The sequence below is a fragment of the Oncorhynchus gorbuscha genome, linkage group LG19, assembly GCF_021184085.1.
Source record: "Oncorhynchus gorbuscha isolate QuinsamMale2020 ecotype Even-year linkage group LG19, OgorEven_v1.0, whole genome shotgun sequence".
In the NCBI taxonomy this organism is placed as follows: Eukaryota; Metazoa; Chordata; class Actinopteri; order Salmoniformes; family Salmonidae; genus Oncorhynchus; species Oncorhynchus gorbuscha.
The window spans coordinates 54,498,448-54,565,590 of NC_060191.1; the positions used below are offsets into that span (position 1 = coordinate 54,498,448).

Sequence of the window (67,143 nt, forward strand, 5' to 3'; positions counted from 1 at the left end):
ATATCATAAGTTATGCAAATTAATAACATATTGTAAAAATTGCAATTAGTAACATATTGTACGAACTGCAATTCGTACATCTTATGAAATGGATGAAGGACATCCATAAATTAAAACATACCATACGAAACGTACCAATTGGAGTGTCCCAGATTTACGTTTACTATGTTGCGAGTCCAGGTTGAGCATCTTGTATCCTTCATTGAAGAGAAATCAGGTAACTGACAACCTGTCTTTCTCTGTTTGTCTGCATCTGAATTATTAATGGGCACACAATTTCCCTGGAGCCATGGCACAGTCATGTTCAGCTATTTTAATGGTCCATCTCCTTCACTGAGCCTCACTCGAGGAGAGGCCATGGAAAATCCAGAGAAACTCACGTCTCATGACAAATCCGTGGAATGAATTGTCGATATCGGTGGCTTGGTTTCCTTTTGACTCCCCATTGCTGGCCATGCGTTTGTGTCCAAGGCCCATTAGAGGGGACTTAAAGGAGAAGTTAATTCCAATTACCACCCCCCCCCCCAAAAAAAAAATAATGGGATCAGCACTTTCCGTTTCACCACTGATTCGCTGGGAATTCGCTGGCATGCGGTTGTCACCCATTACTCTGACTGAAGCACCCTCCACCAGAGCGTGGCTACCGCCAGAACATTTGACTGTCATTACTCTGCTAGATGAGAGACAGAACGAGGGATAGAGGGAGAGAATCAGTGTGCCATCCTCATCAACTACAGAGGGCCAAGTCTGCTCAGATCTGATGGTGCTGTGACAGTAGAAGACAGAAAATAGCTCTGTATTCTATAAGATGGTAATCATTTTATTTTGATAGAGATAGAGTGGGGAAGTATCATAAATCTTATGACATCATCGAATAATATATGCCATTTAACAGATGCTTTTATCCAAAGCAACTTACAGTCATGCGTGTATAGATTTTTATGTATGGGTTGCCCCGGGAATCAAACCCACAACCCCAGTGGTGCACCATTCTCTACCAACTGAACCATACAGGACCACTTAGATTATATTTACTCCTTTGTTCTGGACAGAGCAGTCTTCTGGTCAGGCTCCGTAGACAGGCACATCGCGTACCGCTCCCGAGTATACTACTTGCCAATGTCCAGTCTCTTGACAAGGTAGGCGAAATTCGAGCAAGAGAGACATCAGAGACTGTAATGTTCTTTGTTTCACGGAAACATGGCTCACTCGAGACACGCTATCTGAGTCGGTACAGACACCCGGTTTCTTCACGCATCGCTCCGACAGAAACAAGCATCTCTATGGTAAAGAAGAAGGGCGGGGGTGTATGCCTTATGATTAATGAGACCCTGGGTCTCGACCCCGCCCTGTGCAACTGGGTCCTGGACTTCCTGACGGGCTGCCCCCAGGGTAGGTAGGTAACAACATCTCCACCCCTCTGATCCTCAACACTGGGTCCCCACAACAGTGCGTTCTATGCCCTCTCCTGTACTCCCTGTTCACCCACGACTGCGTGGCCATGCACGCATCTAACTCATTCATCAAGTTTGCAGACAACACTACAGTGGTAGGCTTGATTACCAACAACGATGAGACGGCCTACAGGGAGGAGGTGAGGTCCCTCGGAGTGTGGTGTCAGGAAAATAACCTCACACTCAATGTCAACAAAACAAAGGAGATGATCGTGGACTTCAGGTAACAGCAAAGGGAGCAGCCCCCTATCTACATTGACAGGACAGTATTTGAGAGGGTGGAAAGTTTTAAGTTCCTCGGCGTACACATCACGGACAAACTGAAATGGTCCTCCCACACAGACAGCGCGGTGAAGAAGGCGCAGCAGCGTCTCTTCAACCTCAGGAGGCTCAAGACATTCGGCTTGTCACCAAAAACACTCACAAACTTCTACAGATGCAAAATCGAGAGCATCCTGTGGGCTGTATCACCGCCTGGTACGGCAACTGCTCCACCTATTACCGTAAGGCTCTCCAGAGGGTAGTGAGGTCTGCACAAAACAGGAAGATCATCAAGGACAACAACCACCCGAGACACTGCCTGTTCTCCCCGCTATCATCCAGAAAGCGAGGTCAGTACAGCTGCATCAAAGCGGGGACCGAGAGACTGAAAAACAGCTTCTATCTCAAGGCCATCAGACTGTTAAACAGCACTCACTAACATTGAGTGGCTGCTGCCAACATGCTGACTCAACTCTATTCACTTTAATAATGGAAAAATTGATGTAATCAATTTATCACTGGCCGCATTCGATAATGCTTACATAACCTACATTACTCATCTCATATGTATATACTGTAAGCTATACCATCTACTGCATCTTTCCATCTTGATGTAATTAAATGTATCACTAGCCACTAGCCACTTTAAACAATGTCACTTCATATGTTTTCATACCCTACATTACTCATCTCATATGTATATACTGTACTTTATACCATCTACTGCATCTTGCCATCTTAATGTAATGTATCACTAGCCACTTTAAACAATGTCACTTCATATAATGCTTACATAACCTACATTACTCATCTCATATGTATATACTGTAAGCTATACCATCTACTGCATCTTGCCATCTTGATGTAATTAAATGTATCACTATCCACTAGCCACTTTAAACAATGCCACTTCATGTAATGTTTTCACACGCTACATTACTCATCTCATATGTATATACTGTACTTTATACCATCTACTGCATCTTGCCATCTTAATGTAATGTATCACTAGCCACTTTAAACAATGCCACTTCATATAATGTTTTCATACCCTACATTACTCATCTCATATGTACTGTACTCTGTTGTGTCTTTGCTATCAATAAATTGAAGACATAGTTTTTATCAAATATTCTCTGTATTCAGTATTACGCAATCAACTGATTCATCATGTAACTGTAATTGACTAGGAAGTCGGGACACCTGTAACGATGTTAGTCTGTTGTAAGAAGAGAGTCAGTTGTAAGAAGAGAGTCAGACCGAAATGCAGCGTGTAGGTTACTCATGACTTTAATGAAAGTATCGCGGTACATAAAATAACTGAACTAAATACAAAAACAACAGAACGGAACGAGAAACCTATTACAGCCTATCTGTTGAACACTACACAGAGACAGGAACAAACACCCACAAAATACAACGCGAACTCAGGATACCTAAATACGGTTCCCAATCCGAGACAACGAGAATCACCTGACTCCAATTGAGAATCGCCTCAGGCAGCCAAGCCTAACTAGACACACCCCTAATCATACACAATCCCAATTAGTACAAACCCCAATACGAAACACAACATATAAACCCATGTCACACCCTGGCCTACCCAAACATATACCAAAAACACAAAATACAATGACTAAGGCGTGACAACACCAAGAAAAATATTCAGATTACAAAGTTATCAGTTCCTAAAATAACTTTTACAGATATTTTATCTGATCAATTAGTCTTCGAATTAATTAATTATTTGCTTTTCCTCACGTTAGTCTCATTCCAAACGTCGTAAATTGTTGGTTATCTGCACAAACCCAGTCTTCACTATGAGTCATCTATACATCAATTGTCTTAAATCATTTATTTATTACTAACTAAGTAATTCACAGAAATGCATAAACAAACAGTAAATATGGTTACAAGAAATGACGGCATGGCGGCTTGTTAGACAAAAGGGGAAGTGGGGGTCGACTAAGAAGTCACTACAGACTGATAATTATAACAATTGAAATGCTGAACCCTTGCACATGAACGCTCACTCATTCGGGAACAATTGCAATCAATATATATATTTACGCTCAGTGTGTCGTCTTGATCGCTGGTGAAAAGTTTGTTTCTATTGGAGAGTTTCGTCCTCTCTCTATCTCTCTCTCTCTCTCTCTCTCTCTCTCTCTCTCTCTCTCTCTCTCTCTCTCTCTCTCTCTCTCTCTCTCTCTCTCTCTCTCTCTCTCTTGGTTAAAGGGGATAGTTCAGAGTGACATTCATTAATTTGTTAATGATGGATGTTTCGGCGGTTGTCGTTATTTGCGTTCAATGACACCGAATTCCTAGCTGCACAATACTAATTAATATCAAAGACTTGTTCTTATTCTGTCGGTATCGATAGTCTAAGAGTTTAACAACGTGGTATGGTTAAAAGATTCAGCAATGGTCTACAACCTTTGTCCTCTCCTAATGGAGAAAAACATGGTCTGGTGATAATTTCTCAAAGTTGGGTTTTATTCAGAATTGCAGAAAAGGGCTGTCCCAGGATGCCTGACCCTAACTCAGGGGCGGTCCTCTGATTTAGTTAACTCCAATTCCCTTTGAGTTTTCCTTCATTAACTTGTTTTGGCTGCAATCCCACGAACGGGATAAGTGTCATCAAACACAGCTGAATAGCATAGCGCTACATTCAATAATTATTACTACAAATATTTATATTCATGATATCACAATTGCAATATGGGAAAACACAGCTTAGCCTTTTGTTAATCCACCAGTCGTGTCAGATTTTGATTTAGAAATTATGCTTTACAGCGAAAGCAATCCAAGCGTTTGTGTAAGTTTATCGATCGCACGACAAAACATTAAGTACACTTAGCCTCAGGAAACTTGGTCACGGAAATTAGAAAAGCAATCAAATTAATAGTTTACCTTTGATGATCTTCGGAAGTTTTGACTCACGAGACTCCCAGTTACACAACAAATGTTCCTTTTGTTCCATAAAGATGACTTTTATATCCAAAATACCTCCGTTTGTTTGTCTCATTATGTTCAGAAATCCACAGGAAAGAGCGGTCACGACAACGCAGACGAAAATTCCAAATAGTTTCCATAATGTCCACAGAAACATGTCAAATGTTTTTTATAATCAATCCCCAGGTTGTTTTTAAAATATATAATCGATAATATATCAACTGCAAATGTCTTTCACAGTAGGAGAGGGAAAAGCAATACCTATCCAAACTCTGTTGCGCGAGCAAAACTCAAGTGACCACTTGACGCGATGTTATCGTTCTGGCTCATTTTTCAAAATAAAAGCCTGAAACTATGTCTGAAGACTGTTGACACCTTGAGGAAGCGATAGAAAAAGGAATCTGGTTCATATCCCTCTAAATCCAGCAAAGGGAGGCTATGGAACATGGAGTTTTCAAAATAGAAGCCACTTCCTGTTTTGATTTTCCTCAGGGTTTCGCCTGCAATATCAGTTCTGTTATATTCACAGACAATATTTTGACAGTTTTGGAAACTTTAGAGTGTTTTCTATCCAATACTACTAATAATATGCACATATTAGCAACTGAGACTGAGGAGCTGGCCGTTTACAATGGGCACCTTTTCATCCAAGCTACTCAATACTGCCCTTGCAGCCATAAAAAGTTAAACAATCCAAAATCACATTGTAAAATTGTGTAAACAGTATTATACTCACTCATTCATCTTATACAACAATTAGATGTAAACCTCATATCTGAGCCTATTATATAAACAGCGTTAAGGTAATGTGGCCACATCGTCTCCCATGAGCTTCCCCAAGTTGTAACAAACGGACCAGTTCGTAGCTGGATTCTTCACCGATCTTTTATATTTTCTCTGGAACAAGAAAATGTGTTCGTACCTCAAGTTCTGTGAGGTGGAAGAAATTCCTTTGTTCTCTATGAAAATTTACTCTGCCTCTTATACTGTGTGGCCATGTGGCAGGATCTTCTCCTCAGGAATTTACGACCTCTCTCTGACCACAGCAGCCTAGTTGAAGGAGGCAGAGGGAGGCAGGGAGAGGGGGATGGGGCTTGCTATACCCAACGAGGGCAACGTCATAACAACTCTATACCATCTACTGCATCTGGCCATCTTGATGTAATGTATCACTAGCCACTTTAAACAATGTCACTTTATATAATGTTTTCATACCCTACATTACTCACCTCATATGTATATACTGTACTCTATACCATCTACTGCATCTTGCCATCTTGATGTAATGTATCACTAGCCACTTTAAACAATGCCACTTTATATAATGTTTTCATAACCTACATTACTCATCTCATATGTATATACTGTACTCTATGCCGTCTACTGCATCTTGCCTATGCCATTCGGGCATCACTCATTCATATATTTTTATGTACACTTTCATATTCATTCCTTTACACTTGTGTGTATCAGGTAGTTGTTGTGAAATTGTTAGATTATATTATTTGTTAGATATTACTGCATGGTCGAAACTAGAAGCACAAACATTTCGATACACTCGCAATAACATCTGCTAACCATGTGTATGTGACAGATACATTTGATTTGATTTGATTTGATTTGAAGATGGAAGAATGAGCTGCAATACATCATGTCTACCATCATCTAAAATCCACCCAGGAGAATGTAATCCACCCAGGAGAATGTAATCCATCCAGGAGAATGTAATCCACCCAGGAGAATGTAATCCACCCAGGAGAATGTAATCCACCCAGGAGAATGTAATCCATCCAGGAGAATGTAATCCACCCAGGAGAATGTAATCCACCCAGGAGAATGTAATCCATCCAGGCCTTTACACTGTACAGTACTACTGTGCCTTGTCACCTAGGCCTAATGAAAAGGGCATATGATATGTTTGGATAGTCAATGACTCTCTGTTCAGTAGATGGGGCTATGAGTTAATGACTTTGCTTTGGGTGGTGCTCTATGAAAATGTCTGTTATACATTTCTGAAAGGGAAATCAGTCCAGCTGAGACCTAGGGCACATTCAGGGTGTTACTAAGAGTACTTCTAAGGCCATTTTGGTACACTCACTGTGGTTATTAGTCACAAAAGCAAGAGTGACCAGCAGCCATCTTTTATGTAACTCTATTGTGATTCACAATGTGAGTGAACTAACTGATGAGACGTGAGTTGGGATGTCGCTCACTCTCTCACACCATGTTGATAGAGACTCAAAATAGACTTGACAGTACTCTCTTCATTGAAATTCTGATGATCGGCAAAATGCTAATAGACCAAAACCGTTTTCTCCCACGCTGTCTTTGGTGTCTTTGCATGTGAAATCAGTTCCCGTTAACGTGTCTCTTATATCAACCCTACAAGCAACACAAGACTCTTTCAAGACTGTTTTAAATACCTCTATGCACCGTGAAGAAAATCACACTACGAACTATCACCCTCAGGCACTTAAGGAAATCATGAATGTCATGGATATACAGGAATTAGTGGATATATGGAGGCTTAAATACCCTGACCTAGTGAGATATACATGTCGGAGGCTTTATCAAGCTAGTCATCTTGATTACTTTCTTATGTCATTCTGTCTGGCACTAAAAGTTTAAAAAGTGTTGATGGGGACAGAATGTGGTCGGTTCATCACATAATTGGCATATATATTACTCTTACAGAATGTCCATGTGGGCGAGGATATTGGACATTTAATCAAAGCCTACTGGATGATAACTTGTTTTTAACTAGGACAGAAGAATTTATAACTGACTTTTTCCGATATAACATAGGCACAGCAGATCCCCTTATTATATGGGACACTTTTAAATGTGTCTTTAGAGGCCATGTAATTCGGTACTCATTTATAAAACAAAAGCAATTCAGGTCAAAAGAGTCTATGTTAACAAAGGAAATTGAAGGGCTAACAGTACAGATAGACAGCAATAAAAACGGAACGGTACCTTAGAGGCTCAGAGTAAGATAGAGGAAAAACAAAAAGAAATGGAGGAAATTATTCAAGAAAGATCCAATGTAATATATTTTAAAATTGCTAGCACACACTAGAGCATGTTCCGGGATTCTTCCGATGGCATTGAGGAGTACACCACATCAGTCACTGGCTTCATCAATAAGTGCATCGATGTCATCGTCCCAACAGTGACTGTACGTACATACTCCAACCAGAAGCCATGGATTACTGGCAACGTTCACACGGAGCAAAAGGCTTGAGCTGCCGCTTTCAAGGGCGGGACTCTAACCCGGAAGCTTATAAGAAATCCCGCTATGCCCTCAAATGAACCACCAAACAGGCAAAGCATCAATACAGGACTAAGATCGAATTGTACTACACCGGCTCCGATGCTCGTTGGATGTGGCAGGGCTTGCAAACTATTACAGACTAAAAGGTGAAGCACAGCCACGAGCTGCCCAGTGACACGAACCTACCAGACAAGCTAAATTACTTCTATGCTTGCTTCGAGGCAAGTAACACTGAAACATGCATGATAGCACCAGCTGTTCTGGATGACCGTGTGACCATGCTCTCCGTATGTGAGTAAGACCTTTAAACAGGTCAACATTCACAAAGCCGCAAGGCCAGACGGATTACCAGGACTCCGAGCATGTGCTGACCAACTGGCAAGTGTCTTCACTGACATTTTCAACCTGTCCCTGACTGAGTCTGTAATACCAACATGTTTCAAGCAGACCACCATAGTCCCTATGCCCCAGAACACTAAGGTAACCTGCATAAATGACTAACAACCTGTAGCACTCACGTCTGTAGCCATGAAGTGCTTTGAAGGGCTGCTCATGGCTCACATCAACACCATCATCCCATAAACCCTAGACCCACTCCAATTTGCATACCACCCAAACAGATCCACAGATGATGCAACCTCTATTGTACTTAACACTACCCTTTCCCAAATGGACAAAATGAACACCTATGTGAGAATGCTATTCATTGACTACAGCTCAGTGTTCAACACCAAAGTGCACTCAAAGCTCATCACTATGCTAAGGACCCTGGGACTAAACATCTCCCTCTGCAACTGGATCCTGGACTTCCTGACGGCCGCCCCCAGGTGTTAAGGGTAGGGTACAACATATCAGCCAGGCTGATCCTCTACACGGGGGCCCCTCAGGGGTGAGTGCTCAGCCCCCCCCTGTACTACCTGTTCACTCATGGCCAGGCACGACTCCAACACCATCATCAAGTTTGCAGATGACACAACAGTGGTAGGCCTGATCACCAACAATGATGAGACAACCTATAGGTCACAGATCTTGTTGTGTGGTTCCAGGACAACAGCCTCTCCCTCAACGTGATCAAGACAAAGTAGATGATTGTGGACTACAATGAAAGGAGGACCGAGCACGCCCCCATTTTCATCGACGGGGCTGTAGTGGAACAGGTTGAGAGCTTCAAGTTCATTGGCGTCCACATCACCAACAAACTATCATGGTCCAAACACACTAAGTCGTGAAGAGGGCACGACAAAGCCTGTTCCTCCTCAGGAGACTGAAATATCTGGCATGGGTGTTCAGATCCTCAAAAGGTTCTACAGCTGCACCATCGAGAGAATCCTGACTGGTTGCATCACTGCCTGGTATGGCAACTGCTCGGCCTCCGACCACAAGGTACTAGAGAGGGTAATGCATACGGCCCAGTACATCACTGGGCCAAGCTTCCTGCCATCCAGGACCTCTACACCAGGCTGTCTCAGAGGAAGGCCCTAAAATTTGTCAAAGTCTCCAACCACCCTAGTCATAGACTGTTCTCTCTGCTACCGCACGGCAAGCGGTTCCAAGTCGAGGTCCTAAATGCTTCTTAATAGCTTCTACAACCAAGCCATAAGACTCGTGAACAGCTAATCAAAGGGCTACCCAGACCCCTCCTTTACACTGCTGCTACTCTTTGTTTATAAACTTCTTGATGCAATTAAAGCCTTTAAGTCGGAGAAAACTCCAGGGATGGATGGCATACTATTGGAGGTATAGCAAACTTTTTTGGGATATTCTCAGAGGAACATTATTAGCATGATTTAGCCACTCCTATATAAATGGTAGATTACCAGACACTCAACAAGAAGGTCTGATTTAATTTTTAACTGAAACAGGATCCAAGTAGTATACCTAAAGGTCCAGTCCATTAAAAATATTGGAGGCCTCTTACACTTCAGTGTTGTGATACAAAAATTCTAGCTAAATGCTTAGCATATAGAATTAAAAGGTTTTGTCAGATATCATTCATCCTAATCAAACATGGATGACATTTTACATGGATGATACATTGGAGATAATATAAGACAAGTTCTGGAAACAATAGAAAACTATGAAATATCTAGGAAACCAGACCTGGTTTCATAGCTGACATTGAAAATACTTTTGATAACTCTACTCTACTCAACAAATTGGATGCAGTCTATCTGTCATGTTTTGTCATTGATTATCATGTCTTGTCTCTGTGCTTCCCTTCTATTCGTTTCCCTCTGCTGGTCTTATTAGGTTCTTTCCCTCTTTCTATCCCTCTCTCTCCCCCTCCCTCTCTCCCTCTCTCGCTCTCTCTCTCTATCGTTCCGTTCCTGCTCCCAGCTTTTCCTCATTCTCCTAACTACCTCATTTACTCTTTTCACACCTGTCCCCTATTTTGCCCTCTGATTAGAGTCCCTATTTCTCCCTCTGTTTTCCGCTTCTGTCCTTGTCGGATCCTTGTTTGATGTTCGCTGTTCTGTGTCCTTGTTCCGCCCTGTCGTGTTTTTACCGTCTTCAGATGCTGCGTGTGAGCAGGTGTCAATGTCAGCTACGGCCGGTGCCTTCCCGAAGCGACCTGCAGTCTGTGGTCGCGTCTCCAGTCGTTCCTCTCTACTGACGAGAGGATTTCAGTTTTCCTGTTTTTGCATTTACCTAGATAATATCCAGGATAATCGCTTTTGTTTAAGACTGGAATAAAGACTCTGTTTCCGTTAAGTCGCTTTTGGGTCCTCATTCACCAGCATAACACTATCACAGTGCCATCCGTTTTGTCACCAAAGTCCCATATACTACCCACCACTGTGACCTGTATGCTCTCGTTGGTTGGCCCTCGCTTCATACTCGTCGCTAAACCCACTGGCTACAGGTTATCTACAAGTCTCTGCTAGGTAAAGCCCCGCCTTATCTCAGCTCACTGGTCACCATAGCAGCACCCACCCGTAGCATGCGCTCCAGCAGGTATATCTCACTGGTCACCCCCAAAGCCAATTCCTCCTTTGGCCGCCTCTCCTTCCAGTTCTCTGCTGCCAATGACTGGAACGAACTGCAGAAATCACTGAAGCTGGAGATTCATATCTCCCTCACTCGCTTCAAGCACCAGCTGTCAGAGCAGCTCACAGATCACTGCACCTGTACATAGCCCATCTGTAAACAGCCCATCTATCTACCTCATCCCCATACTGGTATTTATTTATTTATCTTGCTCGTTTGCACCGCAGTATCTCTACTTGCACATTCATCTTCTGCACATTGTCACGCCTTGGTCTTAGTATTTTGTGTTTTCTTTATTTATTTGGTCTGGCCAGGTTGTGACACGGGTTTATTTTGTGGTGTGTTTTTGTATTGGGGTTTTAGTAGGTATTGGGATTGTGGCTGAGTAGGGTTGTCTAGGAAAGTCTATGGTTGCCTGAGGCGGTTCTTAATCAGAGGCAGATGATTTTCGTTGTCTCTGATTGGGAACCATATTTAGGCAGCCATATTCTTTGAGTGTTTTGAGGGTGATTGTTCACCAGATAGGCTGTATAGGTTTTCACGTTCCGTTTGTTGTTTTGTATTGTTCATGGTTTTTTGTCTATTGAAGATGTATCAAACTAACCACGCTGCATTTTGGTCCGCTTCTCCTTCTACGGAAGAAAACCGCAACACACATCTACCATTCCAGTGTTTGATTGCTATATTGTAATTACTTCGCCACCATGGCCTATATATTGCCTTAATTCCCTTAACTTACCTCATTTGCACTCAATGTATATCGACTTTTTTTGTTTTGTTTATTCCATGTGAAGATCCCAACACAGAGAGACCAAGCAGCGTTTCCTGGACTCCTGGACATTGGAGGAGATTTTAGACGGACAGGGACCCTGGAGACAGGCTTGGGGATATTGCCGCCCCAAGGAAGAGCTGGAGGCAGCTAAAGTGGAGAGGTGGCGATATGAGGCAAGGCAGCACAGCAGGCATAAGAGGCAGCCCCTACCCCACAAAAATGGGGGGCGGCCACATGGGGAGATTGGCGGACTCAGGCGAGAGACCTGAGACAATTCCCCATGCTTACCGGAAGCAGCGGGGTACTGGTCAGGCACCGTGTTATGAGGTGAAGCGCACGGTGTCTCCAGTGCGCGCTCATAGCCCGGAGTGCTATAGGCCTGCCCCCCGCAAGTGCCATGTGAGAGTGGGAATCCAGCCAGGGCAGATTGTGCCAGCTCAGCTCGTTTGGTCTCCGGTGCGCCGTTTTGGTCCAGGGTGTCCTGCGCCGGCTCTGCGTACTGTGTCTCATTGAGCCTAAGGGAGAGGTGAGATTGGTAAGCACCAGATCTCCAGTGCTCCCCCACAGCCCTGTTCGACCTGTGCCTGCACTCTGGAGTGGCCAGGCTAAAGTGGTCATCCAGCCTGGAGGAGTGGTGCCAAGGCTGTGCACCAGAGCTCCAGTGCTCCCCCACAGCCCGGTTCATCCGATTCCTCCTCCACGCACCAGGCCTCCTGTAGGTCTCCCCAGCCTGGTGGGCCCTGTTGCAGCCCCACACACCAGGCTGTCTCTCTGTCTCCTCCCTCCAGGTTCGCCCACCTGTCCGGAGCTGCCAGGGCCGCCCTCCTGTCCGGAGCTGCCAGGGCCGCCCTCCTGTCCGGGGCTGCCAGGGCCGCCCTCCTGTCCGGGGCTGCCAGGGCCGCCCTCCTGTCCGGGGCTGCCAGGGCCGCCCTCCTGTCCGGGGCTGCCAGGGCCGCCCTCCTGTCCGGGGCTGCCAGGGCCGCCCTCCTGTCCGGGGCTGCCAGGGCCGCCCTCCTGTCCGGGGCTGCCAGGGCCGCCCTCCTGTCCGGGCTGCCAGGGCCGCCCTCCTGTCCGGGGCTGCCAGGGCCGCCCTCCTGTCCGGGGCTGCCAGGGCCGCCCTCCTGTCCGGGGCTGCCAGGGCCGCCCTCCTGTCCGGAGCTGCCAGGGTCGCCCTCCTGTCCGGAGCTGCCAGGGTCGCCCTCCTGTCCGGAGCTGCCAGGGTCGCCCTCCTGTCCGGAGCTGCCAGGGTCGCCCTCCTGTCCAGCCCCTCAGTCCAGGGTCGGAGGGTCCCCAGAGGTGGAGCGGGGTCCACGTCCCTCACCAGAGCCGCCACCGGGGAGTAATGCCCACCCAGACCCTCCCCTATAGGTTCAGGTTTTGCAGGCGGAGTCCCCACCTTTGGGGAGGGGGGGGGGTTCTGTCACGCACTAACCGTAGAGAGCTTTTTATGTCTCTATTTTTGGTTTGGTCAGGGTGTGATTTGGGTGGGCATTCTATGTTCATGTTTCTATGTTTTCTATTTCTTTGTTTTCGGCCAGGTATGGTTCTCAATCATTGACAGCTGTCTATTATTGTCTATGATTGGGAATCATACTTAGGTAGCTTTTTTTCCTCCTTCTGTGTGGGGTCTTGTTCTTCGTTTGTGTGCAGTTAGTTTGCACAAGGAAGGTGTTCGGTCGTTGTTTTCTTTATTGTTTTGTCTAAAGTTTCACTTCAGTAATAAATATTATGTGAAACTCAAGAAACGCTGCACCTTGGTCTCATCCTTCCGACGACAGCCGTTACAGCTCTATCCAAAATTATAACCAACTAATTGCAGCATTCCCACAAAAATGGAAGAGGCAAGTGGAAGCTTGCCCTGCACTAAAGACCAAAAATGGTTAAAGAAAATTGTGATAAATAAAAATATATACCAGTTTCATTTAAGGACCAAAAAATTGACAGCTGTGCCAAATAAATTGCAAAATAGTTGGGAATAGATTTTCGATGTACCAATTCCTTGGCACATGGTTTATGAATTGACATGTAAAATGTATACAAAATTCTTGCAACCTCTAGAATCTTATATATTTGAGGGATACACTTTTCCCAGTCCTTCTGTAGCTCAGTTGGTAGAGCGTGGCGCTTGTAACGCCAGGGTAGTGGGTTCGATCCCCGGGGCCACCCATATGTAGAATGTATGCACATTATATTATATATTATTATTATTATATATTATTATTATTATATTATATTATTACAGATTTTGCTGCGAGGAGGCAGACACAATAATTTATTTAGGTTCTGTCCATATGCAGCTCGTTTTTGGTCACAGGTTCAGGAATGGCTGAAGAATTGCAACATTTACCGAGGGCTTATGCTGCAGGTAGCAATACTGGGTGATTTGAAAAGTCATAGTCAATAGATCAATATAATTATTATTTTAGCAAACGATTGTATCTTTAATTTACAATCTGTAGAAACTATGAGAATAGAAAGGTTCAGTACTTTTGAGAAGCATCACAGCACAGTTTTAAAATATATGGCAAATAGAAATCCAATATGGATGGTGTTAAGAGATGGGAGGGGTTTAATGGAGCTGAAGGGTGGGACTAATAACAAGATTACAAATGTAAAACATATGGGGTCTGTAAAATGTAAATAGGTTCATAACTTTTGTGAAATAGCACAGTTATAAATATATGGCAAATAGAAATCAAACTGGATGGACATCAGAAATAGAGGAAAGCCAGGACTAAAAACAAACAATATATCTTGTGTCTGTACAATGTGAATATATAGTATGTACTGTATAAGCTGGAAGTAGAAGCATAAGCGTTGTTGTCTATTAGCTTACTCCAATTGGGGGAGCGATGATAGGGTTTGTGGAGAAAAATAAAGGAAGGTACATTTAAAAAAAAAAAGTGTATATGTGTATGTAAAAAAAAATATATATCATAAAAAATAAATAAATACATGTCTCTTATCCAATGATCAAAATCCTGAATTTGCAAATGGATTGATTTATCTTTCTACCCACACAGGACATCTTTGCAGCCTCACCATTTTCCCCCATCGCATCATTCATGCTTACGTCCCATAATGCAATCAAAACCTTAATGGTGGATAATGCTGATGCTGGACATTTTTCTTGCAGGCATAAGAGTACACGTAAATAAGTGTGTTAGTTAGTGTATAATCCGAATGTAGGGATGGCGCTTTGGGAAGTCTGTTGCCTATACGTCAGCTCCCAACTGATCACATTTTCAGTAGCAGGACACACAGGCATGCTAGTTGACAGCTGTCCTTGTCTACATGTTTCTATTTCCCCTTTCCTGTTGTTGCCCAGACATGAATGCCGTATCCCACCCACCCATACGTAAAATAATATATGGCAATACATGTATGTTACTTCTATGTTTTGTATGGGCATATATGGTGGAAACATATATGCCCATATATGCTTATATATGTTTCCTCACTTATAAGTACATGTCACATATACAGTATGTTGAAACATAAATGAATAGGCCATTTTCATATACAGTACCAGTCAAAAGTTTGGACACACCTACTCATTCAAGGGTTTTCTTTATTTTTACTGTTTTCTCCATTGTAGAATAATAGTGAAGACATGGAAACTATGAAATAACACCAGGCATTTAACATCATAGTGCCCTCCAAGCTCGTCATCAAGCTCGAGACCCTGGGTCTCGACCCCGCCCTGTGCAACTGGGTACTGGACTTCCTGACGGGCCACCCCCAGGTGGTGAGTGTTTGGACAACAACATCTCCACCCCGCTTATCCACAACACTGGGGCCCCACAAGGGTGCGTTCTGAGCCCTCTCCTGTACTCCCCGTTCACCCACGACTGCGTGGCCACGCACGCCTCCAACTCAATCATCAAGTTTGCGTACGACACAACAGTGGTAGGCTTGATTGCCAACAACGGCGAGATGGCCTACAGGGAGGAGGTGAGGGCCCTCGGAGTGTGGTGTCAGGAAAATAACCTCACACTCAACGTCAACAAAACTAAGGAGATGATTGTGGACTTCAGGAAACAGCAGAGGGAGCACCCCCCTATCCACATCGATGGAACAGTAGTGGAGAGGGTAGCAAGTTTTAAGTTCCAGGACACCTACACTACCCGATGTCACAGGAAGGCCATAAAGATCATAAAGGACAACAACCACCCGAGCCACTGCCTGTTCACCCCGCTATCATCCAGAAGGCGAGGTCAGTACAGGTGCATCAAAGCTGGGACCGAGAGACTGAAAAACAGCTTCTATCTCAAGGCCATCAGACTGGTAAACAGCCACCACTAACATTAAGTGGCTGCTGCCAACACACTGACTCAACTCCAGCCACTTTATAATGGGAATTGATGAGAAATGATGTAAAATATATCACTAGCCACTTTAAACAATGCTACCTAATATAATGTTTACATACCCTACATTATTCATCTCATATGTATACGTATATACTGTACTCTATATCATCTACTGCCTCTTTATGTAATACATGTATCACTAGCCACTTTAACTATGCCACTTTGTTTACATACTCATCTCATATGTATATACTGTACTCAATACCATCTACTGTATCTTGCCTATGCCGCTCTGTACCATCACTCATTCATATATCTTTATGTACATATTCTTTATCCCCTTACACTTGTGTCTATAAGGTAGTAGTTTTGGAATTGTTAGCTAGATTACTTGTTGGTTATTACTGCATTGTCGGAACTAGAAGCACAAGCATTTCGCTACAATTGGATTTGATTTGATTTGATTTTAATAAGGACGGACCCCAGAGAGAAGTGGTATTGTGATGAATGCACCAGCCAATACAGGCAGTGGTGTGGAGAGTGGCTCCGTGGCGCTTCACTAACACACTGTCGTAGTTACCTTCAGACATACACACCTGCCCTCATACACACCTACACACTCCATATATTGACAGCTCTGAGGAGAGCAGCAGGGCTGCTGTGAGTGAGGGAGCTTCCTAGAGGAATAGATGGGGCACTGTGGCTCTGTGGTACGGTAGCTAGAATAGAGGTAGAGGTAATTACCATGCACACCACAAGGCTCTTTATTATGAGCATACGCTGCAATGATGCAACTCACTCTAGCGTGAAATTGAAGAACTGACATAGTATGTTTTCATCAATTTTTTTATTTGTCAGCTTTGCAGAGTTCAATAACAAGTTTGAGTCAGTCAGAGAACTAAAAGGACATTGCATGTTGATGGTTTAGAATGATTATGTTTAGCTTATCGTTACAGAAAAATTGAAGACCAATACACAATCTACTCTTTTTTTGTGTAGGGTCTGCTACCATGTGTTAGAGAGAGATAGAGAGACTTTCCTCTGATATAAATAAAGGATGTCCAGGAAAATAAATATCAGGGAAGGAGCTCATCCTGCAGTTATTCCAGCAAACTTCCAAAATACCTTTCAACGTCACTTTATTGGTGCAATAATGCTTGCACGTGAATCTACAGGGGAACAGAGCACATGCAAGGCTTCTGTCCAATATGAAGACAATGCTAATGTCTCATGTTTTTATGTCTACCTTACAGATGCTTACTTAAATCATCTCTCATTTTACATTTTACATTTTAGTCATTTAGCAGACTGTCACGACTTCCACCGAAGGTGGCACCTCTCCCTGTTCGGGCGGCGCTCGGTGGTCGTCGTCGCCGGTCAGCTAGTTGCCACCGTTCCCTTTTCTTTTTCGTTTGGTTTTCTCTCTCTTGTGTTCACCTGTGTCTAGTTTAGGTTAATCAGTGGGATATTTAATCTCGCCCTACCCGTGTTCTGTTTGGTTTGCGTTTTGTTCGTGCAGTTTAAGGGGTGTTTTCACGGGACTGTTTTCCCGCATGTTAGTTGAGTCAGAGGAGTTTTTTTCCACCGTGTTCGACTGGACTGTGTTCTTCTTTTTTTGTGGCTGCTGTTGCGGTCCTGTGTCTGTTTTTGTTGATGGACTTGAATAAAACGCCCTTCTTTGCAACTCTTACTCTCCTGCGCCTGACTCCACCCCCACCTCTCCTAGGGAGAATCTGACACAGACACTCTTATCCAGAGCCACTTACAGTTATCCATTCATCTTAAGATAACTAGGTGATTGGACTGAGCTTGTTGTCATTGCAGGCAATCTCAACACTGTGCGTTACAGGGAAGACATCCTCCTCCCTCATGTGGTACCCATCCTGCAGGCTCATCCTGTCATGACCTTCCAGCATGACAATGCCACCAGCCATACTGCTCTTTCTGTGTGTGATTTCCTGAAAGACAGGAATGTTACAGGCTGACTACACTTCTCGTGTCGCATGCACGTTGCATTGCAAAATAATTGTAGAAATCTAATTGCACCCACATAACTCGCGCACTCCAATGAGCGTATGCGTTGCCAAGGGCTAAAATAGAAGTCAGTTCTATTTCTGACGCAGATCGCGCTGCTAGTCCTGCCTCTCCCATCTCCTCAATGGTTTATAGAAGCAGGTACCCACGTGCCATCTCCTCATTGGTTACACCCACGTGGGTGACTGAAAGATGAAATAGGTCGGTGGCGGTAATGCAAGTCATTTATGAAAGTTGCCAATCGCAATATAAAGTCAAGAGAAGAAAAAGCCTGGAAAGAGGAGAGATGACTAGAAACGATTCGGTTGACCGTTTTATGTGTGGATTAATTGGTGGAGTAGAGGACCTTGTGCACTTCAGGTAAAATAACCTATGCTAGGAAAAATTCTTTAATGCTTTTCGACTTTTCCCCAAATTAATATAATTGGTTCAGAGTTTGTTTTGATATTTTAACCTGTGTGTCGTGATCGCGTTTCGTGTGGGGGGACAAAATACATTTATGCACAATGGTGCACGATGGTGCAAGGGCGCAGCCGGTTTGGGTTCCTTGTTAGTGTTCTGCCATGGCCAGCAAAGAGCCCGGATCTCAATCCCATTGAGCATGTCTGGGACCTGTTGGATCGGAGGTTGAGGGCTAGGGCCATTCCCCCCAGAAATGTCAAGGAAATTGCAGTTGCCTTGGTGGAAGAGTGGGGTAACATCTCACAGCAAGAATTGGCAAATCTGTTGCAATCCATGAGGAGGAGATGCACTGCAGTACTTAATGCAGCTGGTGGCCACACCACTGACTGTTACTTTGGATTTTAACCCCCCTTTGTTCAGGGACACATTATTCCATTCCCATTTGTCTCATGTCTGTGGAACTTGTTCAGTTTATGTCTCCGTTGTTGAATCTTGTATTGTTCATACAAATATTTACACGTTAAGTTTACTGAAAATAAACACAGTTGACAGTGAGAGGACATTTCTTTTTCTGCTGAGTTTATATACTTATCCTGTATATACTGTATATACTGTATATTTATATATTATTATTCCATCCCTTACTTAGATTTGTGTGTATTAGGTATTTGTTGTTGAATTGTTAGACATTACTTGTTAGATATTGCTGCACTGTTGGAACTAGAAGTACAAGCATTTCTCTATACTCGCAATAACATCTGCTAACCAGGTGTATGTGACCAATACAATTGGATTTGATTTGATTTGACAAACATTGGCTGTAGAATGGTCTTACTGAAGAGCTCAGTGACTTTCAATGTGGCACTGTTATAGGATGCCACCTTTCCAAAAGGTCAGTTCATCAATTTTCTGCCCTGCTAGACCTGCCCAGGTCAACGGTAATTGCTTTTATTGTGTAGTGGAATTGTTTCGGAACAACAACGGCTCAGCAGCGAAATGGTAGGCCACACAAGCTCATCCTTGGTTGCAACACTCACTACCGAGTTCCAAACTGCCTCTGGATGCAACGTCAGCACAATAACTGTTCATTTAGAGCTTCATGAAATGGGTTTCCATTACCAAGCAGTCGCTCACGAGCCTAAGATCACCATGAGCAATGCCAAGCATCGGCTAGAGTGGTGTAAAGCTTGCTGCCATTGGACCCTGAAGCAGCAGAAAAGCGTTCTGTGAGGTGACTGCTTCACCATCTGGCAGTCCGACGGAGGAATCTGGGTTTTGTGGATGCAAGGAGAATGCTACCATAATGCCAACTGTAAAGTTTGGTGCAGGAGGAATAATTGTCTGGGGCTGTTTTTCATTGTTTGGGCTAGGCCTCTTAGTTACAGTGAAGGGAAATCTTAATGCTACAGCATACAATGACATTCTAGACGATTCTGTGCTTCCAACATTGTGGCAACAGTTTGGGGAAGGCTCTTTCCTGTTTCAGCATGACAATGCCCCGTGCACAAAGCAAGGTCCATACAGAAAATGTTTGTCGAGATTGGTGTGGAAGAACTCGACTGGCCTGCACAGAGCACTAACCTCAGCCCCATCTAACACCTTTGCTGTGAATTGGAACGCCGACTGCGAGCCAGGCCTAATCGCCCAACATCAGTGCCCGACATCACTAATGCTCTTGTGGCTGAATGGAAGGACGTCCCCGCAGAAATGTTCCAGGATCTAATGTTTTTGAGTAGCTTTCGCACAGATGCACAGTCAAGTGTTATTGATTGTGTAGCCTCAAGCAGCAAGGCATGGCGTTTGATGTCTCTCTCTGTCGGCTATTGTACTACTGTGTTGTCTCGTAGTGAAAGTGTGTAGGTTTGATATGGCTCTGGAGTTGCCAGTGGCTCAGTAGCAACCTCAGTAGTTTTTTTGACTTTCCTCTCATCACTTTCTCTCTATTTTTCCTGCTCTTCCCGTCTTCCCTGGGTTGCACTCAGAACAACACGTTAGACCAGCTCTCATAAAGCTTTCCTCTTCCTAGTTGGTTCACTCTTATGTAACGTGCATTAAGTTTCTACTATTAAACTAAATCCTCCAAGGTTGTTAGCCTTGTTTTGATGCTCTTGTTGTTTTATATCCCATTTTCTTTCGTGGCTTACCTCTCTGGCCCAACTAGAGGCATTTGTTTTTCAATAGAAAATCTGGTGATCCCTTATGATTGGAGTCAAGGAACGGGTTCATAGCTCACTTTAAAATAGTTTGTGTATGATGATATCCTTGGATGGCTTTCTATCATACGTCTTTGATGACAGGCTCCAAGGTCAGTGTAATGTATCTGCTCCACTTGATTATTTTTCTCTCCAAAGATGGAATGGCTAAGGATGAGTGTACACTGACATGCTGTTTGAATATCCATGGAGAGAGACACAGGAGTTGAGATGGCATCAGCCATCCACAGAGCACAGAGGGAGGGTGAAAACGAGAGACAGTGGGTAACAATGGATGTCTGTGGAGCTGGGTCTGGGTGGGTGTATGAAATATGAAAGGCCTTGTTATCGTTGACTGTGTGAGATGCAATGTGACAGTTGAGGAGCGCTGCGAGGGCGGAGATGAATTAGCAAATGGTAGCCCCAGTGACCAGCGAGTTTGGGGGTGGGGGTGAGAATGTCTGGTTGGTAGGAAGGGAGGGAGCAAGAGAGGGCTCAGGAAGGCCAACCGTCCAGTTGGCTGGATTATCTCGCTCTCTCTCTCTCTGGCAAGTGGTATGGTCATCTGACCCACCAACAGCCAGGGAGCAACATGGAAAAACAAAGGCCTCCAGTACCAGAGAGACTGAATATGATAGTTGGGGGGGGTGCAACTCAATATTAGGAAGGTGTTCCAAATGTTTAGTATACTCTGTAAGTTCAGGACTAAACATGTGCTTAACAAGTCACATAATAAGTTGCCTGAACCCACTCTGTGTGCAATAATAATGTTTAACATGATTTTTAAATGACTATGCCATATCTGTACCCCACAAATACTGTAAGGTCCCTCAGTCCCTCAGAATTTCAAGCACAGATTCAACCACAAAGACCAGGGAGGTTTCCAATGGTTCAGAAAGGAGGGCACCTATTGGTAAATGGGTAAATAAAACAACAGACATTGAATATCCCTGTGAGTATGGTGCAGTTATTAATTACTTGTTGGATTATGTCAACATACACAGTCACTACAAAGATAAAGGCGCCCTTCCTAACTCAGTTGCCGGAGAGGAAGGAAACCGGTCAGGGATTCCATGAGGCCAATGGTGATTTTAAAACAGGTATTTAAGAGTAAGAGATTAATGGTTGTGATAGGAGCTAATTGAGGATGGATCAACAACATTGTAGTTACTCCACAACACTAAAATAAATTACAGAGTGAAAAGAAGGATGCCTGTAAAGAATAAAACATATTGCAAAACATGCATCCTGTTTGCAATAAGGCACTAAAGTAATATTTCAAAGAAATGTACTTTTGTCCTAAATACAGTGTTATGTTGCAAATCCAACACAGCACAACACTAAGTACCACTCTCCATAGTTACAAGCGTGGTGGGGTACAGTATGTTATGGGTATCCTTTTCATCGGCAAGGACTAGGGAGATTTTAGGATGAAAAATAAACAGAATAAAGCTAAGCACAGGAAAAATCCTATAGGGAAACTTTATTTCAGTCTGCTTTCCTACAGACACTGCGAGACAAATTCACCTATCAGCAGGACAATTACCTAAAACACAAGGCCAAATATACTGTACACTGGAGTTGCTTACCAAGACTAACATTGAGTGGCCTAGTGGCCTAGCTACAGTTTTGAAAATTGGCTTGAAAATCTATGGCAAGACTAGAACATGGATGTATAGCAATGATCAACAACCAACTTGAGAGAGCTTGAAGAACTTTTCAAAGAGTAATGAGCAAATATTTTACAATGCAGGTGTGCAAAGCTCTTAGAGACTTACCCAGAAAGACTCACTGCTGGAATCACTGTCAAAGGTGATTCTAACATGTATTTTTACATTTACATTTACATTTAAGTCATATAGCAGACGCTCTTATCCAGAGCGACTCAGGGGGTTGAATACTTATCTAATCAAGATTTATGTTTTATTGTCCATTAATACATACAATGCTTTCGGAAAGTATTCAGACCCCTTGACATTTTCCACACAGCCTTATTCTGAAATGCATTAAATACCTTTTTTTCCTCATCACTCGAAACACATTACCCCATAATGACAAAGCAAAAACTGATTTTTAGAAATGTTTGCTAATTTATTAAATATAAACAGAAATACATTATTTACGTAAGTATCCAGACCCTATTCTATGAGACTCGAAATTGAGTTCACTTGCATCCTGTTTCCATTGACTATCCTTGAAATGTTTCTACAACTTTATTGGAGTCCACCTGTGGTAAATTAAATTGATTGGACATGATTTGGAAAGGCACACACCTGTCTATATAACGTCCCACAGTTGACAGTACATGTCAGAGCAAAAATCAAGCCATGAAATCAAAGGAATTATCCTTAGAGCTCCGAGACAGGAATGTGTCAAGGCACAGATATGGGGAAGAGTACAAAAAATGTCTGCAGCATTGAAGGTCCCCAAAACACAGTGGCCTCCATCATTCTTAAAAAGAAGAAGTTTGGAACCACCAAGACACTTCCTAGAGCTGGCCGCTCGGCTAAACTGAGCAAACGGCGGAGAAGGATCTTGGTCAGTGAAGTGACAGAGCTCCAGAGTTCCTCTGTGGAAATGGAGAAACTTCCAGAATGACAACCATCTCTGCAGCACCTCACCAATCAGGCCATTATTGTAGAGTGGACACTTGGAAGCCACTCCTCAGTAAAAGGCATAAGACAGCACACTTGGAGTTTGTCAAAAGGCACCTGAAGACTCTCAGACCATGAGAAACAATATTCTCTGATCTGATGAAACCAAGATTGAACTCTTTGGTCTGAATGCCAAGTGTCATGTCTGGAGGAAACCTGGCACCATCCTTACGGTGAAGCACGGTGGTGGCAGCATCATACTGTGGGGTTGTTTTTCAGCGGCAGGGACCGGGAGACTAGTCAGGTTTGAGGGAAAGATTAATAGAGAAAAGTACAAAGAGATCTTTGATTTAAAACATGCTCCAGATCACTTAGAACCTCAGACTGGGATGAAGGTTCACCTTCTAATAGGACAGCGATCCTAAGCACACAGCCAAGACAACTCAGGAGTGGCATCATGACATGTCCTTGAGTGGCCCAGCCTGAGCCCATACTTGAACCTGATCGAACATCTCCGGAGAGACCTGAAAATAGTTGTGCAGCAACGTCCCCAACAAACATGACAGAGCTTGAGAGGATCTGCAGGGAATGGGCGAAACTCACCAAATACAGGTATGCCAAGCTTGTAGCATCATACCCAAGAAGAGGGCTGTAATCACTGCCAAAGGTGTTTCAACAAAGTACTGAGTAAATGGTCTGAATACTTATGTAAATTTTATAGTGTCAGGACCCAGTTACAAACCCGGGTCTCCAGAGTGAGAAACTGTCACTTAACCAACTGAGCCACGAATAGTCGGCAGAACCCAGAAGATGAGGCAGACACAGCAGTACTTGAGACGGTGTATTTAATGAAGTAAAAAGTTAAGTTCTTCAGGAAAACATGTAACTCCACAACCTCAAAGGAATTCCACAATAACAAAGGTAATCCTCCAAGACAAAAATGTAAATCCACAAGGTGGAAGGTATAGCACAAAAAGCCTCAAAAGATACTCAAAAAACAAACAAACAAGAACAAAAAACAGAATTCCACAAGAGAATCCACCGGGATCAACAAGAGATCACAGAGTACTAGGGCTGGGTGCTAACATACAAACACAGAGCAAAGAACAGAGGAAAACAAAGGGTTTAAACACAACCAGGGGAAACGAGGCACAGGTGCAAATAATAATGGGGATCAAGGGAAAACAAAAGGTCAAAAGGCACAATGGGGGCATCTAGTGACCAAAAACCGGAACAACCCTGGCCAAATCCTGACAGCTAGTGTAGATATGCGCACCTGTCTTTGCGTGCCAATGCTGATCATTGGTAAACAATCAAGACACACAACTTTTGGTTCTGAAGCATAGACCTAGATGAGACTTTAACAACATGTCATGACGTGGCCCTTTCTGGGTATAGATCATGGCTCCCCCCTCTCACTCTCTCCTACACCCAGTTTATGTTATCTCAGGTCGTAAATTCCTGGCAGAGACTATCTCCCCCTTTTTATGCAGAAAGAACACAGAGAGAACAAAGGATTTCACATGGCAAACTTCTAAATCCCCAAAATGAGAATTTGAAACAAAATGTCCACTTGTGAGAAAGTGGGAATGGTCCGTGGACACTTAAGGGATAGGTATGATGAGTGTGTTTAATTTGGTGACCTCAGGGAAGACAGGAAACACACATAACTATATCTCTGAATGTGTACATTTCTCAATTATGAGGTTTGCATCAAATTATTGTATAAAATGAATGAGTAAAGATTAAACTATTTGTGAAATGATGTAATGTTATGTTAAACCTTTTAATGTGAGAGAATGGTATTCCCTTTAAAGTTTAACTAAGTTATTGGCCCACCCCCGTGAGCACAGACATGATCTGGCTTCATGGAACAGCCCTTTCCTATTGTTATGAATAAAAAACCCTCCTGACGCCATTGATCTTCAAGGAAACAGAAAGAGAGAGAGAGACTCGGATGAACTCTCCAGACGACGGACCGGATTCCAACAGAAAAGATCACGACACATGGGCGTAAATATATTGATTGCAATTATTCCGGAATGAGTGAGCATTCATGTGCAAAGAATTAGCATATCAATTAGTATAATTATCAACTGTGTGTAGTGATCCCTTTTGTCTTTCCAGCTCTCTCTCAGTCCACACCCACTTCCCTTTGTCCACCAAGCCGTCATATCGGCTTGGCCCACGAAGGAATCTTCCCTATCATTTGTTCGTAACATATGTACTGTTTGTTTGTTTATGCATTTCTGTGATTATTTTGTTAGTTACTAAATAAATGATTAAGCAATATTGGTTTATGGATGATTTATAGTAAAGGCTGGGTTCGTGCAGATAACCAACAATTTACGACATTTGGAATAAGACTGACATGAGGTAAAGAATAGTTAATTAATAGAAGACTAATTGATCAGATAAAAATATCTGAAGAGTTATATTCGCAAAATTATAACTTTGTAATCTGAAGATATTCCGTGTTGCCGACTTCCTAGTTAATTACATTTACATGATTAGTTTAACCTGTTAAGTCAACCCTCTACTTCTTCGAACATTCTGTTAAAAATCGCGCAACATTTCAGCGCCCTGCTACTCAGGCCAGGAATATAGTATATGCATATGATTAGTATGTGTGGATAGAAAACACTCAGACGTTTATAAAACTGGTTAAATCACGGCTGTGACTATAACAGAACGTGCGTTTCATCGAAAAGTGCAGGAATATCTGGTCACTGAAAATGGAAATAAATATCCATCCGCGACTTCAAGGAATTGTTCAAAGTGAATCGAATTAAATGAGGCGGAGGTTGCAGTGCCTACAGCTTCCACACGTTTTCTAGAGTCTTGTCATTTGATTCGCAATTGATTCTTGGTCTAACCGAATCAAGGGAATCGATTCCCTCCGGTCTCCGACCGGATGTTTTGGTTGAGCTCTCTCCAAGACATTTTTTCGAAACAGACACCTATAGAATTGACATCGCCTCCTGATTAATTTTATCGCTTATTAACGTGTACTAATACCTAAAGTTGCATTACAAAAGTATTTCGAAGTGTTTTGTGAAAGTTTATCGTCGACTTTTTGAATTTTAAAAAATGACGTTACGTTATGAAACGCTATTTTTTTCCGTTTATCACACAGTCTTCATAGATCGATATCTAGGCTATATATGGACCGATTTAATCGGAAAAAAAGACCCAATAGTGATTATGGGACATCTAGGAGTGCCATCAAAGAAGATGGTCAAAGGTAATGAATGTTTTATATTTTATTTGTGCGGTTTGTGTAGCGACGACTATGCTAATTATTTTGTTTACGTCCCCTGCGGGTCTTTTGGGGTGTTACATGCTATCAGATAATAGCTTCTCATGCTTTCGCCGAAAAGCATTTAAAAAATTTGACTTGTTGCCTGGATTCACAACGAGTTTAGCTTTAATTCAACACCCTGCATGTGTATTTTAATGAACGTTTGAGTTTTAACTAATACTATTAGCATTTAGCGTAGTGCATTTGCATTTCCAGAGCTCTCGATGGGACGCCTGCGTGCCAGGTAGGACCAAGAGGTTAATCACGTAATAATAATTACAGAAAATTGATTTGATAAAATAACAGTCTTGACTTTTTATGATGCCAAAGACATGACAAACGACTTGCTTGCAGTTCAACAAAAGAACAACAAAAGGAGAAAAAATAAATAAATAAAAAACATTTGTGGGGATATTATACCACCACTGAGTAGCGCACTTTGGAGACTGGAAAGGCAAAGGGACATGTGCTTTGCACAGGTATAGCCCTAACTGTGCCCGTGCCTGGTGCAGGCACTCCCTGATGCCTCGCCAGCTGACCTGCACCCAGCTGGTGACGTTCCAGGGCATCTACCCAGCTTATGCAGCCTGACAATATTTCTCTCAAACAGTTTAAATCTGACTTTATATGGTAACGGTACTTGTCACTCTGGTTTTGGACTGTTAAGAAAATAGTTTTGTTAAAAATATACATAGATGTCACAATTTGTCCAGTCAATTATAAAACTAGAAATAAATTGTCACAATTTTGGCTGAAAGCCATGCTTTGTTATATTTCGGAACAGTCAGATACCTAGCAACAATGACAGGAAGCAGCCGTGTGGGGAATCGTAGGTGGCTCATTTCAGCTATTTTTTTTTGTTCTTGTTTTGTTTTGATGTGTTTTGATTGATTTCATGTCAATGCTAATGGCAAAAGTTTACTAGTTAGCTAACGAACAACCATAGCTACATATAACTACTTACATTTTGGAAGCTAATAGATTGCATTTAGTTAAAAGATTAGACATCATTGTAATCAGAATATACTATTAACGTATAAATATTATTGGTAACAGAATAAATAGCAGTAGAATAACTGCAGATGAAATAATGTTCTATTGAAAACTGTGCACCCCATGTAGTTATAATTGATTTTGTATCCTATGTTGTGATTCTCACCAAATATGTTTGTGTCATCTCACACCATTCAAACCCTACAATCGAATAAACTGCTTATACCGCTCGTTTAGCCTATAGATCACATATTGCAAACAAATGATCTGAACTAAAAACTCTACACATATTTTTGAATTTCTGTGCATCCATGACAGTCACTAATCAATAGGTATATCCAAAAAGAGCACACGTTTTGTTTCCCGCAAACTAGCATATTATCAACTTCTCTCTTTTGTAACACCAATGTGAGAAGGTTTGTGGAAGGGGAAACGGTGTTGCAGTAGTCTAGTGTGTGGTCCGGGAATAATTACAAGTGAACCTGGGGAGCTTTGTGTTCACATTGCCCTAAAAAATGAACCAGACCACGGAATTCAAGTCAACCGAACTCAGACCATCTCTCAAGATGGTCTCAGTTCGGTTTGCCTCGGGGGCTCTTTTGAAGGGTCTAGATTCCTTTGGGGTGTTTACACAGCACAAAATATTTTTGTGAACCATACTGAGTTCACAAAAAATGACTGATCGGGACCAAGTGTCAAAACACCCTTTGACAACACAGAAAAACATTTGACAAACAAAGTTAATCTTACGAAAAAGGGCCATCTTCCTATATTGAGGGCCTCCTTGGCAACAGGTCAAAACATGTAAGTAGAATGGGTAATTATACCAATATGAACATACTGTACATTTGCAAATAAACACGCATAGTTATTGGCTACCATGACGAAAACAGAGGCTGCATAGCTACATTTCAATGGGGCTAGCAAATAGCTAGGCTAAACACAAGACCGTTTTGAATGGCAATCTTTTTGATGTAGGAAAGTTATATAAACGGCTAAACAACGACATGAAAGTGTTCATAAAATGTAAAGACAAGTTACATTTACAGATGGTGCCAGCATACGGGCTATGAAAAACAGGATGACGAAGGAAGGAAGATGATTACATTTGGGATTGTCAGAAACAGTAGCTAGCTAACAACAACCTGCTAACAACAAACTATTTTATCTCATTCTGCGGTCGCGAAAATCCTGTGTAGTCAGGCAGTAGTGTTGTGACTACTTATTCACTACCAACATCAAGTAGTAAGAACTCTTTCTGATTACTATTGAGAAGCCTGTGTAGTAAAGCTGTAGTGTTTTGACTACCTATTTACAACCTATTTACAACCAACATCAAGTAGTACAAATCTCTAAATGGTTACTACTGGAAACACTAGTTTTCCTACTCAACACAACCAAACTCTACTTACAGATTCACTACACAATCCGTACAAGTCTCTACATAGTCACTAGTGCACAAATAGGTTTAGTGTAGTAATTCAGTAGTACTTTTCATGTAGGTCTGCTCATGACATTGGACAAAGAGTCTATCATGAATGGGACCATGGGACTGTGAGTTTGATACACTTGTAGGTAGCCTTGTACATGTTTTGCCACAAAGATGAAGACATTGAGTTTACCTAGGAGATGCTGCATTATTCACCACTGTACATGTACCTTTAAAACTTCTTCAAACTTCTTCAAACTTCTTCTTCCTTTTTTCTCAATTTCCACCTGACTGACGTGCCCAAAGTAAACTGCCTGTTGCTCAGGCCCTGACTCCAGGATATGCATATAATTGGAACCATTGGAAATAAGACACTTTGACATTTGTAGAAATGTTAAAATAATGTAGGGGACTATAACACAATAGATATGGTAGGAGAAAATCCAAAGAAAATCAACCTGAATTTATTTTTTGAGAGCCCATGCTCTCCAATGGCATGTATAGGGAAATAATTATATCTCGCTTCCAGTATGCAATTCTTATGACTTCCACTGGGTGTCAGAACTCAATGTTCAAGGTTTCAGGCTTGTTTCTTCCAAAACGAGTAAGAATAATGAGTTTTACTACAGGGACACAGTCTAGGAAATTTGTGTATCCTATTGAACATACTTCTTTCTGTATGAAATATTATAGTTTAATTACATTTTAAGGTATCTGAGGATTTAATAGAAACCTATTTTGACTTGTTGAAACAAAGTTTAGGGGTAGATTTTCAGATTCCTATCTTGGCATGTTGAACGAGTGGATTACTCAAATCGATGGTGCCAACTAAACTGTCTTTTTGGGATATAAGGAAGGATTTTATCTAACAAAACGACACTACATGTTATAGCTGGGACCGTTTGGATGACAAAAGTAAAAAAGTAAAAGTAAGTGAATATTTAATCGCTATTTGTGTATTTATGAAACCTGTGCCGGTGGAAAAATATTTTTATGTGGGGCGCCATCCTCAAACAATCGCATGGTATGCTTTCGCTGTAAATCGGACAATGCAGTTAGATTAACATGAATTTAAGCTTTCAACTGAAAGTTTCACTCGCGCCCTCCAGCTTCACCAGCTACCGGAACGCCTAGCCTTATTAACCATCTGTACGAAATATATTAGATTGGGCAAAACCTTGAAGGCTCTAGTTGCAACATCTTTGTTTTTCATGCATCAATGGCCACAACTTCTTTGGGAAAACCAAAGGACCTGTGATCTTGGGACATATTGTGCAATAGCCTGTAGAAAGCATTCAGAAGCATTCGGAAGTGCCTTAGCCTTCACATTTAAATTATATTTAATTGATTTCCAGATCAATTATCCAGTCCAAGTACAGCATCATATCAAAACAGAATACAAATCATCTTTGGACATGCTATCCCCACCTCACCCCCCTCTTTCTAAGTGGAAAACAATACAAATGGTTGATAAAAAAATAACTAAGAGCAATTGTTAGATTACAAACACGTAGCACTTTTAATTATAATGACTGACAAGTGTGTAGTTGGCAAAGAGGGCAATAAAACAATCAAAAACAATATTATTAATCTCAAGAGATGAACTGCCACCATTATGCCAACGACTGTCAGAGTAAAAGTCAACCAAAATGTAAAATAATTAACATACAAATATGTGGGTTAAAACTGCAATAATATGTCATGTTTTTTGATGGAATTTGAATATTCAGTTAATACTAGTATCAAATCAATAAGTAAATAAAAAGTTAGTGTGAAAAATGAAACCTTCTATAGTTGAACATGCACTTTACTCTGTGAACACAACATATTGAGAATGCTCTGTTCAATTTTTAAAGGCCCAGTGCAGTCAACATTTAGATTTTCCTGTGTTTTATGTATATTTCCAGACTATGAGGTTGTAATAATACTCTGAAATTGTGAAAATGCCCTTTCAGCTGTTTTAAAAGACCGCCTACAATTTCAGCTTGTTTAGGTGGGATGAAATGTTGGCCTGCCTGGTTACATCATTAGTTAATAGACCAACAAGAAAGGGTTCCAAACCTCTCTGCCAGCAACATATCATTTTCAGTTTTTCTCTCCCCACTCAAACCACTCCCATATATTAGGAGCAAAATTCTTGCTTGAGAAATTGCTCTTTTCTAAGAAGCTATTTTTCTTTATTTTTGACAATTTTAATAGAAAACAATCCCACTAAGATACTTAATTGTTACCAAGAAATGATTTGATATTGAAATGAAAATGCCTGCATTTGACCTTTAATGAACAAGAGGCCTTTGACTGTCAGCTAAGAGCACAGTATGTATGATTTTGGTAATATATTGACACACACTTCAATTTTGAAATATCAATTACCTCAATGTCAAAGAATGATTATCAAGTTGTATGACAAGAGTCAGAGGGAAGGCAGTCCATTTAGACATCACATAAAATGGGACTACAGTATTGAGAGTCCTAAAACTCACTAAGTTTTTCCTGGGCCTTTTTCAGGCGGTCCAGGCGTTGATGCAGGTCTGCTCTCCTGCGGCCTTCCATAGAGTCTTCGCTCAGCAGTTTGACAACATCAGCTCCGTCTCTCTGATCCATAATCTGGATACAAAGCATCTTGGCTGACTCCTTAAGCATGAATTGCAGGATCAGCATGGGCACGTAGTCTGCCAGGCGCTGGTAGACAATCTAGGTGTGGGGTGAAGGACAGATACATTACAGTAATGTGGACAATGATTATGCACAGACAATGATGATGCATGGTAAAACATGCAATTGAAAAGCTATGTAATTACTCCTATGTATGTCTTTTAGAAAAAAGACACCACTTGAATTCTGTTTAAGTACCACATCCGTCCCTTTTTTTCTCTCCGAATTGCTCTTGTATATCCGGTATGGACTCTAACATGCGAAGCCTGGCCCCTGGGGTTCTGGGTGGGGCAGTACTTCCTGAGCTTTCCCAGTGTATGCCCTCCTTGAATAAAGGTAGAATCTCCACCCCCACCTATTATGAAAAACATACTGCTGTCAAACATACCTCATAGTAGACCCCAAGTTTATCTGGGGTCAGCTTCCTGCTATCAAATGTGGTAGAGTTGAATGTAGCAGTGATGTCCTCAATTTCCTCTGGGTCATAAAAACGCTCTTCCTCAATGGCTTCTTTGAACTGAGCTTTATGATCCTTCAAGCCCTTGATGAAAATACTGTCCTGAGTGTACACCAATCGCTCCATATTGATGTATTCTTTGATTCTCTTCTCAACTTTGGTTTCCTGTTTAGTCTGGATTTCGTCAATCTTAGTCTGGGGAATTTTGTTGTGTGACTGACAGTTAACTACATGAATGACTCAAACAACATTATATCATTGGTTATCTATTTTAACTTCACAACCATAATCTATCTAATTTAATATATTATTTAACTTTAACTCACCAAAGCCATGGATCTGAGCTGAGGATAGCTTTTGAAACAAGCTTCACACACATTTCTAAACTCTGCTTGTACCATACCTTGAGAGAAGAAAAATTAAATTAAATATTTCAATAAAGATTTGAAGGCTTGTTTACTGGTCGATATTCACCATTAGGTCTATACACTAAAAAATAAGGGTTCCTCAAGGGTTCTTTAGGACGGGTGTTGGTTCTATGGTGAACCATAATCACCCAAAGAAGCTTTGGAGCTCTTCAATGGTTCTTTGTATTTCACAAAATGGTTCTTTGCTCTTTTTGTAATAATTCAAATGTAGGGGAGGTGGCTCATTTAGAATATTTTGGGGCATTGTTTGTGCACAGCTCTTTTTGTGCAACTGTGAGTGTGTGTCATTCCAGTTTATCTCATGTGTTGTGATATGCCATTGCATATTTTATATGACTATAGCCTTTGACGGCGTCTTGTGAAAGACTCATGTACGGCCTTGTGCTAACTGAGAAAGTCTGACCAAATCATTCAGAGGTTCTCAATTCTCTCCTCAGGGACACCCAGCTGTTCCAGAGGTAGCTCACTTGATTCAACTTTTTGATTAACACAATAAAAACACCAAAGGGATTTTAACAAAATGATATGCCCTCACCCTTCGATCCAACAGGTCTCAGACATGCTCAATGGGATTGAGATCTGTTCTCTTCGCTGGCCATTGCAGAACACTGACATTCCTGTTTTGCAGGAAATCACGCACAGAACGAGCAGTATAGCTGGTGGCATTGTCATAATGGATGGTCATGTTAGGATGAGCCTGCAGGCAGGGTACCACATGAGGGAGGAGGATGTCTTCCCTGTAAGCGTTGAGATAGCCTTTCACGACAACAAGCTCAGTCTGATGATGCTGTGACACACCGCCCCAGACCATAACGGACCCTCCACCTCCAAATCAATCCCGCTCCAGTGTACAGGCCTCAGTGTAACGCTCATTCCTTCGACGATAAACGTGAATCCGACCATCACCCCTGGTGAGACAAAACTGCGACTCTTCAGTGAAGAGCACTTTTTGCCAGTCCTGTCTGGTCCAGTGACAGTGGGTTAGTGCCCATAGGCAATGTTGGAGGCCGGTGATGTCTGGTGAGGACCTGCCTTACAACAGGCCTACAAGCCCTCATTCCAGCCTCTGTCAGCATATTGCGCACAGTCTGAGCACTGATGGAGGGATTGTGTGTTCCTGATGTAACTCGGGCAGTTGTTGCCATCCTGTACCTGTCCTGCAGGTGTGATGTTCAGGTGTAGCGATCCTGTGCAGATGTTTTTACACGTGGTTTGCCACTGCGAGGATGTTCAGCTGTCCATCCTGTCTCTGTGTAGCGCTGTCTTAGGCATCTCACAGTACACACATTGCAATTTATTTCCTTGGCCACATCTGCAGTCCTCATGCCTCCTTGCAGCAAGCCTAAGGCATGTTCACACAGAGGAGCAGGGACCCTGGGCATCTTTATTTTGGTGTTTTTCAGAGTCAGTAGAAAGGCCTCTTTAGTGTCCTACGTTTTCATAGCTGTGACCTTAATTGCCTACCGTCTGTAAGCTGTTAGTGTCTTAACGATCGTTCCCCAGGTGCATGTTCATTAATTGTTTACTTTACTGTAATACTATTGGTCAGCAACTCAGTTTTTTAAATCCAAACAACTCAGATGCTTATTAAAGGGTCTTAGAATCATTGTTCTTTCTCTTATGTACCTGTCCTGCTGTGGTGAGATTCACTCTTTTTCTCTATCTCTTTCTTTATTTCTCTTTCTCTCTCCCATGAGCCATGGTACAAACCATGGATTCTTTGTCTTTCTCTCTCTCTAACCATGCTTGAAATGATGCTTTGTAATGCTTGTTAATGTTTTGTAATTTAAGCTTTATGCCTTGTATGTGAATCAATACATTTTACAAAGTAATTAAATACACTTGTATTTAGAATTCCATTCCCAATTCCGTATTACTGTAACTCAACTATAGAGTTCTTGCATATTGATCTGTATGTTATGGAATCAGATAATTCCTTTCATGAGCTAATTGCATAGTCTTCTGAGTCGCATGTGAGGGAAATCAGGCGAGGCAATCATTTGAGAAACCAAGGCTGTGGTGATTGACAGAGTCGAAAGCCTTGGCCAGGTCGATGAATACGGCTGCACAGTAATGTCTCTTATCGATGGCGGTTATGATATCGTTTAGGACCTTGAGCGTGGCTGAGGTGCACCCATGACCAGCTCTGAAACCAGATTGCAAAGCGGAGAAGGTATGGTGGGATTCGAAGTGGTCGGTAATCTGTTTGTTAACTTGGCTTTCGAAGACCTTAGAAAGACAGGGTAGGATAGATATAGGTCTGTAGCAGTTTGGGTCTAGATTGTCTCCCCCTTTGAAGAGGGGGATGACCGCGGCAGCTTTCCAATCTTTGGGAATCTCAGACGATACGAAAGAGAGTTTAAAAAGTCTGCTGCCTCAGTTTGTATGATGTCAATTTGCATATACTCCGGACTGGAAGCTTATTAAAAAGGAGGGTGGTGCTTGGAATCATTGTTCTTCCTCTGTCAATCATGGTTACCTGCAAGGAAACAAGTGCTGTCATCATTGCTTTGCGCAAAAGGGCATCACTGTCAAGGAAATTGCTGCCAGTAAGATTGCACCTAAATCAACCATTTCTCGGATCATCAAGAACTTCAAGGATAGCGGTTCAATTGTTCTGAAGAAAGCTTCAGGGTGCCCAAGAAAGTCCAGCAAGCGCCAGGACTGTCTCCTAAAGTTGATTCAGCTGCGGGATCGGGGCACCACCAGTACAGAGCTTGCTCAGGAATGGCAGCAGGCAGGTGTGAGTGCATCTGCACGCACAGTGAGGGAAAGACTTTTGGAAGATGGCCTGGTGTCAAGAAGGGCAGCAAATAAGCCACTTCTCTCTGGGAAAAACTTCAGGGATAGATTTATATTCTGCAAAAGGTACAGGGATTGGACTGCTGAGGACTGAAGTAAAGTCATTCTCTGATGAATCCCCTTGTTTGGGGCATCTGGAAAAATGCTTGTCCGGAGAAGAAAATGTGAGCTCCATCAGTCCTGTGACAGGCCAACAGTAAAGTATCCTGAGACCATTCATGTGTGGGGTTGCTTCTCAGCCAAGGGAGTGGGCTCACTCACAATTATGCCTAAGAACACAGTCATGAATAAAGAATGGTACCAACACACTTCTCCCAACTATCCAGGAACAGTTTTGTGACGAACAATGCATTTTCCAGCATGATGTAGCACCTTGCCATAAGGCAAACATCATAACTAAGTGGCTCAGGGAACAAAACATCTATATTTTAGGTCCATGGCCAGGAAACTCCTCAGACCTTAATCCCATTGAGAACTTGTGGTCAATCCTCAAGAGGCAGGTGGACAAACAGAAACCCACAAATTCTGACAAACTCCAAGCATTGATTATGGAAGAATGGGCTGCCATCAGTCAGGATGTGGCCCAGAAGTTAATTGACAGCATGCCAGGTCTTGAAAAAGAAGGGTCAACACTGCAAATATTGACTCTTTGCATCAGCTTCATGTAATTGTCAATAAAAGCCTTTGACACTTATGAAATGCTTGTAATTATACTTCAGTATTCCATAGTAACAGCTGACAAAAATATCTAAAGACACTGAAGCAGCAAACTTTGTGAAAATTAACATTTGTGTCATTCTCAAAACTTTTGGCCACGACTATATGTAGAGTCAATCACATACACAATCACATTATTACACATCAAAGATTTTACTCCTTGCTTGGACTAACTCATTCTTAGCTCTATTGTCTAACTGTGTAGTGTCTTGAGTTATTGTTTTTTGTCTTTCCAGTAAAATCCTGTTCTGCACTTGTCAAGCCTCTGAACACCTCGGCTCATGCCTCATACCTTCATTCAATCACTGCTGTGATCCCTTTCTAACACTGTGTAAGTAGCCCTCTCATTCCAATGAGACAAACATAGAGTGTGATGTCATACCACCGAATGTCAGTTTAAATAATACCTCGGATGGCTTTCAGGACATCCAAGGCCGGCTCTTGAAGTCCAAGGATGTGCTTTTGAACTGCATGTTCATATACACAATAGTCACTGAAAGTTATCAGCTCTCTCCCACGATGTTCTTTATCATAGTTTTTTATCATGGCTGCCACTTTGTTGAGGACTGAAATGATACCAAGAACCAAGAGAGAACAAACAACTCTGTGAGTGGAATACAATTGTGTGAGGATATAAAGTCGCAAGCAGCCTTACATCCTGTAAAATGCAAAGCATTAACTATTATCAGTACAACATGCATCTTTATTTGCATTACATGAAATCTAATGAATACAGGACTTAGGTCTTACATGATCCTTTGGTGTTACTGAGATAAATATCCCACTGTTGGAATACAGGACGTAGGCAAGTATGCAGATTCTTCTCACTTGAGTTCCCAATTCTGCACAGTTCATTAATCTTCTCAATGAAATCAATTAGTCTCTAGAAATGTAGACACAACCACTTTGTCATTTATCTAATAAGAATTTAAAGGGTACAGATCTTTCTAATTCTGTTTTCCACAGAAAGAGTATATCATGTGTATAATGGTGCAAGAGGGGATTGCTGCCGTTTTATGGGCTCTTAACCTAACATGCTATTTTGTTAGTTTTTTCGCATTGTTTGTAACTTATTTTGTACCTAATGTTGCTGCTACCGTCTCTTATGACCGAAAAGAGCTTCTGGACATCAGAACAGCGATTGCTCACCTTGATTTGGACTAATCATTTTTCTTTAATGAGTTCTTACGAGAGAGATTTACTCCAGACACCCGATCAGGCCCTCATCCCCGTCATTCACAGGAGAAAGAGACAGAGGTTTCATGGAAGGAGATCCAGGTGCCTTGTGAGGATCAGGCGACGAGTGGCAAATCTGCATTTGCCATCAGTACTATTTGCCAACTTACAATCACTGGATAATAAAGTGGATGAACTAAAAGCATGTATATCATACCAATGGGACATTAAAAACTGTAATATCTTATGTTTCATCGAGTCGTGGCTGAACGACGACATGAATAACACACAGCTGGGTTATACACTGTTTTGGCAGGATAGAAGAGCAAGGGGTGGCGGTCTATGTATATTTGTAAACAACAGCTGGTGCACGATATCAAAGTCTTGAGGTTTTGCTCGCCTGAGGTAGAGTATCTCATGATAAGCTGTAAACCAGACTATCTACTATGGTGGAAAAATTATGTTATAATACTTTTATTGCATCAAATGGTTGTTTTATGCAACAGAATAGAGTACTGTTAACTATTGTTAACTATTTTTTGTGTGTTCTACTGAGGATGGGCCTCTGGGAGATAACACTGACAGAGGAGATTTATGATGTCTTTTGGGTGATATAACCTAAAGAGCATTCCAGAGCATTAGTTCATGTTTATGTTCTATACCATACCAGGGAGAGATGGTTCCAGTTTGGAGTCGGAGGGCCAGACACTGGTCTCTCTATACAATAGAAACTGTTGACACAGCAGATACTGTCTGCTATGTATTATAGGTATCTTTCATACAGATCTTAACCTTGTGATCCATTCTATATATCCATTGTTCGTCACGTAGGTTGAAAGGGGTGTATCTTGGCTATAAAAGACCTTTGTAATTTTGTCTCGGGCTCTCTGTGCGTGAATTGTCGACCAGCCATGACCAGCCATCATTATCGTAGAGCACTCAATTGATTCACTTTATATGTGTGCGTTGTATTTACCTGCTCCCTTATTAATAAGTGATTAAAGTTTTAGTTTAAGTTTAACTCTGACTTGTGTGATTAGTTTGTCTCTCCTCATTTAAATAAATTAACCACCACACTACTGAGAGCGTTTTAATCTATATACTTTGTAGCTGACTATTTACCACCACAAACCGATGATAGCACTAAGACCACACTCAACGAGCCGTATAAGGCCATAAGCAAACAGGAAAATGATCATCCTGAGGCGGCTCTCCTAGTGGCAGTGGACTTTAATGCAGGAAAACTTAAATCCATTTTACCTAATTTCTACCAGGATGTTAAATGTGCAACCAGAGGGACAAAAATGCGTACAAAGCTATCCCTCACCCTCCATTTGGAAAATATGACCATAATTCTATCCTCCTGATTCCTACGTGCAAACAGATAAAAAAAAGTGTTCAGATGAAGCAGATGCTAAGCTACAGGACTGTTTGCTAGCACAGACTGGAATATGTTCCGGGATTCTTCTGATGGCATTGAGGTGTACACCACATCAGTCACTGGCTTCATCAACAAGTGCATCGATGAAGTTGTCCCCACAGTGACTGTACGCACATACCCCAACCAGAAGCCATGGATTACAGGCAAAATCCTCACTGAGATAAAGGGTAGAGCTGATGCTTTCAAGGAGCGGTACTTTAACCTGGAAGCTTATAAGAAATCCCGCTATGCCCTCCGACGAACCATCAAACAGGCAAAGCGTCAATACAGGACTAAGATCGAGTCGTACAATACCAGCTCCGACAGTCGTTGGATGTGGCAGGGCTTGCAAACTATTACAGACTAAAAAGGGAAACACAGTGGAGAGCTGCCCAGTGACAAAAGCCTACCAGATGAGCCAAATTACTTCTATGATCGTTTCAAGGCAAGTAACACTGAAACATGCATGAGAGGATCAGCTGTTTCGGATGACTGTGTGATCACGCTATCCGCAGCCGATGTAAGTAAGAACTTTAAACAGGTCAACATTCACAAGGTCGCAAGAACAGATGGATTACCAGGAAGTGTACTCCGAACATACGCTGACCGACAAGTGTCTTCACTGACATTTTCAACCTGTCCCTGTTTGAGTCTGTAATACCAACATGTTTGAAATAGACCAGCATTGTCCCTGTGCCCAAGAACACTAAGGTAACCTGCCTAAATGACTAACGACCCGTAGCCCTCACGTCTGTAGCCATGAAGTGCTTTGAAAGGCTGCTCATGGCTCACATCAACACCATTATCCAAGAAACCCCAGACCCACTCCAATTTGCATACCGTCCCAACAGATCCGCAGATTAGGCAATCTCTATTGCACTTCACACTGCCCATTCACACCTGTACAAAAGGAACACAGATGTGAGAATGCTATTCATTGACAACAGCTCAGCATTCAACACCATAGTGCCCTAAAAGCTCATCATTAAGCTAAGGACCCTGGGACTAAACACCTCCCTCTGCAACTGGATCCTGGACTTCCTTACGGGCCCCCCCAGGTGGTGAGGGTAGGTAACAACACATCCGCCATGCTGATCCTCAACACGGGGGCCCCTCAGGGGTGCGTGCTCAGTCTCCTCCTATACTCCCTGTTTACTCATGACTGCACTGCCAGGCAGGACTCCAACACCATCATTAAGTTTGCCGATGGCACAGCAGTGGTAGGCCTGATCACCGACAACGACGAGACACCCTATAGGGAGGAGGTCAGAGACCTGACCATATGGTGCAAGGACAACAACCTCTCCCTCAACATGATCAAGCAAAGGAGATGATTGTGGACTACAGGAAAAGGAAGACTGAGCATGCCCCCATTCTCATCTACGGGGCTGTAGTGGAGCAGGTTGAGAGCCTCAAGGTCCTTGGCATCCACATCACCAACAAACTAACATGGTCCAAGCACACCAAGACAGTCGTGAAGAGGGCATGATAAAACATATTCCGCCTCAGGAGCTTGAAAGGATTTGGCATGGATCCCCAAACGGTTCTACAGCTGCACCATCGAGTGCATCCTGACTGGTTGCATCACTGCCTGGTATGGCAACTGCTCACCCTCCGACCGCAAAGCACTACAGAGGGTAGTGCGCACAGCCCAGCACATCACTGGGGCCAGGCTTCATGCCATCCAGGACCTCTATACCAGGCAGTGTCAGAGGAAAGCACTAAAAATTGTCAGACTCCAGCCACCCTAGTCATAAACTGTTCTCTCCGCCACCGCACAACAAGCGCTACCGGAGCGCCAAGTCTAGGTCCAAGAGGCTTCTAAACAGCTTCTACACCCAAGCCATAAGACTCCTGAACATCTAATCAATTGGCCAGCCTGACTATTTGCATTCTCCCCCCCTTTACGCTGCCACTACTCTCTTTTATTATCTATGTATAGTCACTTTAATAACTCTACCTACATGTACATATTATCTCAATTACCTCGACTAACCGGTTCCCCTGCACATTTACTCTGCAATGGTACACCCTGTATATAGCCTCGGTATTGTTATTTTACTGATGCGCTTTAATTATTTGTTACTTTCACCTATTTTTTAAAGGTATTTTTTATAACTGATTTGTTGGTTAAGGGCTTGTAAGTAAGCATTTCACTGTAAGGTAATAATAACCTGCTGTATTTGGCGCATGTGACAAATACAATTTGATTTGATTTGAAAGCATTTTATTCTAGATTTTCTAGTATCTAGAAACACTCGCTAGTCTCTGTTTATACCTCTGGTACCAGAATTGGTTCTGGGTTCTGAGATTAGTGACAATATAAACCTAATTTCAACAGTGTAACATAGATTTGAACAATTCTATGAAAATAGTATTGTGCCCTTTTTTTCCTCAGGTTTCTATGCACTCACCTCCGTCAGATAGGGCCCCATCTTTTTACGTTCAAGTGGAGGACCAGTGCTATACTTCTTCAGTTCTGTTTTAACAGTCTCAAGATGCTCTCTGATTTGGTCTGTCAAGTATGGAAGTGATGTCTGTTGGGAAACAATTCAATGAATTGACTTAGCATTCTTAGCATTGAATGTAATAGTCAATGGCAAGTTTACAGTCAACTTACCTTTATATGATCTACCAGGTCTTGTGTGAGCTTAGTGGCAAGGCATTGTGTTGTAACTTTGTTTTGCTCAAGAAGTGGACTGTAATTGAGAGGCACAGAAAGATTTTAGTTGACTTGTGTACTAGCGAGCCAACAACCAATGTGAGAATATGTTTGTTTCCACATGCCCTTAGCACTAGTACCGCCATGGCCGTTTTGAGGCCTTTTGTGAGTCCTAATAACTCAGCCATTGCGAAAGTTATTTCCAAAAACACAAAGTTATTTCCAAACACACCCTGTAGGTCTAAGCCCTTAGATCGCAATTCCTTTTAAGCTAACATATGGAAAAGCTTTATTCCATATGTATAATGTATAATTTAGCCTTTTGATAATGACCCCTATAATTCTAATAAAATATAAAAGTTAGCAACAGACATTTCCTTGTTGTTTTTTTGTCCATTACAATAACACCAAATTTATCAGAAATACAGTGTCGACATTGTTAATGCTGTAAATGACTATTGTAGCTGGAAATGGCTGATGTTTTTAATGGAATATCTACATAGGCATACAGAGGCCCATTTTCAGCAAACATCACTCCTGTGTTCCAGTGGCATGTTGTTTTAGCTAATCTTACTTTATAATTTTAAAAAGGCTAACTGAACATTAGAAAACCCTTTTGCAATTATGTTAGCACAGCTGAAAACTGTTGTCCTGATTAAAGATGCAATAAAACTGTCCTTTAGACTAATTGAGTATCTGGAGCATCAGCATTTGTAGTTTCGATTACGGACTCAAAAGGCCAGAAACAAATAACTTTCTTCTGAAACTCGTCAGTCTATTCTTGTTCTGAGAAATGAAGGCTGTTCCATGCGAGAAATTGACAAGAAACTGAAGATCTCGTACAACGCTCTGTACTACTCCTTTCACAGAACAGCGCAAATGGTCTCTAACCAGAATAGAAAGAGGAGTGGGAGGCCCCAGTGCACAACTGAGCAAGAGGACAAGTACATTGGAGTGTTTAGTTTGAGAAACAGATGCCTCACAAGTCCTCAACTGGCAGCTTCATTAAATGTACCCGCAAAACACCAGTCTCAACGTCAACAGTGAAGAGGCGACTCCAGGATGCTGGCCTTCTTAGACCCATGACCGCCACTTTTTACCTCCTTATGCACATTGTGCCATTTTTACAGCCCAGTACTGGGTTACATTTAGACGACTTTCAGACACCTTTGTGTTTGTCAGAGTCTCCCCTTTCGATATTGGTGACTTATTAGTTTGTAGCTCAAACAGTTCGGTCAGGACAGTAGGTTTTTTCAGAAGACCTCTGAAATTAGGACATCTGCAACAGAGTTCAGTGGACTGGCGTAAAGCTTGTGGATGTCTTAGAGACAAACAACGTACACTGTCATATTCGAGAGAGTCTCATCTTTAGATGGTGGTGACTTGTTTGTTTGTTCACAAACGGTTTGTGTTGTAAACGGTTTGTGTTGTAAATGGTTTGTCTTGTGTTGAGATTTTCTTGTGTAGAAAACTACCACTTTCACAAGCCCCATGTCGTGCAATAGGTGCAACTTTATTTTGTCAGAAAGATGTGATTGAGCTGCAGCCACTACAACAAACTGTAAGTCTCTAGCCTGAACACACAGGGAGACCCAAAAAACCTACTCCTGTTGCATCTTCAATATTTTGTGTTTGGTAAGAAAAACCAGGCTTATCATTTTTGTTTGACCGTGTAATTTAAAGATAACTATTTGTAAATGTTCAATTCTCAAATGTAAGAACAGTTGATAAGGGCAAGTTAGCAGATCCCAAAGTAAGATGGGAAATGTCTGGTAGTGATGCAATTATAGGAGACCTTTGAGACCAGCTGGTATGACTGACAAACAGTGACAACTATACTACCTAGACAATCAGTCTATAGCTGACTGATATGTTAAGGGTAGTGAAAGCAGCTGATGCTGTGGCATTTTAGTGATCAACATTGACCCCCTGGTGTGTAGTGGTGATACTAAAATTACCTAAAGTGGTGGTGGTTTTTGAAGAATTCCATTTCCAGTCGAGTGGCGTCCGCCAAAGAGATCTTCTGGTTGATATCATTCTGGCCACGGCATTTTACGATGATGTAACCCTTGTTCAGGTGCACAACTTGGCCATTAACAATTTTTAAGATGTCTGGTTCTGCCCCTTTGTCAACCAAGTCTGGCTTGGTCAGAATTGCTTGTAAACAGAACGTATATATTAAAAAGTCATTTTCATCAGGGAAAAGGGTGAGGAGTTCAAATAAACAGTTGTGATATGGTGAAGAATTTACCCAGTGTCCTTGCACCTTCTGGATCCACTGATTGTGCCATTCTCAATGCTTCAGTTGTTGCTATGTCAACGTTGCATGGCACTACAACCAGGTTAATGGTCTCTTGTTTCTTAATAAACTTCAAAATAAGACGTCTGATCTAAATGGAAATGAAAGGCAAACATTGGTAAGACTATTTTCTGTTGAAACAGACTGTCAGCGATACTTCGTGAATTTGAGATAAGGAGAACTTACCATTCAGTTACTGTAGGGCAAGACATGACCCAAAACACACTGGAAATGCATCTAAAGAGTTGAGTCCCAGGCTAGATGCATTGATGGACCAAATACTAACCTTTAAATTACTTTAACATACATTGTGTTAATTTGTCCAAATATTTAACCGCTTCAAATGAGGGGTGGGTAGATACATAAAGTGCTTTAATTTCTAAACGGTAAAACAAATACATAAAAATACCCTGACATAAAGATGACATTCTGTACTTTTGCCTCATTTTCGTCAACAAAGCAACATTCCTGGAGTATAAAGCCACTGTCTAAATAAATGTGGAAAGCACTGTATATGATTCAGTGAAGTTAAGGTTCAAAATGCACATTGATAACAGTTACATTGTCTATATAGAGTATCTACTTCTTCCTCACCCACATTCATAATAGTTACATTGTCTACATAGAGCATCTACTTCTTCCTAACCCTCATTCATAATAGTTACATTGTCTACATAGAGTATCTAATTCCTCCTAACCCACATTCATTTTGAGACACTAACCTGATCACCAATATCCTCTGGTTGGCCTGTGACAGGTACTCTGGTAATCCCAGGTAGATCAATAAGTGTGAGGTCACATACATCAGGAGACGTGATCTCCAGCGTGATCAGGTCATCACAGATCCCAACACCATCTCCGGCTAGAGTATTTTGAGCTTTAAAACAAGTAATTTGGCAACGTTATTCACCCCTGTGAATTTGACATCTAATGAAACCTATAAGCCAACACAAAATGGCACTGTCAGTATGTATCTACTGTATATTGTGGGGAGTATACAGTGAAACGCTATGCTTTGAATTCAGTTGAAACTTGCATACCAGTTTTGACATGAATCTCAACCAGTGAGGGGTCCTCAAAAGTCTCCACTACCCCTTGATAGCTGATCTTTGCCTTCCATTTTCCTCCAAAACACTTCCTTAGTTTCAATTCCAATGGACACCTGGTGACAATACCTAAGAGAATTTTTTTTTATTTTAAATAAAAGTTGCACCCAATTGGAACATGTTATGATACATGTTATGCAATATAAGAAATGCAGCCTATAAATTGTAAAGCGAACATTTACTGATCTACCTGATAAAATGATGCAGTAGCAGGTGCATGACAACCTGTTTCCACTCATGCAGCGCTGACTTGAGGAAGACCCAGTTGGGTAGAAACATGTTTCGTCATGCATCTGCTACTCTCTACTCAAAGACAGTTTTCAACTGATCCATCTTACCACTTCCTCTGGGTAGTGCCACCCCAGATAAAGCCTCAAGCACTGAGCTCTTCCCTGAGCTCTGGTCTCCAACCACAGCAATGGCTGGCAATGCCAAGTCCTTCTCAATTCCGATCGATCTCAGAAAGTCAATGAGTTCGATGAATGGTCGCACGTGTCTATCCAAATGGCTGTAGAATACCCCCCTTTGCATACCATCTCTATGTTTGCAGATAAATAAACATACCAAGCAAATGTAGGAAAACCAAGATATGTTTTATAAAATTCAAAGCCAATCAGTTATGAATGAAGCTGGAAATTAAGTCTTAAATTAGAAAATTGGAAACAAACATGGACCAATTGTTTGGATTTCAACTTACCTTTCCTCATCCTCAGAACCTGCATCTGGTCTGTGCATTTCTTGATGAAACACACATGCACCAAGAATACATGTAAGGTTAGATGTTATTTGTTCTTTGGTTAAAACTTACAATTTCCATAACAAAAAAATGGACTTACTCAGTATTGCTCAGCTGTGTTTGTCAGAGTAGAAAGAGCACACTGCAGAGAACTGTCAGTATACCTTTGTACTGCAACAATGTGCGAAAAGTTTATAACCCTAGAATGGACACAGTCTGTAGCATCATAACAATGTCCAAAGTACGGTAAATGAGTTGCTTTATATGAGCATCTTATATGAGCATGCTGATTTCAAAGAAACATAAACTGGGTGCTCCAGTTTACAATAAAGGATGGGGGTCAATCTTTGCACTTATCTAGATCTGACCACTATTCATTCCTGTGGCAGGGTAGCCTAGTGGTTAGAGCATTGGATAGTAACTGAAAGGTTGCAAGTTCAAATCCCTGAGCTGACAAGGTACAAATATGTCATTCTGCCCCTGAACATGCAGTTAACCCACTGTTCCTGGGCTGTCATTGAAAATAAGAATTTGTTCTTAACTGACTTGCCTACTTAAATAAAGGTAAATAATTCCAATGATAAAATGAATATTTTTTATCATTGGAACGTGATACCAAACAAGGCAACTGTGTGCATTATTATTATTATATATATTTTTTTATCCAGTCGGATAAACACACCAAACAGCCTGCCAGACTGCTCGGAGGTGTCCGCATGGCCCTAAAGCACACAGTTGCCTTTCATTTCCATTTAGATCAGACGTCTTATTTTGAAGTTTATTAAGAAACAAGAGACCATTAACCTGGTTGTAGTGCCATGCAATGTTGACATAGCAACAACTGAAGCATTGAGAATGGCATAATCAGTGGATCCCGAAGGTGCAAGGACACTGGGTACATTCTTCACCATATCGCAACTGTTTATTTGAACTCCTCACCCTTTACCCTCATTAAAATGACTTTTTAATATATACGTTCTGTGTTTACAAGCAATTCTGACCAACCCAGACTTGGTTGACAAAGGGGCAGAACCAGACATCTTAAAAATTATTAATGGCCAAGTTGTTCACCTGAACAAGGGCTACATCATCGTAAAATGCCGTGGCCAGAATGATATCAACCAGAAGATCTCTTTGGCGGACGCCACTCGACTGGAAATGGAATTCTTCAAAAACCACCACCACTTTAGGTAATTTTAGTATCACCACTGTTGTGGAAATTTCCTCTATTTACCTAATCATGGGAGCAAACTACACACACACGTCAGAGTTAGTTATAAAAGTCCATCTTTAATTATATGAGCTCTTATCACAATCCTGTGACTGTCAGATAAATTCAGTGTCTCCTAGTGAAGATTCTGAGAGCCCCCTTACAATGCAACTGAGTTCCTTTTAATAGCAAAGACACCCATAGTCAGACAGCATAGACATAATTCATTGTTCAGCTTTGTCTCCTTTCCCAAACCCCAGAACCATAAACCAAATCCTCCATATCAACAGGCATATATCAAATTGTAATTTAGATACAACCCACTCAAAATACAAACTCCTGGACAAACTCACAGAGAGGGGGTGAGGCTATAGGTTAAGATAGAAACAACATAAGAGGGAGCATAGAATGATTCCTGACACTGCAAACCCTCCTTTCCCCACTGGGAAAGGTAGGGAGTAAAAGATATGTTTACACATGATGACACTTTGACCTCTCCCCTCTCAGCGGCCCATGCAACTTCCTGACATAGAACAGATAACTGCCAATGGCCACCACTATAGTACAACAAAATACATTCTTATGAGAAGTAACTTACACACATTTGATGAATATTAAACATCTTACAAATGTTACCTACAAATTCTGATAATTCCACGACACCACTTCACACCAGTGGGTCAATGTTGAACACTAAAATGCCACAGCATCAGTTGCTTTCACTACCCTTAACATATCAGTCAGCTATAAAAGTCACTGATTGTCTAGGTAGTTTAATTGTCACTGTATGTCAGTCATACCAGCTGGTCTCAAAGGTCCCCTATAATTGCATAACTGCCAGACATTTCCCATCTGAGTGTGAGATCTGCTAACTTGCCCTTATCAACTGTTCTTACATTTGAGAATTGAACATTTACAAATAGTTATCTTTAAATTACACGGTCAAACAAAAGTGATAAGCCTGGTTTTTCTTACCAAACCCAAAATATAGTAGATGCAATGGTAGTAGCCTGTGTGTTCAGGCTAGAGACTTACCGTTTCTTGTAGTGGCTGCAGCTCAATCCCATCTTTCCATCAAAATAAAGTCGCACCTATTGCATGACATGGGTCTTGTGAAAGTGGTATTTTTCTACACAAGAAAATCATCACACAACACAAACCGTTTACCTCCGATCAGTCCGTCAGGCTGTTTGGCGTGTTTATCTGACTGGATAAGAAAATATATAAATATAATAATAATAATGATGTCACCTCCACTTTTAAAACGAAGGTGGCGCCCCTGATCTTGGGAGTACCATTACTGTTGAATGTCACCATTTCAGACAAGGCAGTATTTTAAGAGAGCCCTTATTTACATTCAAAGGTCAATTAACATTAAAACGCCATTTAGCTAACAGCTGATCATTGATCATGATTGATGTAAATCTGCTAGTTAGCTAGCTTGATTTATTTTACTGATTGTGATTTACCTCTCTGTCTTCCTGCCACGCTCTGCTGTGTGTATCATCCAACCATACTGAATATTGATAATGATGTAAGCTAAATCAAGTGTTATCAAGTGTTAATCAAATGTTATGCTGCTGTGGCAGTACTGTTGAAATTTAAACTAGGTAGCTAGCTACACACACACTTGACCGTGTGACCAAATCTCTCAAGTCATGCATGTTGGATACCTGGCACGCAATCGCCGTACAGGGCAGACTGGGGAAAGGGCTCGTAAGGATCAGTACAGAGCAGATCAACAGGTGGAACTAGCGGACAGGGTTTTGCGAACTTGACAAAGACTTGTGGACAGTGGGTTCTGAACAACAATGAAAAAAAAATATTTGGGGGGGAAATTATACCACCACCCAAAAGGGCACTTGAGGCTGGAAGGGCAAAGGGGTATGTGCTCTGCACAGGTAGAGCCCTATCTGTGTACGTGCCTGGGTGACATATAACAGGCTGTCTGAGGGAGATATAGCCATAAAGCCCTTAAGAACCAGGATCAATATAAAATATTTGTGATTTCCACAGTGGAAGACAATCAATTTCCAGCTGACTGCATCTGTGATCCATGTGGTATTTTCATATGATTTGTTTTATGTTTCAGGAACCATGGCCCTCTGATTTAAAACACGTTTGACTGGGATTGATTTATAAGGGCTTGGCACAATGCTATGGTCCAACCAGAAGGATTCCCCTCTCTACCATGTATGGTGCTATTATGTTGTTGCACTGAATTACTAGTAGAAGAAATTCAGAAATGGCACAAAATCAAAATGTAGGTTAAAAATGATATTGTTCTTATTAATAATGTCCCTGTTATCCTTATCCAGAAAAAGGACCAACCCACATAGTTAAAAATATTAGCTCTGATCCATTGCGGGGACAAAGTCACCAGATGCTTGCTGAGCGTGCATTCAGTTGTGTTGAGATCTGTCGTGCTCCAGCTCTATTTCTGCCCCATGCAGCCTCCTTCCTTCTCCATTCTCCCTCTGCGCTGGGTCTCTGGGCCCCTATTAATCACCACGTGACGAGAGGAGAGGGAGAGGGAGGGAAAAGTTTGACAGAAATCAGAAATAACATTTAGCATTTTAAATAGCTGCCCAATCAACCGATCCCCATTAATTAAAGGACACGGCCCATCACAGCTGAACTGAAATCTCACTCAAATTGATTGTAAAACAGAGAGGTAGAATTCTATTTTTTCTCCCTCACGGTAAACCACGTAACCTGGGCTACAGACTTCATCATAATTGGATGAGGACGATTTATGCTGGGCAGAGCGAGAGCATTGATATGGAACCCCCCTGACTGAGTCAGTCAGTGAGGTATAGTAAGTGGATTTCATACACTGGTCAGTTATTAACTCACATCCATCCCCATCTCCATCCCATCTCGGAGGATGAATTATCAATGACTTATTCTGGCATTGTTGCGTAATTGAGGAGAGTTTAATATGCAAACCATTTATTTAGTGGAGCTGAAGTTGGAACCAGATGTGAAGGGGAATAGGATAATCATGTGCTCGAAGACTGAAACCACAGCCAACAGAATACACAGTATCCTGCTCTAAAGTGTGAGGTGCGCAAGCCTCAAGCCTATCCTATATGACCAGTGGAAAGAATTTCCATTTAGAAGTACACCACCAGCATGTGTGGGCGACCTGTAGTACTATGGCTGTTGCATGCTGGGATTCTGCTCCTGGCAATCTACTCCCGACTGTTCCCCAGCTACCTTCCCTCCATCTTCAGCCTTGCGACTTTTCCCCAGAGACACCTTATTGTTTGAAGAAAACTTTCCACAGTGTTCTGTCTGACTTTTCAGTGGAATGGAGGTTGGCACTTTGGCTTGGACTGAGTGCAGTGAAGTGAACAGCTGAGAGAAAGGAAGGCGTTAAAAATACATTCACAAATGGCTTTTAACAGATCGACTGCGACAGCAGCGTTGTACCAATGGCCTCCTCCCTAAAGCTTTCTCGTACAAATTGTGACAGCACCTGTTTTTTGTAGACAGCGGGGTATCCTAGCTGTAGTGGTGCATGGGTAAAATCACCGGGGAAGCCAGAAAAATAAGCCATATTACCCCCTAAAAAATATATACAGATGTTTAGCAGAGGTTATTACAGGTGTAGAGAAATGCTTGTGTACTCTGGTGTTGAAGGCTGAGCTGTAGTCAATGAACAGCATTCTTACATAGGTATTCCTCTTGTCCAGATGGGATAGGGCAGTGAGCAGTGCTATGGTGATTGCATCATCCATGGATCTATTGGGCGGAATAAGAATTGCAGTGAGTCTAGGGTGTCGGGTAAGATGAAGGTAATATGATCCTTAACTAGCCGCTCAAAGCACTTCATGATGAGAGAAGTGAGTAATACAGGGTGATAGTCATTTAGTTCAGTTACCTTTGCTTTCTTGGGTACATTAAAAATGGTGGACATCTTGAAGCAAGTTGGGTCAGCAGACTGGGATAGGGAGAGATTGAATATGTCCGTAAACACTCCAGCCAGCTGATCTGCGCATGCTCTGAGGACACGGCTAGGGATGCCGTCTGGGCCGGCTTGTGTTGTGATAATTGCGTCGTTTGCTCTATAATCTGTTAGTTCATATGCCTTGCGACCATGATATATAGGGCTAAAGGCCAAGACAATAGGAAGACACAGTGGCAGAATCAATTTAAAGACATTTGTTTCATCACAAAACTGGAGAACAACCTCTGTCCGGTGAAGTCCACAAAGCATATTACATGTAACAAACAGTTACAAGACCTACAGTATGGTCAAGCAAGTTAATGTTTCCAACATTTTCGGACAACTAAACAACTATTGATTTTGAACCACAGAGAGTTATCACAAGTCGCAAAGAAAACAAGAGCTGCCTCCACTATTCCAGCACCATTTCAACTTGCAACATTTCAACATCATCAAATCACCTATGCTTAGTCTAATACAGTGACAACTAAAAGATACCAAAAAACAATTTAGTCCCATCAACGTAAGCTAAATATGATGTGGCTGTCCATGGTTCTGATTTATGTGTGTGTGCGTACGATTGTGCAAGTAGAAAAACATGTTAACTCCCCATACTTGTAGAGAAACGCAAATTCCATCCTCTCTTTCATGTTGACGAAATGGTTTATCACTCTGTCATACACTACACACTTAATTTTGGTTGTCATAGGCTACCTGGCTAAAATGCTTGCTCGCTAGCCTAACTTCCACTCATGGAAAACGTTAGGTAGTTAACATTAGACTTCTACATATTGAACGTCCATCCTCTCAGGCCAGGGGCACAATGTATGTTAATGTTCGGATCAGAATCGGTAATATAATCCTCAGCCAGTACAGGGAATTAAGTAAAACCACAAGTCCAAATCCCTGAGTGGCACAGCAGTCTAAGGCATTGCATCATAGTGCTAGAGGCGCCACAACAGACCCTGGTTTGATCCCGGGCTGTATCACAACTGCCATGATCGGGAATCCCACAGGCCGGTGCACAATTGGCCCAGCGTCGTCCAGGTTAGGGGAGGGTTTGGTCGGGGTCATTGGACCATCATTGTAAAATAAGAATTTGTTCCAAACTGACCTTCCAAGTTAAATAAAACATAAAGCTGGTTAGCAGGCCATCCGAGGACAACAACACAACGAGATGAAACAATTCAAGATGTTTCTGTCAATGACGTATTCCTCTTGATGCATTGTGTTAGGAGTGACTCCAAATCCAAACTGGCTTCCCTTGACAATTTTTGGGGGTGTGCCAGGACCATTCACAGTTTAGCTCAACGCTATTATTAAAAAATAATAATAATCAAGGGAGACCAAATGCTCACTGGCTTCCCTTGCATTCAATGCTACGGGTGGCAACAATGTCATACTCTTTTGGATCAGACAGCATCAGATAGATGGCCTACACATACAGAGACAGAGGGGCGCTGTTTCCCTTGCTCTGAAGCTTTCTCCGCTGAGATACATTCAGAAAGTACTCAGACCCCTTGACTTTTTCGACATTTTGTTACGTTAGAACCTTATTCTAAAACTGATTCAATTGTTTTTTTCCATCACCAATCCACAAACAATACCCCATGATGACAAACAAAAAACTGAAATATCATAATTTGCATAAGTATTCAGAACCATTTACTCAGTACTTTGTTGAAGCACCTTTGGCAGTGATTACAGCCTCAAGTCTTATTGAGTATGACGCTACAAGCTTGGCACACCTGTAGTTGTGGAGTTTCTCCTATTCTTCTCTGCAGATCCTCTCAAGTACTGTCAGGTTGGTTGGGGCGTTGCTGCATGACATGTTCAAGTCCGGACTCTGGCTGGGCCACTCAAGGACATTCAGAGACTTTTCCCGAAGCCACTCCTGCGTTGTCTTGGCTGTGTTCTTAGGGTTGTTGTCTTGTTGGATGGTGAACCATCGCCCCAGTCTGAGGTCCTGAGTGCTCTTAAGCAGGTTTTTATCAAGGATCTCTCTGTACTTTGCTCTATCCATCTTTCCCTCGATCCTGACTAGTCTTCCAGTCCCTGCCACTGAAAAATATCCCTACAGCATGATGCTGCCACCACCATGCTTCACCGTAGGGATGGTGCAGGTTTCGTCTAGATGTGACGCTTGGCATTCAGGCCAAAGAGTTCAATCTTGGTTTCATCAGACCAGAGAATCTTGTTTGTCATGGTCTGAGAGTCCTTTAGGTGCCTTTTGGCAAACTCCAAGCGGACGGTCATGTGTCTTTTACTGAGGAATGGCTTCCATCTGGCCACTCAATCATAAAGGCCTGATTGGTGTAGTGTTGCAGAGATGGTTGTCATTCTGGAAGGTTCTGCCATCTCCACAGAGGAACTCTGGAGCACAGTCAGAGTGACCATCAGGATCTTCTCGCCCGATAGCTCAGTTTGGTCAGGGGGCCAGCTCTAGGAAGAGTCTTGGTGGTTCCAAACATCTTCCATTTAAGAATGATGATGGCCACAGTGTTCTTAGGGACCTTCAATGGTGCAAAAATGTTGCCTCGACACGTTCCTGTCTCGGAGCTTTAAGGACAATCCTTCGACCTCATGGCTAGGTTTTTGCTCTGACATACAATGTCAACTGTGGCACAGGTGTGTGCCTTTCCAAATCATGTCCAATCAATTGAATTTACGACAAGTGGACTCCAATCAAGTTACAGAAACATTTCAAGGATGGTCAATGTTAACAGGATGCACCTGAGCTCGATTTTTGAGTCTCATAGCAAAGGGTCTTAATACTTATGCCAATAAGGTATTTCTGTATTTTTTTTCTTAATACATTTTCACAAAAAAACGTAACCTGTTTTTGCTTTGTAATTATGGGGTATTGTGTTTCGATTGATGAGGATTTCTATTCATTTAATCCATTTTAGAATAAGGGTGTAACATAACACAATGTGGAAAAAGTCAACGGGTCTGAATACTTTCTGAATACTTACATTCAGCCGAATTGAAGGAAAATGATCAAACACAGAGAGACAAAAGACAAATTATTTTGTGTTTTTTTTCCTTTTTGGGGGGGGCCTGGCTTCCCTTGGCATCCATGAATACACGCCACTGTGTCCAAGTATTAATTAACACAACGTTCTATGTTGAACCTCGAATAGAAGAACTTACAGGACTAGGCGGAATAATTATCATATCACACAATTCTTGTAGCCTACATTAAAGCCAATGCATGAGAATTGTGAATACAAAATGTACTTTTCCCGACCAATGAGTGGAAAATGTAAATGTCCCATACCTCAAGTCAATTTCCCCTTCTTACGTTTCATATGTTGAGGCCTGATAAAGTGATAACTATGCTATATACAACTTGTTAAACCATCAGAGCCAGAGGAAATATATTATAAATAAGCAGGAAAGTAACAGAGTGGTGATAACATTTCCCCTACTGTTTGGGGAGGATGCGTGGCTAATGAAATGGACCATACGGGAGACATACTGCTGATACAGGGGTAAGTACAGAGTTATTGCTGCTCCTCACCTCTCCCGGGCAAGACTTAGGCATAACTAGGAGCAGCCTACGGATGGGCCCCTCCATATTCACCATCCACCATCCAACCTCTTATCTAAAAACCACTAATAACAGCCAGACTATGGGTTGCCTTGCATTGCCTTCTCAAGTGCATCAGCCATCCGCAAGAGGCACACGTATGTTCCACTCTGAGCTGTTTTAATCAGGGAGGGCGTGGCATCACACTGCAGAGCCATACATCCTGCAGATTGTTCATAATCAGCCCATCCTGAGAGGAGCCAGGCAGCTACACAGGCCTGTCGTTCCAGCAGCAATTAGCATACCGGTACGCTAATAAGGATGTGTGTGAACTCTTCATAGTAATTAAAGTGTTGACTCACAAAAGGGTTCTGAGGGTTGGATACAACAGCTCATCGATTATTGCGAAGAGAGGAACAAAATCCCAAATCCCCTATTACAGGCGCTGAGTCACTGGCTTACTGGTGCTCCTCCATTCCGTCCCTAGGAGGGGTGCATCACTTGAGTGGGTTGAGTCACTGACGTGATCTTCCTGTCTGGGTATGGCACCCCCCCCCCCCCTTCGGTTCTGCCGTGGGGGCGATCTTTGCGGGCTATACTCGACCTTGTCTCAGGATGGTAAGTTGGTGGTTGAAGATATCCCTCTAGTGGTGTAGGGGCTGTGCTTTGGCAAAGTGGGCAGGGTTATATCCTGCCTGTTTGACCCTGTCTGGGGCTATCATCGGATGGGACCACAGTGTCTCCTGACCCCTCCTGTCTCAGCCTCCAGTATTTATGCTGCAGTAGTTTATGTGTCGGGGGGCTAGGGTCAGTATGTTATATCTGGAGTACTTCTCCTGTCCTATCCGGTGTCCTGTGTGAATTGAAGTATGCTCTCTCTAATTCTCTCTTTCTCTCTTTCTTTCTCTCTCTCTGAGGACCTGAACCCTAGGACCATGCCTCAGGACTACCTGGCATGATGACTCCTTGCTGTCCCCAGTCCACCTGGCCGTACTGCTGCTCCAGTTTCAACTGTTCTGCCTGCGGCTATGGAACCCTGGCCTGTTCACCGGACCAGCTACCTGTCCCAGACCTGCTGTTTTCAACTCTCTAGAGACAGCAGGAGCGGTAGAGATACTCTTAACTATCGGCTATGAAGAGCCAACTGACATTTACTCCTGAGGTGCTGACTTGCTACACCCTCAACAACTACTGTGAATATTATTATTTGACCATGCTGGTCATTTATGAACATTTGAACATCTTGGCCATGTTCTGTTATTATCTCTACCTGGCACAGCCAGAAGAGGACCGGCCAGCCCTCATAGCCTGGTTCCTCTCTAGGTTTCTTCCTAGGGGTTTTAGGCTGGGTTTCTGTATAGCACTTTGAGATATCAGCTGATGTAAGAAGGGCTATATAAATACATTTGATTTGATTTGATATACAGCCGGAATATAGTTGTGAAGTCAGTGAAGCTATCGAATAAAGTGTTTCTGTTGAGTGAATCGCCTCCATGAAAAGAAACAAGAGAGATATAAATATGACAGTCAATGGGTCAATGTCTTTGTTGTTTCAAGCCCTCCAGATGGCCCATTAAGTGAAGAATCAAGATTTAACAACAACAATTATGTTAAGATCCCAACAGTATGACCAGAATTTAAACACCTGCAGAGGTCCTTACAACTAATTTAGCACCAATCCTTTGAGTGAGACAATAACTCAGGACAAATTATATGAAGAAACTCAATAAAAATTTAGCCAAGTGATAAAACAGAACAACACAAACCACTGCACCTTCTGGGCACAGTGGAAATAAGGCCTCATTAGGCAGATGGAAATGATTCAAATGAGTTAATATGAAGTAGTCCCCCAGTGCAAGGCTGTATGGGTAAAAAGAGCAGAGTTTAGATTATTTGCTCATAGCCCCAAAAAAAACATTCAAAATAAGATGAAAATAGAGAGAGAAAAAAAACTGTACATGCAGAGTTGAGGTTTAAACATATAAAAGAAAACAGGCTTATGAAAACCTCCAAGTGAATAAATGATAGCATGCTGTGTTTAACTTACATGCCAAAAGCTATAGAAGTCTTATCAAGTTGTAAAGTGACCACCTTGTGACCGCCTTGATCTGTTTACAATCAAAACCAAATCCTATCCATAAAACCTCATGCTCATGGTATATTTAAATAAGATAACAAGACTTATAACATTCCACCACATTACTACTTCTACTGTATCCCCATCCTCTCAAATCAAAAACCTAGCCATTGGGTAGGCTAGATAGCTTCATTAATTCAATCCATGTCTATTTCCCTTAGCCAGTAGCTTATCTAGTCCTAGAATCATAATAGAATAGAAAAGATGTCAGGGACAAGAGGCTGGGAAGGGATGGGGGAATGTTCCTCTCTGGTAACACCTAGTCCTAATGTCTCCTCTCCTTTATCGTGTTTTAATAAAGTAATGTCATTGTAACAGCTTTGGGTGTCTATTCATGTGGCTGTTCCTGTGAACTACATAGCCATCCCCGATCTCCTACTACACCACTTTGTCCTGGCGGTACCTTGACCCCCCTTTATTATCATCATCTCTGAGTTCCATTTCCAGTCATTTCCCAGATAAATACAGTGACTCCATTCTTCAATTTGTTCCTGGCATTGCCTGCAGACATGATATTGATTTACTATTTTTTCCTACACAGCTTATGGCTTTGTCCAGACATATTGAAAAAACACAATAGCGAAAAGCAGTAAATCTGCAATTTACACTTCCTCCTGCACAACAATGTGCTTGCATCATCTCCATTTTTCAGGTTGCAGGCCTTGAGTGTGCTGTCATAAAGCCACAGATAGCCCATGTGATGTTATTAGATACACATGCTGTGTAAGAAACAGATTTGGTTTATGGAACACTCCCATCATCCCTCCATTCCCCATCCATATCCAGTGCTATAATTATACTTAAAGGCATTTTTATTCCACTTTCAGACCGTTTTTAAATAAGAAGCACCAAACCCAGGCATATCTTCAAAGTGCAGTTATGTCGCTGTAACTTTGAGAAAAAGAGTGGGGGATATGCAAATCTGATGGCGTCCTATAAACATGATGGTGACTTCCTCTTTTGTTTGTCATCCACAAGTAGGCTACTCGTATGAATCAAATCAAATCAAAGTTTATTTGTCACGTGCGCCGAATACAACAGGCTCTAACCAATAGTGCAAAAAAGGTATTACATGAACAATAAGTAGGTAAAGAAATAAAACAACAGTAAAAAGACAGGTGATATACAGTAGCGAGGCTATAAAAGTAGCGAGGCTATAAAAGTAGCGAGGCGACATACAGACACCGTTTAGTCAGGCTGATTGAGGTAGTATGTACATGTAGATATGGTTAAAGTGACTATTCATATATGATGAACAGAGAGTAGCAGTAGCGTAAAAGAGGGGTTGGCGTGTGGTGGGTGGGACACAATGCAGATAGCCTGGTTAGCCAATGTGCGGGAGCCCTGGTTGTTTGGCCCAATTGAGGTAGTATGTACATGAATGTATAGTTAAAGGGACTATGCATAAATGATAAACAGAGAGTAGCAGCAGCTTAAAAATAGGGGTTGGGGGAGGCACACAATGCAAATAGTCCGGGTAGCCATTTTATTACCTGTTCAGGAGTCGTATGGCTTAAAAACTGTTGAGAAGCCTTTTTGTCCTAGACTTGGAACTCCGGTACCGCGTGCCATACGGTAGTAGAGAGAACAGTCTATGACTAGAGTGGTTTGGGTCTTTGACCATTTTTTGGGCCTTCCTCCGACACCGCCTGGTGTAAAGGTCCTGAATGGCAGGCAGCTTAGCCCCAGTGATGTACTGGGCCGTACACACTACCCTCTGTAGTGCATTGTGGGCCGTACCTGTTATGCAGGTGAATGAGGACCCAAAAGCGACTTGGCGAAAACAGAGTCTTTAATCCAGAAAAGGAAATATGCAATACTCCTAGACAAATCGGAGCGGTAAATAAAGCATAACAAACAATTCCACTCGTAATGACGAGAACAGACTGGAGACTCGATCATAAACTGTAGGTTGCCTCGGGAAGGCACTTGACCGTAGCAGACTCAGACACCTGCTCACCACGCAGCATCTGAGGGAAACACGACACGACAGGGCGATACAAAGACACAGCACGGTGAACAATATACAAGGATCCGACAGGACAGAAACGGAAAACAAGGGGAGAAATAGGGACTCTAATCAGGGGAAAAGATAGGGAACAGGAGTGGAAAGACTAAATGATTGATTAGGGAAATAGGAACAGCTGGGAGCAGGAACGGAATGATAGAGAGAAGAGAGAGAGGGAGGGAGAGAGAAAAAAAGGGAACGAACCTAAAAGACCAGCAGGGGGAAAACGAACAGAAGGAAAAGCAAAATGACAAGACAATATAAGACAAAACATGACAGTACCCCCCACTCACCGAGCGCCTCCTGGCGCACTCGAGGAGGAATCCTGGCGGCAACGGAGGAAATCATCAATCAGTGAACGGTCCAGCACGTCCCGAGACGGAACCCAACTCCTCTCCTCAGGACCGTAACCCTCCCAATCCACTAAGTATTGGTGACCCCGTCCCCGAGAACGCATGTCCATGATCCTACGTACCTTGTAAATAGGTGCGCTCTCGACAAGGACGGGAGGGGGGAGGGAAGACGAACGGGGTGCGAAGAAAGGGCTTGACACAGGAGACATGGAAGACAGGATGGACGCGACGAAGATGTCGCGGAAGAAGCAGTCGCACAGCGACAGGATTGACGACCTGGGAGACACGGAACGGACCAATGAACCGCGGAGTCAACTTACGAGAAGCTGTCGTAAGAGGAAGGTTGCGAGTGGAAAGCCACACTCTCTGGCCGCAACAATACCTTGGACTCTTAATCCTACGTTTATTGGCGGCTCTCACAGTCTGTGCCCTGTAACGGCAAAGTGCAGACCTCACCCTCCTCCAGGTGCGCTCACAACGTTGGACAAACGCTTGAGCGGAGGGAACGCTGGACTCGGCAAGCTGGGATGAGAACAGAGGAGGCTGGTAACCCAGACTACTCTGAAACGGAGATGACGAAGGAAGCGAGTTGTGAGCGTATTCTGCCCAGGGGAGCTGTTCTGCCCAAGACGCAGGGTTTCTGAAAGAAAGGCTGCGTAGTATGCGACCAATCGTCTGATTGGCCCTCTCTGCTTGACCGTTAGACTGGGGATGAAACCCGGAAGAGAGACTGACGGACGCACCAATCAAACGACAGAACTCCCTCCAAAACTGTGACGTGAATTGCGGGCCTCTGTCTGAAACGGCGTCTAACGGGAGGCCATGAATTCTGAACACATTCTCGATGATGATTTGTGCCGTCTCCTTAGCGGAAGGAAGTTTAGCGAGGGAATGAAATGTGCCGCCTTAGAGAACCTATCGACAACCGTAAGAATCACAGTCTTCCCCGCAGACAAAGGCAGACCGGTAATGAAGTCTAGGGCGATGTGAGACCATGGTCGAGAAGGAATGGGAAGCGGTCTGAGACGACCGGCAGGAGGAGAGTTACCTGACTTAGTCTGCGCGCAGTCCGAACAAGCAGCCACGAAACGGCGCGTGTCACGCTCCTGAGTAGGCCACCAAAAGCGCTGGCGAATAGAAGCAAGAGTACCTCGAACGCCGGGATGACCAGCTAACTTGGCAGAGTGAGCCCACTGAAGAACAGCCAGACGAGTAGAAACAGGAACGAAAAGAAGGTTACTAGGACAAGCGCGCGCGACGCAGTGTGCGTGAGTGCTTGCTTAACCTGTCTTTCAATTCCCCAGACTGTCAACCCGACAACACGCCCATAAGGAGGAATCCCCTCGGGATCAGTAGAAGCCACAGAAGAACTAAAAGACGGGATAAGGCATCAGGCTTGGTGTTCTTGCTACCCGGACGGTAAGAAATCACAAACTCGAAACGAGCGAAAAACAACGCCCAACGAGCTTGACGAGCATTAAGTCGTTTGGCAGAACGGATGTACTCAAGGTTCTTATGGTCTGTCCAAACGACAAAAGGAACGGTCGCCCCCTCCAACCACTGTCGCCATTCGCCTAGGGCTAAGCGGATGGCGAGCAGTTCGCGGTTACCCACATCATAGTTGCGTTCAGCTGGCGACAGGCGATGAGAAAAATAAGCGCAAGGATGAACCTTATCGTCAGACTGGAAGCGCTGGGATAGAATGGCTCCACGCCTACCTCTGAAGCGTCAACCTCGACAATGAATTGTCTAGTGACGTCAGGAGTAACGAGGATAGGAGCGGACGTAAAACGTTCTTTTAGAAGATCAAAAGCTCCCTGGGCGGAACCGGACCACTTAAAACACGTCTTGACAGAAGTAAGAGCTGTGAGAGGGGCAGCAACTTGACCGAAATTACGAATGAAACGCCGATAGAAATTAGCGAAACCTAGAAAGCGCTGCAACTCGACACGTGACCTTGGAACGGGCCAATCACTGACAGCTTGGACCTTAGCGGAATCCATCTGAATGCCTTCAGCGGAAATAACGGAACCGAGAAAAGTAACGGAGGAGACATGAAAAGAGCACTTCTCAGCCTTCACGTAGAGACAATTCTCTAAAAGGCGCTGGAGAACACGTCGAACGTGCTGAACATGAATCTCGAGTGACGGTGAAAAAATCAGGATATCGTCAAGGTAGACAAAAACAAAGATGTTCAGCATGTCTCTCAGAACATCATTAACTAATGCCTGAAAAACAGCTGGGCGCATTAGCGACCCAAACGGCAGAACCCGGTACTCAAAATGCCCTAACGGAGTGTTAAACGCCGTTTTCCACTCGTCCCCCTCTCTGATGCGCACGAGATGGTAAGCGTTACGAAGGTCCAACTTAGTAAAGCACCTGGCTCCCTGCAGAATCTCGAAGGCTGATGACATAAGGGGAAGCGGATAACGATTCTTAACCGTTATGTCATTCAGCCCTCGATAATCCACACAGGGCGCAGAGTACCGTCCTTTTTCTTAACAAAAAAAAACCCCGCCCCGGCCGGAGAGGAAGAAGGCACTATGGTACCGCGTCAAGAGACACAGACAAATAATCCTCGAGAGCCTTACGTTCGGGAGCCGACAGAGAGTATAGTCTACCCCGAGGAGGAGTGGTCCCCGGAAGGAGATCAATACTACAATCATACGACCGGTGAGGAGGAAGGGAGTTGGCTCGGGACCGACTGAAGACCGTGCGCAGATCATGATAATCCTCCGGCACTCCTGTCAAATCGCCAGGTTCCTCCTGAGAAGTGGGGACAGAAGAAACGGGAGGGATGGCAGACATTAAACACTTCACATGACAAGAAACGTTCCAGGATAGGATAGAATTACTAGACCAATTAATAGAAGGATTATGACATACTAGCCAGGGATGACCCAAAACAACAGGTGTAAAAGGTGAACGAAAAATCAAAAAAGAAATACTCTCTCTGTGGTTACCAGATACTGTGAGGGTTAAAGGTAGTGTCTCAAATCTGATACTGGGAAGATGACTACCATCTAAGGCGAACATGGGCGTAGGCTTGTCTAACTGTCTGAAAGGAATGTCATGTTTCCGAGCCCATGCTTCGTCCATGAAACAACCCTCAGCCCCAGAGTCTATCAAGGCACTGCATGTAGCACCCGAACCGGTCCAGCGTAGATGGACCGACATAGTAGTACAGGATCTAGATGGAGAGACCTGAGTAGTAGCGCTCACCAGTAGCCCTCCGCTTACTGATGAGCTCTGGCTTTACTGGACATGAATTGACAAAATGTCCAGCAAGTCCGCAATAGAGGCACAGGCGGTTGGTGATCCTCCGTTCCTCTCCTTAGTCGAGATGCGAATACCTCCCAGCTGCATGGGCTCAGTCTCTGAGCCAGAGGAGGGAGATGGTTGCGATGCGGAGCAGGGAAACACCGTTGACGCGAGCTCTCTTCCACGAGCTTGGTGACGAAGATCTACCCGTCGTTCTATGCGGATGGCGAGAGCAATCAAAGAGTCCACACTGGAAGGAACCTCCCGGGAGAGAATCTCATCTTTAACCACTGCGTGGAGTCCTCCAGAAAACGAGCGAGCAGCGCCGGCTCGTTCCAGTCACTAGAGGCAGCAAGAGTGCGAAACTCTATAGAGTAATCCGTTATGGATCGATCACCTTGGCATAGGGAAGCCAGGGCCCTAGAAGCCTCCCTACCAAAAACTGAACGGTCAAAAACCCGAATCATCTCCTCTTTAAAGTTCTGGTAATTGTTAGAACAATCAGCCCTTGCCTCCCAGATAGCTGTGCCCCACTCTCGAGCCCGGCCAGTAAGGAGTGATATGACGTAAGCAACCCGAGCTCTCTCTAGAGTATGTGTTGGGTTGGAGAGAGAACACAATATCACACTGGGTGAGAAAGGAGCGGCACTCCGTGGGCTGCCCGGAGTAACAAGGTGGGTTATTAACCCTAGGTTCCGGAGGCTCGGCAGACCAGGAAGTAACAGGTGGCACGAGACGAAGACTCTGGAACTGTCCAGAGAGGTCGGAAACCTGAGCGGCCAGGTTCTCCACGGCATGACGAGCAGCAGACAATTCCTGCTCGTGTCTGCCGAGCATGGCTCCTTGGATCTCGATGGCAGTGTTACGAGCGTCTGTAGTCGCTGGGTCCATTCTTTGGTCGGATCCTTCTGTTATGCAGGTGAATGAGGACCCAAAAGCGACTTGGCGAAAACAGAGTCTTTAATCCAGAAAAGGAAATATGCAATACTCCTAGACAAATCGGATCGGTAAATAAAGCATAACAAACAATTCCACTCGTAATGACGAGAACAGACTGGAGACTCGATCATAAACTGTAGGTTGCCTCGGGAAGGCACTTGACCGTAGCAGACTCAGACACCTGCTCACCACGCAGCATCTGAGGGAAACACGACACGACAGGGCGATACAAAGACACAGCACGGTGAACAATATACAAGGATCCGACAGGACAGAAACGGAAAACAAGGGGAGAAATAGGGACTCTAATCAGGGGAAAAGATAGGGAACAGGAGTGGAAAGACTAAATGATTGATTAGGGAAATAGGAACAGCTGGGAGCAGGAACAGAACGATAGAGAGAAGAGAGAGAGGGAGGGAGAGAGAAAAAAGGGAACGAACCTAAAAAGACCAGCAGGGGGAAAACGAACAGAAGGAAAAGCAAAATGACAAGACAATATAAGACAAAACATGACAGTACCAGTCAGGATGCTCTCGATGTTGCAGCTGTAGAACCTTTTAAACATCTCAGGACCCATGCCAAATCTGTTTAGTTTCCCGAGGGGAATAGGCTTTGTCGTGCCATCTTCACGACTGTCTTGGTGTGTTTGGACCATTCTTTGTGTGTTTGGACCATTCATGTTTGGACCATTTGTTGTTGATGTGGACACCAAGGAACTTGATGCTCTCAATCTGCTCCACTACAGCCCTGTCAATGAGACTGGGGGCATCCTCCTTTTCCTGTAGTCCACAATAATCTCCTTAGTCTTGGATACGTCCCAGGTCTCTGACTTCCTCCCTATAGGCTGTCTCGTCGTTCAGGCCTACCAGTGTTGTGTCGTCTGCAAACTTAACGCTGGTGTTGGAGTCATGCCTGGCCATGCAGTCGTGGGTGAACAGGGAGTACAGGAGGGGATTGAGTACGCACCCCTGGGGATCAGCATGGCAGATGTGTTGCTACCTACCCTCACCACCAGGGGGCGGACCGTCAGGAAGTCCAGGATCCAGTTGCAGAGGGAGGTGTTTAGTCCCAGGATCCTTATTTAGTGATGAGCTTTGAGGGTACTATGGTGTTGAACCCTTTAGCTCAGTGCGAATGTTGCCTGCAATCCATGGCTTCTGGTTGGGGTATGTACGTACAGTCACTGTGGGGACGACGTCCTCGATGCACTTATTGATTAAGCCAGTGACTGATGTGGTGTACTCCTCAATGCCATCGGAAGAATCCCAGAACATGTTCCAATCTGTGATAGCAAAACAGTCCTGTAGTTTAGCATCTGCTTCCTCTGACCACTTTTTTTATAGACCGAGTCACTGGTGCTTCCTGCTTTAATTTTTGCTTTTAAGCAGGAATCTGGAGGATAGAGTTGTGGTCGGATTTACCAAATGGAGGTTGAGGGAGAGCTTTGTACACGTCTCTGGTTGCACATTTAAGATGTTGATGGAAATTTGGTAGAACTAATTTGGTAGAACTGTTTCTCTGCATTAAAGTGTCCAGACACTAGGAGCGCCGCCCCTGAGTGAGTGGTTTCCTGTTTGCTTATTTCCTTATACAGCTGACTGAGTGCTGTCTTAGTGCCAGCATCTGTCTATAGTGGTAAATAAACAGCCACAAAAAAGTATAGCTGAAAACTCTCTAGGCAGGTAGTGTGGCCTGCAATTTATCACAATATACTCTACTTAGACTTTGTGCACCAGCTGTTGTTTACAAATATGCAGATACCGTCCCCCCTCGTCTTACTGGAGTGTGCTGTTCTATCTTGCCAGTGCAGCATGTATCCCGCTAGCTGAATATACATGTCGTCATTCAGACACGATTCCGTGAAACATAGGATATTACAGTTTTGGTGTCCCGTTGGTAGGATATTCGTGATCATATCTCGTCTAGTTTATTGTCCAATGATTGCCCGTTGGCGAGTAATATTGAGGGTAACGGCAGCTTTCCCACTCGCCTTTTCCGGGTCCTGACCTGGCATCCGGCTCTTTATCCTCTGTACCTGCGTCGCTTCCTCTTGCAAATAACGGGAATGTCGGCCCTGCTGGGTGTTTGGAGAATGTCTTGTGCGTCTTGTTTGTTGAAGAAAAAATCTTTGTCTAATCCGAGGTGAGTGATCGCTGTCCTGATATCCAGGAGCTCTTTGTCTAATCCGAGGTGAGTCATCGCTGTCCTGATATCCAGGAGCTCTTTTTTGCCGTAAGATACGGTTGCAGAAACATTATGCACAAAATAAGATACAAATAACCAGAGAAAAACCCCCGCATAATAGCACAATTGGTTGGGCACCCGTAAAACTGCTGCCATTTCGTCCGGCGCCATTTTATAACCAATATGGCCATTATAAGTCTTTCCATTATGATGCTTTTAATATGAAAGTTTATGGGCTTACAGTCCCTTGCGGAAGTATTCGGCCCCCATGAACTTTGCGAACTTTTGCCACATTTCAGGCTTCAAACATAAAGATATGAAACTGTATTTTTTTGTGAAGAATCAACAACAAGTGGGACACAATCATGAAGTGGAACGACATTTTTAGGATATTTCAAACTTTTTTAACAAATCAAAAACTGGAAAATTGGGCGTGCAAAATTATTCAGCCCCTTTACTTTCAGTGCAGCAAACTCTCTCAAGAAGTTCAGTGAGGATCTCTGAATGATCCAATGTTGACCTAAATGACTGATGATGATAATACAATCCACCTGTGTGTAATCAAGTATCCGTATAAATGCACCTGCACTGTGATAGTCTCAGAGGTCCGTTAAAAGCGCAGAGAGCATCATGAAGAACAAGGAACACACCAGGCAGGTCCAAGATACTGTTGTGAAGAAGTTTAAAGCCGGATTTGGATACAAAAAGATTTCCCAAGCTTTAAACATCCCAAGGAGCACTGTGCAAGCGATAATATTGAAATGGAAGGAGTATCAGACCATTGCAAATCTACCAAGACCTGGCCGTCCCTCTAAACTGTCAGCTCATACAAGAAGAAGACTGATCAGAGATGCAGCCAAGAGGCCCATGATCACTCTGGATGAACTGCAGAGATCTACAGCTGAGGTGGGAGACTCTGTCCATAGGACAACAATCAGTGGTATATTGCACAAATCTGGCCTCTATGGAAGAGTGGCAAGAAGAAAGCCATTTCTTAAAGATATCCATAAAAAGTGTCGTTTAACGTTTGCCACAAGCCACCTGGGAGACACACCAAACATGTGGAAGAATGCTCTGGTCAGATGAAACCAAAATTGAACTTTTTGGCAACAATGCAAAACGTTATGTTTGGCGTAAAAGCAACACAGCTCATCACCCTGAACACACCATCCCCACTGTCAAACATGGTGGTGGCAGCATCATGGTTTGGGCCTGCTTTTCTTCAGCAGGGACAGGGAAGATGGTTCAAATTGATGGAAAGATGGATGGAGCCAAATACAGGACCATTCTGGAAGAAAACCTGATGGAGTCTGCAAAAGACCTGAGACTGGGACGGAGATTTGTCTTCCAACAAGACAATGATCCAAAACATAAAGCAAAATCTACAATGGAATGGTTCAAAAATAAACATATCCAGGTGTTAGAATGGCCAAGTCAAAGTCCTGAATCCAATCGAGAATCTGTGGAAAGAACTGAAAACTGCTGTTCACAAATGCTCTCCATCCAACTTCACTGAGCTCGAGCTGTTTTGCAAGGAGGAATTGGAAAAAATGTCAGTCTCTCAATGTGCAAAACTGATAGAGACATACCCCAAGTGACTTACAGCTGTAATCGCGGCAAAAGGTGGCGCTACAAAGTATTAACTTAAGGGGGCTGAATAATTTTGCACGCCCAATTTTTCAGTTTTTGATTTGTTAAAGTTTGAAATATCCAATAAATGTCGTTCTACTTCATGATTGTGTCCCACTTGTTGTTGATTCCTCACAAAAAAATACAGTTTTATATCTTTATGTTTGAAGCCTGAAATGTGGCAAAAGGTTGCAAAGTTCAAGGGGGCCGAATATTTTCGCAAGGCACTGTAAATGATTAAATGCTAATTAATATCTCCAATCATCTTTTCCTGCTTCATTCCACACTTCCTTTGGCATGTATTCCCTTGTTTAAATTGTTTCCAATTCTTATCATGAATGCATAACACACCAATTATTGTGACTAGATTAGGCACTGCAGTGAACAATGAATGTGGAAAGAAATCAGACAAACCAAAAGTACCGGAAACAATCATCATATTGGTTTTGACAATGACAGATCCTAGCTGTGGAACAGCAGAATCTCACAGATTTGACATGGTCCTATCTTGCTGAATCTGT

General features: G+C 42.9%; 1 protein-coding gene across 1 annotated transcript; it reads right to left on the reverse strand.

Annotated features, from left to right (window-relative positions):
- Positions 1-30,271: 30,271 nt before the first annotated feature.
- mxh (myxovirus (influenza virus) resistance H) lies at positions 30,272-45,639 on the reverse strand. Its single transcript, XM_046315837.1, has 14 exons — positions 45,518-45,639; positions 45,379-45,418; positions 45,020-45,219; positions 44,616-44,750; positions 44,298-44,452; positions 43,528-43,666; positions 43,235-43,433; positions 41,235-41,313; positions 41,029-41,151; positions 36,769-36,901; positions 36,426-36,584; positions 32,398-32,474; positions 32,003-32,266; positions 30,272-31,653 (listed from the first exon to the last, which is right to left on the reverse strand). Exons 2-14 carry the CDS (start codon positions 45,414-45,416, stop codon positions 31,432-31,434), a joined length of 1,923 nt encoding a protein of 640 aa, XP_046171793.1. The 5' UTR covers positions 45,417-45,418; positions 45,518-45,639; the 3' UTR covers positions 30,272-31,431.
- Between the last annotated feature and the right edge of the window lie 21,504 nt (positions 45,640-67,143).

Coding starts and splice junctions, on each gene's coding strand:
- mxh (XM_046315837.1), bottom strand. CDS start 45,416: ATGCACAGACCAGATGCAGGTTCTGAGGATGAGGAAAG. Junction 44,453..44,615: donor TGAGATTCATGTCAAAACTG/GTATGCAAGTTT, acceptor CTTGTTTTAAAG/CTCAAAATACTCTAGCCGGA. Junction 43,434..43,527: donor AGAAGGTGCAAGGACACTGG/GTAAATTCTTCA, acceptor TCTGTTTACAAG/CAATTCTGACCAAGCCAGAC.